This window comes from Carcharhinus amblyrhynchos, chromosome 16 (assembly GCF_965287045.1).
Source record: "Carcharhinus amblyrhynchos chromosome 16, sCarAmb.v2.hapA, whole genome shotgun sequence".
NCBI lineage: Eukaryota > Metazoa > Chordata > Chondrichthyes > Carcharhiniformes > Carcharhinidae > Carcharhinus > Carcharhinus amblyrhynchos.
In genome coordinates this window covers 4,974,116-5,046,204 of record NC_137339.1, presented here as the reverse complement: position 1 = coordinate 5,046,204, position 72,089 = coordinate 4,974,116, and the positions used below count along the sequence as shown (strand labels likewise).

Genomic DNA, 72,089 nt, shown 5'->3' with positions numbered 1-72,089 from the left:
CATTCGCAGGGTACATTCGGGTTGTACAAAAGAATTCAATCGGCCTGACAAACTGAAGGCTCACATCATTGCACACTCAGGTAGGTGAGAAAACACTCTTCATCTCTCCCAATTTTTAGTTTTAGTTTTGTGTTTGTAAACATGCCAGTGTCACATGTTGCTTTTTTAAGATCCCTGTCTCAATTCGAGAAGGGATTGAGTGATGTATCAACTAATGAATGTGGTCTTGATTCCTGAAACCTCGAGGCCCTGTTAATAACTCCTCAGGAATCTACAGGACACACAATTCTGATCTGAACAGGTCACCTTCCCCTCCCCCGTACATCCGGCAGTCCCTACGCCGCAGATCCTTGCTGTGGCACCAGGGATAAGGTCTCTTCACACAATACTCTCCCACCCTTCTTGTTGTGTACACAAAGGAAGCCATTCTGCCCGTTATATTTGTGATGTGGATGTGCCGGTGTTGGACTGCGGTAAACACAGTAAAAAGTCTGACAGCACCTGGTCACCTGACGAAGGGACTAACCCGAAAGCTTGTGCGTTTACTATCAAATAAATCGGTTGGACTAAAACCTGGTGTTGTCAGACTTTTTACTGCGTTATATTTGTGGCAGATCTTTGAAAGTGCTTTCCAATTATTCTCCACCCCCACCTGCCCAGAGCATTCCAGATCATCGTAACTTGTACTCCAGTGTTAAAGAGAAGAGTTTACCTCATCCTCTCTCCTCCAGGCTGTTTAGCCAATTACTGTGACATGTTTATTGGTTATTCAAAGAATTGAGAGCTCAGGCACAGGCCATTTGCCCCAGCTGGTCCGTGCTAGCATTTCTGGAAATTCAAGACAAACCAAGGAAAGTGGTTAGCTTGTAATGGCTGATGATAGGGTCCAAGATCAGAAACTCGGGGGTATAATGAGGTTAGACTATACCCCGACTATTTACTATTTTTGGCATTAGTGTGAGGATAAGGTGTTTCATTCCAGATGTGATTCTGTTGACACAGTAGAAAGGTTTTATCAAAACAAACTTTATTTAATAACACAGTTTTAACCATAACAAATGAATTAGCTTAATGTTTAATATTGCTTAAGCATGACAAGTTACAATTCTTGAATGTTAACCTATCCCTATGAGTTCCAATTCAAGCAATATTCCTCTTATAGACATAAACTCCTCATCAAAATCAGCCACATACAGGCTTACATGCTTCTAATTAGATGTTCCTAGCATTCGCAGAACACTTCTGGAGAGAGAGAGAAAGAGGGACACCTCTTGTTCCTTTCAGAACCAGACAGAAACTGACTGTTTTTAAAATAGAAAAGAACCTTTTGTTTTCCCTGCAAGCTTAGCTTCTCCCATCAAGCATCTGACTGTCTCTGTCAATGAACCCAATCAAATTCCTAGTCTGAAAACCCAGGGGAAAAACCAAATAAACAAAAATGCATTAATTCAGATTTAAAGCAAATACATCCCCAGCTAAAATCTATCATTAACCTGCATTCTCAGCAAGTGAGCTACCTGCTGCAGACAAATTGGCACCATGCAAAACAGAGCTGAATTTTAAACATACCCTTCAGAAGAAACATGATTATAAATACATTTCTTAAAGGCACAGTCTGATCACATTAAGATGAATATCAGATTAATTTAAGGGAAGCTAAATAAACCTGAGGGAGAGTTGAAGGGATAGGAAGAGGCACGTGAACAGCACAGGGACCGAATGGCCTTTTTCTGTGGATTTGATGTATAGGCACAGGAGGAGGTCACTCAGCCTGTCCCTCTGTTCAGTTAGATTGTGGCTAATCCACCTCTAGGTGCCAGTCACCTGCCTTGGCTCCAAATCCTTCCTTTCTTTAAACCATGTGAGGAAAAAACAAATTGATGGTTCTTAGAATTAAAGTTTTTAACTGAGCTTCCACTGAATTGTGTGGGAGTGAGTTACAGCAGATTTCTAACATTTTTATGTGAAGAAATGTTTCCTAACTTTTCTCCTGAATAGCCAGGCTCTGATTTCTATCCTTTTGTCTAAGACTCTCTCACCAACAAAGAAAGTTTCTCTCCATCAATTCCTTTCAAGGTGGATTGGCCGTGCTAAATTCTCCCTCAGTGTACCTGAACAGGTGCCAGAGTGTGGCCGCTAGGGAATTTTCACAGTAACTTCATTGCAGTGTTAATGTAAGCCTACTTGTGACATTAATTTAAAAAACTTAAATTTAATCATCTGTTGAAATCTTGGACTTTATGTCAACTTTATGTCAGACACAGGGTGGGACAGTGGTTCGCCCTGCTGTGCCCACAGCTCCAGGGATCCATATTCGAATCCCGAATTGGGTCACTGTCAGTGTGGAGTTTGCACGTTCTCCCCATGTCTGCATGGGTTTCCTCCGGGTGCTCCGGTTTCCTCCCACAGTCCGAAATGGTTAGGTGGATTGGCCGTGCTAAATTCTCCCTCAGTGTGACCCGAACAGGCGCTGGAGTGCGGCGACTGGGGGATTTACTGGAGTTCTATGAGGATGTGTCTAGGGCGGTGGATAGAGGAGAGCCGGTGGATGTGGTCTTTCTGGATTTTCAGAAGGCGTTTGATAAGGTACCTCACAAGAGGTTACTGCAGAAGGTCAGAGGACATGGAGTTGGGGGTAGGGTGTTAGCGTGGATAGAGGATTGGTTGTCAAATAGGAGGCAGAGAGTGGGGGTCAATGGGTGCTATTCGGATTGGCGGTTGGTGACTAGTGGGGTGCCCCAGGGGTCGGTGCTGGGGCCTCAGCTATTTACCATTTATATAGATGATCTGGAGGAGGGAACCGAGTGTAGGGTGTCGAAATTTGCTGATGACACCAAGATTGGGGGAAAGGCAAATTGTGCGGAGGGTGTGGAGAGTCTGCAGAAGGATCTAGATAGGCTGGGCGAATGGGCCAGGAAATGGCAAATGGAATTTAATGTTGGCAAGTGTGAGGTGGTCCACTTTGGTAGGAAGAATGGTAGGAAGGACTATTACTTACGGGGCGAAAAACTGCAGCAGGCGACGGTGCAGAGGGACCTCGGGGTCCTTGTGCATGAGTCGCAAAAACCCAGCCTGCAGGTGCAGCAGGTGGTCAGGAAGGCGAATGGGATGCTGGCCTTCATAGCGAGGGGGATTGAATATAAAAGTAGGGAGGTCTTGCTGCAGCTGTATAGGGCATTGGTGAGGCCGCAGCTGGAGTACTGTGTGCAGTTTTGGGCGCCGCACCTGCGCAAGGATATTTTGGCCTTGGAGGGAGTGCAGAGGAGGTTTACTAGGCTGATACCGGAGTTGAGGGGGTTGAGCTATGAGGAGAGGCTGAATAAACTAGGCTTGTACTCGTTAGAGTTTAGAAGAATGAGGGGAGATCTCATTGAGACGTATAAGATGATGAATGGGATGGATAGGATAGAGGTGGAAAGACTCTTCCCGCTCAAAAAAGACAGTAGGACTAGGGGGCACAGCCTCAAGATAAAGGGGGGGCGGTTCAGAACGGAGTTGAGGAGGAACTTCTTCACTCAAAGGGTGGTGAATCTCTGGAATTCTCTGCCCGTTGAAGTGGTGGAGGCTGCCTCGCTAAATATTTTTAAGAAGCGGGTTGATGGGTTTTTGATAAGAGAGGGGATTAAGGGTTATGGGGAGAGGGCGGGAAAGTGGAACTGAGCCACGACAGATCAGCCATGATCTTATTGAATGGCGGGGCAGGCTCGAAGGGCCAGATGGCCTACTCCTGCTCCTATTTCTTATGTTCTTATGTTCTTATTTTCACAGTAACTTCATTGTAGTGTTAATGTAAGCCTACTTGTGACAGGAATAAATAAATTTAAAACCCAAAGAAGACTCACTGTAATCGCCGTTTACCGACTGCAATCTGTGTTGTTTTTGGGGGTGTTTCTGGGCTGTGTTTCGAGATGGTTTGATTGTGTTGCTGGGTATTTTCTGACGGAGCCTTGTGTTTATTGGTCGTTTGCAGGAATTAAGCCGTACAAGTGCCAGTATTGCAGCAAGAGTTTTAGCCGGCGAGCGCACATGATGGAGCACCAACACTCGCACACGGACACCTACACCATCCGCTGTGGCCCCTGCGGCAAAGGCTTCACGCGGGAGAAATACCTCAAGCAGCATCGGTGCGGCCTGTTCGCCGGGCGAGGGGAGGAGCGGCAGGCCAGGAAACGGCGCTGCGGGGCCCGCAGGGGACTCTGCAAACCCAGGCGGGCCGCGGTCGGGGGCCGCCCGGCTGGAGGGACGCAGAGGCCGGAGGCCGAGGAGCAGCAGCCCAGGGCCGAGGAGGAACGTGTGATCGTCCTGTCCGAACCTGAGGATGCCAAGGCCGCCGGCAACACAAACCAGACCTGGCTGGCGGTCTCGGCACCCGGCAACGGCAGCCTGACTGAGCTGCCGAGCAACCAAGGTGTCACCATGGTGACCGTTCCAGTTTACATCCAGGCCTCACAGTGAAGAGACTCTGGACTTTACTATCGCAGCAAAGACTGTTGTTTTTTTTATATATTAAATATAAATATATATATAAATATCAGAGAGACTTTGACAGGCAGAAGCTGGCAAAAGGTATCTTGTTATCTTTTCACCCTGGCATCCTTCACATAGAGTTCCACAAACAGAGCTGGTTTTATTACCCCCGGACCTCACCGCCCAACTCCAGTCACAAATAAAAGACACTTTTCCAGAAAAAGCAAAAAAAAGGTTTTATCTCTCAAATCATTTACTTCCAGCTGGCAGCAGGAGGAGGTCACGAAGCGTGGCGGTGTGTGTGTGTGAGTGTTAAACACTTTAACACTTCAATGTGACACTGGGTGAAGCTCTGCATCCAGGAAATGAGGAGAGTCCTGCATTTCTATAGCACCTGTCACAACCTCGGGGTGTCCAAAGCACTCGGAAAGTACGTTCCCACGTGTAGTCACTTTTTAGGATCACAGCAATCGACGGTAACGACCGGTTTGTGAAGTTGAATTGAGGAATATTCTCCCAGACTCCAGGGAGAACTCCTTCCAGATGATGCTCTGGGGTCCTTTATACCCACCCAAAGGACTGCAGGGACTTTGCTTTAACTTTTTATTTATTCATTCGTAGGTCACGGGAGTCGCTGGCTGGTCAGTATTTGTTGCCCTTCCCTCTTTGCCCTGGGAGGGCAGTTGAACCACATCCCTGTGAGTCTGGAGTCACATGTAGGCCAGACTGGATAAAGACAGCAGATTTCCTTCCCTAAAGGACATTAATAAACCAGATGGCTTTTTCCAACAATCGACAATACTTTCATGGATTCTTAATTCCAGATTTTTATTGAATTCAAATTCCACTATTTGCTGTAGTGAGAAACCCAGGTCCCCAGGACATGAACTGATTTTCTGGATTAATATTCCAGTGACAATCACACCAGAGAACCCCGACGGTGAAACGCTCCCTCGGTAGTGTGAGCCGAACCCCGACGGTGAAACGCTCCCTCGGTAGTGTGACCCGAACCGCGACGGTGAAACGCTCCCTCGGTAGTGTGACCCGAACCCCGACAGTGAAACGCTCCCTCGGTAGTGTGACCCGAACCGCGACGGTGAAACGCTCCCTCGGTAGTGTGTCCCGAACCCCGACAGTGAAACGCTCCCTCGGTAGTGCGAGCCGAACCCCGACGGTGAAACGCTCCCTCGGTAGTGTGACCCGAACCCCGACGGTGAAACGCTCCCTCGGTAGTGCGAGCTGAACCCCGACGGTGAAACGCTCCCTCGGTAGTGCGAGCCGAACCCCGACGGTGAAACGCTCCCTCGGTAGTGCGACCCGAACCCCGACGGTGAAACGCTCCCTCGGTAGTGCGACCCGAACCCCGACAGTGAAACGCTCCCTCGGTAGTGCGACCCGAACCGCGACGGTGAAACGCTCCCTCGGTAGTGTGAGCCGAACCCCGACGGTGAAACGCTCCCTCGGTAGTGCGACCCGAACCGCGACGGTGAAACGCTCCCTCGGTAGTGTGACCCGAACCCCGACGGTGAAACGCTCCCTCGGTAGTGTGACCCGAACCCCGACAGTGAAACGCTCCCTCGGTAGTGTGACCCGAACCCCGACGGTGAAACGCTCCCTCGGTAGTGCAACCCGAACCCCGACGGTGAAACGCTCCCTCGGTAGTGCGACCCGAACCCCGACGGTGAAACGCTCCCTCGGTAGTGCGACCCGAACCCCGACAGTGAATCGCTCCCTCGGTAGTGTGACCCGAACCCCGACGGTGAAACGCTCCCTCGGTAGTGCGACCCGAACCCCGACGGTGAAACGCTCCCTCGGTAGTGTGACCCGAACCCCGACGGTGAAACGCTCCCTCGGTAGTGTGACCCGAACCCCGACGGTGAAACGCTCCCTCGGTAGTGTGACCCGGCTCAAGTCTTAGGAATGGGACTGAACCCAAACCTCCAAGTTCAGAGAGAAAGATGTGACCGACTGATGCATGGCTGATGAGGCCAAAGAGGGATTTGAACACACAGAAACCAGTGCAGTTCAGCAAAAGCTTGGTGCCAGTTAGTGGGCAGACATTGGCACAGAGTTTTGGATGAGTTCCAGTCTGCAGGAGCTGGAAGATGGAAAGTTGGTCGGGGGTGCATTAGAATCCGAGCGTCTGGAGATAGCAAAGACATGAGAGAGTTTCTTCAGCGCGCACACTGAGGGAGGGGTGGGTACAGGGGGCACGGAGTGGGAAATTGGTGGGAGGATATAGAATCAGAAACTCATCTCTGGGTCAAAAAGGACACGGAGGTTATGAAAAGTCAGGCCGGCGGAGAGAGATGGATTCAGAGTTGGCCAGATCCAATATTGGGAAGAAATCTTTGCTCATCTAATGACAGATTTAGTCTTTTGAAATGCTGGAACAAAAGGGGAAGAAGCCAGGCTTCCGTTTTACGGAACTCTAATTGGACCTTTATCTGGAGCACTGCATTCAGATTCAGACACGCCTGGGGGGATGTATTGGGTGGGATTTTACAGCCTCACTTGGGCAAGACTGGGAATTCTGTGGAGATATCCGCTGTCGGATCTTCGCTCGCACCGATTCTGGGGTGGGCGAGGTGATAGTGTTCCGGCCATTGAGCTTAGAGAGGGTCACAGTGCAGATTCACCAAGCGATAAGTTACGAGGACAGATTCCATGAACTTTGCTTGTATCCCTTGAGTTTAGAAAGTTAATCTTGCTGAAAAGAGAGACACGTTACTGAAGCTTTTCATCTGGAATTCACCCAGAGGATAGTCAGAGTGTGGAACTCACTGCCTGAAAATGCAGTAAAGACAGAAATCCTCTATTCATTTATTACAAGGAGTCTGGGTGTGTACCTGAAGAGGCCTCTTTCTGATCCATTCACATTCTACAAGGGGATACATTAAATATCCTCTAGTGAGGGAAATGCAGAATTAGACCTAGCCGTTCCAGATTGAAGTCCTTAACCACGCTCGAGGGGAATCAAACTTTCAATTGAACTGGGAGTGCAGTGACAGTCAGTGGCTGGCGGGTGTGGCATTCACTCTGCACGAATCTCACATCTTACTGAAAGGCTTCCTTAGGCCCTGATCTTTCGAGTTCAATTGAGTTGGTAGCCTCTTCCTCGCAGGTTACAGGATACATGGGCAACAACCCAACACCACTGCTTCAGGGCTGTAATCTGAGTGTGAAATCACCAGGACAGCTCTGAGGGCAATGCTGCACAGTCAGAGGTCTGACTGAGGTTCTTGCCTGTTACTTGGCTGGATGATGAAGTAGTCATGGGAAGAACATTAGGCCTTGGGTGACTGTGTGGAGCCTGCACGTTCTCCCTGTATCTGTACAGGTTTCCTCCGGGTGCTCCAGTGTCCTCCCGCAGTCCGAAAGATGTGCGGGTTAAGTGGATTGGCCGTGCTAAATCGCCCCTTAGTGTCAGGGGCATTAGTAAGGTAAATACAAGGGGATAGGGCCTGGGTGGGGTTGTTGTTGGTGCAGGCTTGATGGGCTGAATGGCCTCTCTGAAGCTTGGATGGGATCACAGCAACTGGAGGCAAACTTCAACCAGGCCTATTTTTGATGCCATGACCTGCAATAGTTGATAAACTTGACAAATTAGCTTCATTACTTTTTTTTAACCCAAAGTGCACTCTCGCGCTGACAAAGGGTCATCCAGACCCGCAACATTTGCTTCATTGTCTCTCCACAGACCAGCTGAGATTTTCCAGCATTTCTTGTTTTTATTTCAGATTCCAGCATCCGCAGTATTTTGGGATAAATAGGCAATGTCTATATTGGTAAGTTTGATAGGGAGAGTTATATCACTAAATTTAGAAACCTGGGATTTTACAGCATTTCCACTCTACATTTTTAAGATATTAAATAGGTTTGTGTAGGACTGGAGGAAATTTTTTTGAAATGAGATGTGGGTGTCACTGGCTCGGCCAACATTTATTGCCCATCCCTAATTGCCCTTGAGAAGGTGATAGTGAGTTGCCATCTTGAGCTGCTGCAGTCCCTGTGGCGTAGGCACACCCACTGTGCTGTTAGGTACAGATTTACAGGATTTTTGACCCAGTGAAAGTGACAGACCGGTGATACATGTTTACCGTAACCACGGTAGCACAGTGGTTAGCACTGCTACCTCACAGAGCCAGGATCCAGGTTCAATTCCCGGCTTGTGTCAGCGTGTGGAATCTCCCCGTGTCTGTGTGGGTTTCCTCCGGATGCTCCGGTTTTCTCCCACCGTCTGAAAGACGTGCTGGCTAGAACAAAGAACAAAGAACAACCCAGCAAGGGAAACAGGCCCTTTGGCCCAACGAGCCCGCGCCGCCACATCACCCTACACCTATTCTACCCTGCATGTCTACGAGTGGAACCCCTAACTTAGCCAGATTCCGGGGAGAATAGTGTCAATTTGGTAAAACCAATCAGCCTAAGAGCACATCTTTGGGGTGTGGGAGGAAACCGGAGTGCCCGGAGGAAACCCACGCAACCACAGGGAGAATGCGCAAACTCCCACAGACACAGGCCCAAATCCATGTATCTGCACAGCCAGCAGTGATAGTCACTGAGCTGTTGCGGCGCCCGTCTACCGGTCCAGGATCAAGCACACACACCGACACGAAGTACTAGGCCACTCCCAGAACTTCCAAGAGCAGCCCACGCACGACCCACCGTGTGCATACCCCTCGTTTGACACAAGGTGGACCTCCGCCTGCGGAATTAAAAGACAAAAACGTTAATCTTACAAGCTAGGTGCATTGGCCATGCTAAATTCTCCCTCAGTGTACCCAGACAGGTGCCAGAGTGTGGCGACAAGGGGATTTTCACAGTAGTTTCATTGCCGACTGTATACATATGACTGTGTGGTCAAATTCCCTTCCAACTTGATTTTCAAGTTTGCTGACGACACCACCATAGTGGGTCAGATCTCAAACAATGATGAGATGGAGAACAGGAATGAGCTAGAGAATCTGATGAACTGGTACAACGACAATAATCTCTCCCTCAACATCAACAAAATGAAGGAGATAGTAATCCGAATAGCACCCATGACTAGTGGAGTGCCCCAGGGGTCGGTGCTGGGGCCTCAGCTATTTACCATTTATATAGATGATCTGGAGGAGGGAACCGAGTGTAGGGTGTCGAAATTTGCTGATGACACCAAAATTGGTGGAACGGCAAATTGCGCGGAGGGTGTGGAGAGTCTACAGAAGGATCTAGATAGGCTGGGCGAATGGGCCAGGAAATGGCAAATGGAATTTAATGTTGGCAAGTGTGAGGTGGTCCACTTTGGTAGGAATAATGGTAGGAAGGATTATTACTTATGTGGCGAAAAACTGCAGCAGGCGACGGTGCAGAGGGACCTCGGGGTCCTTGTGCATGAGTCGCAAAAACCCAGCTTGCAGGTGCAGCAGGTGGTCAGGAAGGCAAATGGGATGCTGGCCTTCATAGCGAGGGGGATTGAATATAAAAGTAGGGAGGTCTTGCTGCGGCTGTACAGGGCATTAGTGAGGCCGCAGCTGGAGTAGTGTGTGCAGTTTTGGTCGCCGTACTTATGCAAGGATATTTTGGCCTTGGAGGGAGTGCAGAGGAGGTTTACTAGGCTGATACTGGAGTTGAGGGGGTTGAGCTATGAGGAGAGGCTGAATAAACTAGGCTTGTACTCGTTAGAGTTTAGAAGAATGAGGGGAGATCTCATTGAGACGTATAAGATGATGAATGGAATGGATAGGATAGAGGTGGAGAGACTCTTCCCGCGCAGAAAGGGCAGTAGAACTAAGGGGCACAGCCTCAAGATAAAGGGGGGGCGGTTTAGAACGGAGTTGAGGAGGAACTTCTTCACTCAAAGGGTGGTGAATCTCTGGAATTCTCTGCCCGTTGAGGTGGTGGAGGCTGCCTCGCTAAATATTTTTAAGACGCGGGTTGATAGGTTTTTGATAAGCGAGGGGATTAAGGGATATGGGGAGAGGGCGGGAAGGTGGAACTGAGCCACGACAGATCAGCCATGATCTTATTGAATGGCGGGGCAGGCTCGAAGGGCTAGATGGCCTACTCCTGTTCCTATTTCTTATAGTAATCGATTTTAGGAACATGCCCCTGTCTACATTAATGGGGACGAAGTGGAAATGGTTAAGAGCTTCATGTCTTTAGGTGTCCAGATCACCAATAACCTGTCCTGGTTCCCCACCACCCTTGCCCCAGTGCTGACACTATAGTTAAGAAAGCTCACCAAAGCTTCTACTCACTCAGAAGACGAAGGAAATTTGACATGTCCGTCATGACTGTCACCAACTTCTACAGATGCATCATAGAAAGCATCCTTTCTGGTTATATCACAGCTTGGTATGGCTCTGGCTTTATCCAAGGCTGCAAGAAACTCCAAAGGGTCATGAATGTAGCCCAATCCATCACGCAAACCAGCCTCCCATCCATTGACTCTCCTTACACTTCCCACTTCCTCAGCAAAGCAGCTAGCATAATTAAGGACCCCCACACACTCTCGGCATGCTTCCTTCCACCTTCTTCCATTGGGAAAAAGATACAAAAGTCTGAGATCATATACCAATCAACTCAAGAACAGCTTCTTCCCTGCTGCTGTCAGACTTTTGAATGGACCTGCCTTGCATTAAGCTGAGCTTTCTGTACACCCTAGCTATGACTGTAACACTATATTCTGCACTGTCTTCTTTCCTTCCTTATGTATGGTATGTTTTGTAAAGTATGCAAGAAACTATACTTTTCCCTGTATACTGATATCTGTGATAATAATAAATCAAACCAAATAATGTAAATCTACATGTGGCACTAATAAAAAAAATCCAAGTCAGGATCATGCGTGGATTGGCAGGGAGCTTGCAGGTGGTGGTCCCATGCATCCCCTGGCCTTGTCATAGAGTCATAGAACCTTACAGCACTAAAAGAGACCCTTCGATCCATCATGTCTGCGCCAGCTATCAAGTATCCATCTATTCATTTTCCAGCACTTTGTCTGTACCTGTATAAGCTGTAGCATTTCAAATCTTCATCTAAATCAAGGAAAGGTGCTATAGAAATGTACGTTCTTTCTTTCCCTTGTTTTGCCATCACAGCACTTACACCCCAACACCACCCTCCCTAGTCCCATCCTTTCACCATTTCCTCTGAGAGAATATTTTTTGGGCAGGAGTCCACCCCTTTAAGACACAGGGACAGCACTGTGGCAAAGACACACTACGGTGATGGGTTTGATGGGCTGAATGGCCTTGGGGCTGGAGTTTGAAGAATGATAGCTGCCTACAACATTGCTAGGAATATATTTATATCTTTCTCAGGGGGATTTTAGGGGGTATGGAGGGTTGAATAAAGTTCCAATTTCAGATGTCCTGCAGCGCTGGGGTGGGGACTCTGCCTGGGTTAAGGTGCTGGGTGCATTCACCTTTAAGAGAATATTTGTCGGCAGGCGGCCAGCAGCAAGGGGCCTTTAAGACGCGGGCGGCGCCGTGACGTCAGGGGCGCGCCGTGGGGACGGGCGCTGCGTGATCTGGGCCTAGTCACCGAGGCGGCGCAGCGGAGCCTGCGGGAAGAGTGAGTGAGTGAGTGAGGGGAGCGGCCCGCCCGCCCGTGCCGGACACCATGAGTGTCTTCGGCAAACTGTTCGGTACCTCGGCCAAGGCCGGGAAGGGGCCGACTCCGCAGGAGGCCATCCAGAAACTACGGGAGACCGAGGAGATGCTGACAAAGAAGCAGGAATTCCTGGAGAAGAAAATCGACCAGGAGCTGCTGACAGCCAAGAAGCACGGCACCAAAAACAAGCGAGGTACCGAGAGAGCCGGCCCGGGAACCGGCACTGACAGAGTTCCTCATCACCACCATCACCATCCCCTCAACATAAACAGAAACCCTCCATAATCCGGGATCTAACCCCCCCCCCGGTAATGAGGACTGCCTAGCCCCCCCCCACTCTGCAATCAGGAATATCTAACCCCCCCCCACCCCCTCTGCAATCAGGAATATCTAACCCCCCCCCCACTCTGCAATCAGGAATATCTAACCCCCCCCCCCCCCACTCTGCAATCAGGAATATCTAACCCCCCCCCCCACCACTCTGCAATCAGGAATATCTAACCCCCCCCCCCACCACTCTGCAATCAGGAATATCTAAACCCCCCCCCACCACTCTGCAATCAGGAATATCTAACCCCCCCCCCCACTCTGCAATCAGGAATATGTAACCCCCCCCCCACTCTGCAATCAGGAATATCTACCCCCCCCCCACTCTGCAATCAGGAATATCTAACCCCCCCCCCCCAACTCTGCAATCAGGAATATCTAACCCCCCCCCCCCCCCACTCTGCAATCAGGAATATCTAACCCCCCCCCCCCCCACTCTGCAATCAGGAATATCTAACCCCCCCCCCCCCCACCACTCTGCAATCAGGAATATCTACCCTCCCCCCGCTCTGCAATCAGGAATATCTACCCCCCCAACCTGACCCTGCTCTGCAATCAGGAATATCTACCCCCCCCCCCCCCCCCACTCTGCAATCAGGAATATCTAACCGCCCACCCCCCACTTGCAATCTGGAATATAATCCCTCCTCCCCTGCACACACAGTCTGGAATATAACACCACCCCCCAAACTCCTGGAAATCTGGAATATCCCCCCCCCCACCCGTAACATGGAATATAACACCCACCCCCCAAGCAATATGGAACATAACCTCCCCCACAATCCGGAATATAATCCCCCAACCCAGAATCCGGATCGCCCCGTCCCTAAAACTATGCCCCCTTGTGATTGACTCATCAACCAAGAGGAACAGCTGCTTCCTATTCACCCCGTCCATTCCTCTCATAATCTTATACACCTCAATCATGTCCCCCCACAGCCTTCCATGCTGTAAAGAAAACAATCCAAGCCTATCCAGTGTCTCAGTGCTCAAATGCTCCATCCCAGGTAACTCTGGGTAAACCTTTCTATCCCATCGAGTGCAATCTCACCCTTATAGTGAGGTGACCAGAGCTGCACACAGTATTCTAGCTGCGGCCTAACCAACGCTCTGTACAATTCCAACATAACCTCCTACTCTTGTACTCTGTTCCACGATTGATAAAAGCAAGTGCCCCGTATGCCTTCTTGACTACCCCACTCACCTGCAGGGATCCATAATTCAGTACCTCGAGGATTCATCTGAACTTTTTAATGTCCTGCCGTTCATTAAATACTCCCTTGTCTTTAACAGTGCAAGGGGAATCTCCCCAAACCCACCCCCCGCCCCATTCCCAAAACTGACCCACGTGCCCCCTCCCCTGGACCAAGCTGGATGTCACTGTCAGACTGAGTACAGTAATGCATAAATTGACTATAATCAACCATCTAAAACAATATAATTAACTAAAAGGAATGCCATCAGCATAAAGAGATAATGTAGAAAAAAGAAGAATATTGACTCTGGCAAATGTTAAATAAAACTCAAATAAAAAGATTCATTAAATTAATCAAAATGTAAGCTTTTTTAAAGAAATTTAAATCTGCTGAATTTTAATGAATTTGAAACTGTATGCAAAACAAAACTCATTGACATTAAACAATTTCCCTTTAAACTGAAGTTGAGATATTTATGTCTCATTTATCCAAAGATTCAACATATGGAGGGAGAGAAAAGGCCATTTGAACCAATACTTTCACAGTCCCTGTATCATCTATTGACCTGAATTTACCCAGGCAGAATTTGCCCCAAAACTATGGAAGATATTTGAAATTGGAACTTTATTTATCTCCTTGGCATCTTCTGAAAAAGTTAGAAATATATTCTTATAAATTACCCAGGAAAATATAATATACATCACACTCCAACCCCATGGCCATTCTGTTTGATCATGGCTGATCTGTACCTCAGCATCATTTACCCTCCAGATCCCCTAATATCCAACAAGATTTTATCAATCTAAGATCTTGCAAATTTCCGTGAATCCACAGATTTTGAGCTAATTCCTTGGTTCCAGGTGTGTTTTGTTTTCAACAGATGGCAGTTTTAATCTTACAAACAATGGTCTCCATGTATAATTTCAGCTCAGCTCAGCTCTTCATCCATTTGACACAGTAAATGGAAATAAGTTGCAGGAGCATTCTGGATGGGCTCAGTACATTGGCTGTTTTTGGACTGCATTAGTATAGTGCATGAGAACTTGATAAATTCCTGGGTGTCTGTGTAATACAACACATTGTGAGGGGACAAAAGTTTTGCCAAAAAAGTACATTTCACTTTTAGCACTGGATTCTTGTGGTCTTTAAATAGATACTTTTTAAGAGTCTCCCAGACAGCCAACTCCAAAAGTCAGATCGTCCAGACCACAAGTTGGACAGGTTTGAAGAAAGATGTTGTGGCATTGGAGACAGTTCAGAGGAGGTTCACTAGACTGATTCCAAAGATGAAGCGTTTCTCATATGACGAGAAATTTAATCTATACTCTGTGGAATTTAGAAGAATGAAGGGAGATCAAATTAAGGTGAATAAGGTGATAAAAGATATGGATAAAGTAGACGTGGAGCGGATGCTTCCTCCTGTGGGGCATTCTAGGATGAGAGGTCGTAAGATAAGGAGTGGCAAATTTAAAACAGTTGAGGAGAAACTACTTCTCCCAAAGGGTTGCAAACCTGTGGAATTCACTACCCCAAAGTGCAGTGGATGCTGGGATAGTGAATAAATTTGAGGAGTTAGACAGATATTTAATTGGTAATGGATTGAAGGGTTATGGGGAGAAGGCAGGAAAATGGGGATGTGGACCACATCAGCCATGATTGAATGGCAGAGCAGATGCGATGGGTTGAATGGCCCAATTCTGCTCCTATATCTTATGAACTTATACCAGTCTCTTTAGAAACAACTGCTTTTATTAAACTTCACTTGAAGCGATACAGGCAAGATACTGTAGATGCTGGAATCTGATACAAAAACAGAAAATGCTGAAAAATCTCAGCAGATCTGACAGCATCTGTGGAGAGAGAATAGAGCCAACTTTTCAAGTCTGGATGATCCTTCCTCAGTCATTCAGACTCGAAACATTGCCATACATCCTGCTGTTCCATATATCCTGTTTTTGTGTTGTTTCAAGTGATGTTTGCTCCTTTCTAGGAGGGGAAATACAACTGTCCTACCCTTTGAATCAAAGTAAACACAATCCTGCCAGATAAAGTGAGTTTGCGCACACTGCCACTCTGAATCTCCTCCCTCATGTTGGTAAGCTCTATGTTGGGGCTGTGTTCTAGGATGAATTAGTCTGTTTGCAGTGCGATGTGACTGTTTTCTTAGAAAAGGTACAGGCAGAGCAGACCAATTAAGACCCCAATGTGATGGCTTACAGGAATGGGCAATCATTTCCTTTCACTTGTATTTTTTTAAAAATGGGAAGTCTAGGGTGGATGTCTGCATCTTTTAATTGTGGAGATGTCTAACCAATATCGTGGAGATTTATTTTCTATTGGAGACGTAGAGACCTATCATTTTGTAATTTTCCTTCTCAATTATTTTAAAGTGGTCATAAAAGATCCTGCAGTGCTACTTGGAGAAGCAAAGTGAATATTGATCCTTCAACAACAGTTGTTTAAAAAAAAAATGATCTGGTTGTTTATCATATTGTTATATGGAGGGACCCTGTGTGAAATTAACTGTTACATTTTCCATATAACGGTGATTACTTTCTAATGAATGAGATCCTGTTTTATGTTAGAAAAGCAATTGGCTTATCATGTTAAAGCCATGTTCTTCTCTTTGGGAGAGAGAGAGTGGGAGGAGGCCATTCAGTCCCAAGCCTCTGTATCACCATTCAATAAGAGTATTGTTGCTGACATTAAGTCCACCTTCCTGCACTATCCCCATATCCTATGATTCCCTTACTATCTAAAAATATTTTGATCGCGGTGTTGCAATGTATTCAATGATTTAGCATCCACTTCAAAGATTCACAACCCTCTGGTTTTAAATTTAATTTTACAATCCTCATCCTTGTTTTCAAATCTCACTACGGCCTCGCCCCTCCCTCACTCTTTAGCCTCCAAAGGACTTCAAATTCTCTGAACTCTAATTGTCTCTTGAGTGGTTTGGTACAACTGACTGGCTTACTAGGCTATTTCAGAGTCAATCACGTTACTGTGGTTCTGGAATGGTGTGTCAGACTGAGTAAAGAGGGCGGATTTCCTTCCCTAAAGGAATGAACTAGATGGGTTTTTATCACAGTCCAGTAGTTTGCATGATCACCATTACTGAGACTAGTTTTTAATCCTAGAATTATTAATGAATCCAGTTTAAATTCCACCAGCTGCTGTGGTGGGAATTGAACCTGTATCTCCAGAGTATTTACCTGGGCCTCTGGATTACTAGTCCAGTAACATTACCACTACTCCACCATCCTCATTGTACCTGACTTTAATCCATTCACTGCTGGCGTCTGTACTGTCGATGCCCTTTCCTCGGATGGAGAATGCTAGCATGAGGGGGCATGGCTTTAAATTAAGGGGTGGTAGTTATAGGACGGATGTCAGGGGTAGGTTCTTTACCCAGAGGGTGGTGAGGGATTGGAATGCCCTGCCTGCTGCGGTTCTAAATGCGCCTAGTTTGGGGGTGTTTAAGAGATCTATGGATAGGTTTATGGACGAAAAGGGATTGGTTTAGATTTGTGGGTCAGTGTTTTTTTTAGAAAAACTGGTCGGCGCAACATCGTGGGCCGAAGGGCCTGTTCTGCGCTGTAATGTTCTATGTTTCAAAATTCCTTTACTAAGCCCCCTCCCTACTTCTCATCTGCTGCTTTTAAGCTTGCTTCACCTGTTACAATAGCTCCTCAAGTAGCTCAGTGTCAAATTTAGTTTGTTCCTGCAAAATGCCTTTTTTTCCTGCATTACAGCTAAAGGTGCTTTATAAATGCAAGTTGTGTTTGGAATGAGGAAGGAGCTAAGGAATGTTGTCTGCTGTCTGTAATACATGTGGCTGCTTTACAGCTTGGAATAATTCTGTGGGTTATTGGTGAATACTTTCCATATGTTCTGGAACCATATGAATCATCACCTTTATGCTACAAGTTACCCAATGAAGTAACATCAGATTTGACAAACCCATTGGATCCTTGTCCTGAAAAGACTTTCACTGTGAAATCTGCACCAATGTTTTCCCTCTGTATGGCCTGTTTTAATATAAATGACTGCCGCTCCCTCGATAATGGAAAGGAGATGGTTGCAATTGGAACAGCCCTTTCTGTAATCAGGCAGTCAGCCTTCTGAGCTGCTGGGGTTTGTACAGGTGCTATGTGGCTGAATTCCAGTGCTCTACTATCTGTGACTGGATCCCATTGTTCAAATGTAACTCACTTTCAGTTTTGGCAATCATATATTGGCACAGGCAGTTTGAACTCAGCTAGAATCATTTGCTTACACTGTGGGTACTTGCGTTTTTGGGAGGCTTCTCTTTAGAAAGTGGGAAAATGCACTATACAGGCTCTTGGCTAGTCAAGTCACAAAGGTGTACAGTTACATCGGTGATGATCTTATGCCTGTGTCACTTCCAGATTTGGCTATCTCAGTGCTCCACTAGGCATTACTCCAACCTCCACAACCTGCACCCTTTCCCACACAAGCCCCACTTGCCTGTTGCCTCGGTCTTCACAGAACTATTTTGGTTCTTGGTTCCACCTTAATCATGCCTCAGTCAAATACCTTGTCCCTTGTCCCTTCACCATAGCTCTTCATGCTCTCTCCCCTCTATCTCTTCACCTCAATCTTCTCCTTTGACAAGCTTCTTAAACCACATGTCTCTGATAGAACTTTAGATCAGTTGCTTTATTGACTTGGTATTTTTTTTTAATGTAAGATGTTTATACTGAGGCATTTCCCCATAAGGGGGATCCTTCAGGATATCCAATAATTAAAAAAACCTGGTTACTGATTTTGACCTGAAACATTGGACGTGTGTGTCATGTTGCAATGCAGTAACTCTGCAGTCTTGCGCATTACATACTTTTCCAATCTATCAACTCTGTTTAGAATCCGTCATTAAGGAGGAAATTGCGAGGCATCTTGAAGGGAATTGCTTGATAGGGCAGACGCAACACGGTTTCATTAAAGGGAAGTCGTGTCTGACAAATTTACTGGAGTTCTATGAGGATGTGTCTAGGGCGGTGGATAGAGGAGAGCCGGTGGATGTGGTCTTTCTGGATTTTCAGAAGGCGTTTGATAAGGTACCTCACAAGAGGTTACTGCAGAAGGTCAGAGGACATGGAGTTGGGGGTAGGGTGTTAGCGTGGATAGAGGATTGGTTGTCAAATAGGAGGCAGAGAGTGGGGGTCAATGGGTGCTATTCGGATTGGCGGTTGGTGACTAGTGGGGTGCCCCAGGGGTCGGTGCTGGGGCCTCAGCTATTTACCATTTATATAGATGACCTGGAGGAGGGAACCGAGTGTAGGGTGTCGAAATTTGCTGATGACACCAAGATTGGGGGAAAGGCAAATTGTGCGGAGGGTGTGGAGAGTCTGCAGAAGGATCTAGATAGGCTGGGCGAATGGGCCAGGAAATGGCAAATGGAATTTAATGTTGGCAAGTGTGAGGTGGTCCACTTTGGTAGGAAGAATGGTAGGAAGGACTATTACTTACGTGGAGAAAAACTGCAGCAGGCGACGGTGCAGAGGGACCTCGGGGTCCTTGTGCATGAGTCGCAAAAACCCAGCCTGCAGGTGCAGCAGGTGGTCAGGAAGGCGAATGGGATGCTGGCCTTCATAGCGAGGGGGATTGAATATAAAAGTAGGGAGGTCTTGCTGCAGCTGTATAGGGCATTGGTGAGGCCGCAGCTGGAGTACTGTGTGCAGTTTTGGGCGCCGCACCTGCGCAAGGATATTTTGGCCTTGGAGGGAGTGCAGAGGAGGTTTACTAGGCTGATACCGGAGTTGAGGGGGTTGAGCTATGAGGAGAGGCTGAATAAACTAGGCTTGTACTCGTTAGAGTTTAGAAGAATGAGGGGAGATCTCATTGAGACGTATAAGATGATGAATGGGATGGATAGGATAGAGGTGGAGAGACTCTTCCCGCTCAGAAAGGATAGTAGGACTAGGGGGCACAGCCTCAAGATAAAGGGGGGGCGGTTTAGAACGGAGTTGAGGAGGAACTTCTTCACTCAAAGGGTGGTGAATCTCTGGAATTCTCTGCCCGTTGAAGTGGTGGAGGCTGCCTCGCTAAATATTTTTAAGAAGCGGGTTGATGGGTTTTTGATAAGAGAGGGGATTAAGGGTTATGGGGAGAGGGCGGGAAAGTGGAACTGAGCCATGACAGATCAGCCATGATCTTATTGAATGGCGGGGCAGGCTCGAAGGGCCAGATGGCCTACTCCTGCTCCTATTTCTTATGTTCTTATGTTTTACTGAGTGTTTTTCAAGTATTGGTGAGGCATACTTGTGCTTTGGAAGAATCTTTAGGTTCTTGCGCCCGGATCTATATACCCTTGGGGAGGAGCAGGCGTTAGGACCTTAACAATTCATTATGTACGTAAAACCAAACAAGTGACCAATTTGAGGTGAATGCTAACATCATTATTTGGAGTAAAGGTTGAAACTGCTCCGAATTCTGGTGCCAGTTTGATTGGGCAGTGTTCTGCCCATAGCAAATAGTGTCTAACAAATAAATAATATATTCATCTTCAGATCAGTCTGTTCTGTATGTGTGTAAAACTGAACGTCCGCTTGTTTAAATGTTATTTTTCTCATTAGTGACTCTGCCTCCACACTACATCTGAACCAGTGCTCTGATAAATACTACAACAGTTTTTGAGGAGCATGTCCAAATGTGCTTGTTTGCCACTTGGGTGAACCTTCTCCTTTGACCCTAGCACCAGAAGAACAGGAACTAAATCCTTATTGGAGAAAGTGGTGACTTTAGCGCACTAGCACATACATCAAGACCACCTCGAGGTGTGTTGTACCTTGAATTCTATCCTTTGCCAGAATAATAAAACTTAAATTTCCGTTTAGGCAGAGTCGCCATATGACTAAGCAAAGCCAGCACAGCTTTATGGGGGGGCAGTTATTGTTGAGTATTTTCAAGGCTGTGACTAGTGAGAGAGGAGGAGGAACTTGTGAATTTGTTAGAACGTATTTTAATATATTTGGAATTTCAAAAGACAAGTGATAAGATGCCTCACTGTAAGATTAATTTTCATAAGGATATTGCAAGGATTAAAGATTGGTTAATGGACAGAAACCAGAATCCCCACATTGCAGAAGGAGGCCATTCAGCCCATTGAATCTGCACTGACAACAATCCCACTCAGGCCCTATTCTTGTAATCCCCTGACACCAAGCAGCAATCTCATCCAGACTTGCTCCCCATAACCCCAAATATTTACCCCGCTAATCTCTCTAACCTACATATCTTGGGACACTAAGGGGCAATTTAGCCTGGCCAATCCACCTAATCTGCACGTCTTTGGACTGTGGAAGGAAACCGGAGCACCTGAGGAAACCCATGCAGACATGGGGAGAATGTGCAGGCGCCACACACACAGTCGCCTGAGGCCGGAATTGAACCCGAGTCCCTGGCGCTGTGAGGCAGCAGTGCTAACCACTGTGCCAGCTGAACATGGGGATAAATGGTTATTTTCAGCATGGCCAGGTGCAGCTGGTGGAGTACTGCACCTCTATTTACAATCTGTATCAATGCCTTGGATGAGGGGACCATATATCCAAGTTATGATAAGTGCTAAGCTTATGTGGTAAACTATGCTGTGAAGAGATTACAGAGGATTAAAGTCTGGTTATGTGATTGAATTCCATCCGCACCTTTCTTGTCCAGTGTGGGGAATCATGAAATCTTGTGAAAAATGCCAACTTTTTAAAAAAAGTGCGAGACTAATTGGTGCTTGAAGAGATTTGGGTGTCCTTGTACACAAAGCTCACATGTAGATCCAGCAACAGATTTGGAAGGCAAATGTTCTGTTGCCTTTTATTGCAAGCAAGTTGAAATACAAAAACAAGGAAGTCGTGCTTTGCTGAGGCCACACCTAAAATATTGTGTATGGTTTTGCCTCCTGACCTAAGGAAGGCTATACTTGCCTTAGAACGGTGCATTGAGGGTTTACCAGGTTGATTCCTCAAATGAGTATTATGATGGGAGATTGAGGAGAATGGGTTTATAATCACTGATTAGAAGACTGATCAGTGATCCCATTGAAACATATATTTCTTATGTAGCTTGACTGGGTAGATGCTGACTGTCTAGGTGGAGAGTGGATATAGGATCATGGTTTCAGGATAAAGGGCTGGTCTCTTTGGGCTAAGCTGTGGAGAACTTTCTTCACTTAGAGGCTTGTGGATCTTTCAAATTCTCTTCACAGTGCTGTTGATGTGCGGTCATTGAGAATATTTAAAACTGGAACTAATAGACATTTTAGCACTAAGTAGATCAAGTGATGTGGGAAAGTAGAGTTGAGTGTTCTGTTAATGTATCGAATGTGGAGTTGGTTTGAGGGCCCATTCCTCATAGAGTTATAGATTTTTACAGAACGGAAAGGCAGTTCAAGTGCTCATCTAAATACTTATTAAAGCAGGTTTCTGCTTCTCCACCCTTTCAGGCAGAGTGTTCCAGATTGCCACCACTGTCTGGGTGAAAAAGCTTTTCCTCATCTCTCCTATAAACCTTTTGCCCCTTAACTTAACTTTATACCCCTGCTATTGACCTGTCTACTAAGGGGAAAAAATCCTTCCTATTCATTCTGTCTAAGCCCCTCATAATTTTATACCCCTCAATCAGGTCTGCCCTCAGCCTTCTCGCCTCAAAGGAATAAACCCCAGCCTATCCTTCTTGAAGCTTAGAATCATTGAATCCTAGAACCCTACAGTGCAGAAGGAGGCCCTTCAGCCCATCGAGTCCGCACCGAACACAATCCCACCCAGGCCCTACCCCCATAACCTTACATGTTTTACCCACTAATCCCTCTAACCTACGCATCTCGGGACACTAAGGGGCAATTTTTTAGCATGGCCAATCAACCTAATCTGCACATCTTGGGACTATGGGAGGAAATTGGAGTACCCAGAGGCAACTCACGCAGACACGAGGAGAATGTGCAAACTCCACACAGACATGATCCAAGCCGGGAATCGAACCCAGGTCCTTGGAGCTGTGAAGCAGCAGTGCTAACCACTGTGCTACCATGCCACCCCTTGATCCTATGTAGTTGGGGTTTGAGGCGACCTCTGAACATTAATTAGTAGCTGAATTTTAAGAAGTGCAGCCAGTGTGGTAACCAATAAGTTAAGTTCAGCTGAACAATGTTCTCATACCCACTTAGCATTAACTTGCCTCAGAAAGATCCTTGGAACTCTAAAATAAAAGCAAAACACTATAGAGATCTGAAATATAAAGTGCTGGAAAAACTCAGCAGGTCTGGCAGCATCTGTGGAGAGAGAACCAGAGTTAACATTTTCGAGTCTAAAATAACTTACAGTTGGACTCATATTGGACTCAAAAGGTTAACTCCTCTCCAGCATTTTCTGTTTTAAATTCCGTGTTGAATTGTCCCTTTTGTCCAATTTGAAGCAGAGAATTGTCGCTCTGAGGTGAGTGTATGTTGAAATTGAACGTCCTGCTAACACTCGCCTGTCTGGCCTTGAACATTGGGTGAGATGCTGCCAGATGACAAACCCAAACTGCTTAACAATATAACAAAAAAATCTAGCCATGAATGATTTATTCTTAGCCTTGTAGATTATAAGGAATAGAATGAAGTCATTCAGTGTTAGTGGGTGTGTTGAATTTGACAGCACTATGTTGAGTCACTGCTGTTATAGATTGTTAATTCTTTTGTTAATTCGTGAGTATCGTTTGTATTTTTTTTGTTGCATCTAATGTTAAAGAACAACCAGGAGTGACCCAAGTTATTTTGCCCTTGGAATCTTTACCCTGCTGTGGCCTGTGAGTGAAGTTAAAATTTTCAAAGGATTGAGCATATGTATTAACAAGCTGTCAAATCTCTCACTTTTCCATAGTATCCCTACAGTGCAGAAAGTGGCCATTCAGCCCATCAAGTCTGCACTGACTCTCTAAAAGAGCATCTTACCCCTGCTTATCCTATCCCTGTAATCCTACGCATTCACCATGGCTAACTCACCTAACCTATGCATCTTTGGATGCTGAGGCAATTTAGCATGGCCAATCCACCTAATCTGCACATTTTTTTGGAGTGTGTATCCCCCGATTCCCACACGATTTTCCTAAAGATGCTGACTTTTTAGAAATTGTGGTTGCACAAGTATCTTGAACTCTGATTCCTCTGAATGGTTATTCATCACGTGGGTTTAGACCAGTGTCATCATGCTATTTGGCTACAGCAGGCATCGCTAGGTCCTTTCATTTTTTTTGAAGTTCTTGGGAGCCATTGGGAATGATATGCAGCATGTTACTTTTCCAGTGTTTGTTTAGCTGTCATTACAACAGTGACCACACCTTAAAAGTATTTAATTGGTTCAAAAGGACTTTGAAGTGGCCTGAGGTTATGAAAGATGCTATATAAATGCAAATTTGCTTTTTTAATGCTGGGATAGAAGCAGATAATATTCCTCCTCTGAACCTTCATTCCCCAAACAATTATAGAAGGAATTTTCATAAAGCAGCTGCACAAATGGCCCTGGCAGCCAGTTTCCTCTCTCTAAACAAAGACCATGGCCTACATGTCGCAGTTCACCTTCATCCAAATGAAACCATTGTTTTGGGTTTGAGCACAGTGAAATTACCATTACAACCAATTTCACACAGTGGGATCACACTTAAAGCAATGAGGTAAATAGCAAGTTATTCTAGATTTCTAAAACGGGAAATGAGTATCATAGAAGGTTGGATGGTAGAACATGGAAACATGGAGTATCATAGAATCCCTACAGTGCAGAAGGAGGCCATTCGGCCCATTGTGTCTGCACCAACTACAATCCCACCCAGCTCTTACCCTGTAATCCCACGTATTTACCCTGTTAATCTCCCTGAAATGAAGGGGCAATTGATCATGGCCAATTAACCCGCGCACCTTTAGAGGAAATTGGAGCACCTGGAGCAAACCCACGCAGACACGGCGAGAACATGCGAACTCCAGACAGATAGTGATCTAAGGCTGGAATTGAACTTGGATCCCTGGCGCTGTGTGGCAGCAGTGCTAACCACTGTGCCACCATGCTGCCAACTAAATGTTGGTGAGAATATTAGAAAAATGCTGTTTTAAATAGCTCTGTGGGATCTTTTTATATCCTCCTTAAAGCAATTGACAGGGAAGATAACAAAATATTATATCTCTCTGCCTCTGCTAGAAAATATATCTCCTATACAATTCAAAAATTCACAATTGATATAAAATACAGAATGTACACAATTACTAATGTCACTAACCTTTCCCATCAGATTTCAGCAGTGAGAAGGCATCACAACCAGTCTCCCCTCTAATTTCTCTCCACTGTGCGCAGCCCATTTATTTCTTGCATGGTCACTTTAAGATGCACACATCTTAGAGGCATTTCTTGTGCGTGGCCTGTGTTTTCTCCTGCGTGGTCAGCTGTGTGATGCTGTGCATCCTTCCAACTTGGAGTGAATGTTGATCACATCTGTGCTCTTAATTGCTGAACTGAAGCACAGACATGCTGTGGGTCATCACCTTCCAGGCATCACAGAACCACCAGAATAAATTAACTCATCACTCACATCATTACTGTCTGTGGGACCTTGCCATGTGCAAATTAGCTACCGTTCCCCTCCAAAGCAATAGTAATAACACTTCAGAAGTGCTTTACTGCCTGCAAAGAGACTCGTGACATCAACTTGCGTTGATGTAAAAAAAACTGCAGACGCTGGAAATCTGAAATACAAATAGAAAATTCTAGGAAAAGAAATAGGTCTGGCAACATCTGTGGAAAGAGAAAGTTTTTTCACCAGAACCCTTGGAAAAGGTCATAGACCTGAACCTTAGCTCTGCGTCTCCACAGAGATTGCCAGACCTCTCAGTATTTGCTGCATTTATATAACGCTGTTCAATGGGAAATTTATTTATTAAATGTTGGAGCATTTTGGTGTTAATTTTTTAAAAATTGCTTTGTCAATAACTATTCCTAATGACAAGTTCTTCTCAGTCTGTGTAGTACCTGGATATACAAAAAAACCGATTGACTGAAAGAGATGAGAGTGGATTTGACTCTGATCTTCTGTTGTGATGTTGTCACCAAGCTAATTAAATGGCTTTTACCTTTAGTTGAGCAGAAACCAATAAAAAAACTAAATGGCTTTTTATGCAAGAGTTGGTTGTTTTGCTTAACTTATTCTTGAGGTGAGGTGGCTGTCGCTGGCTCAGTCGGCATTTATTACCCACCCCAGTTACCCTCTAAGATGGTGATGAGCTATCTTCTTAAATTCATGGAATCACAGAATCCTACAGTCGAGAAAACGCCCTTCTGCCCATTGAGTCTGCAGCGACACATGAAAGGTCCTGACCTGCCCACCTAATCCCATGTGCCAGCACTTGACCTATAGCCTTGAATGTTATGATGTGCCAGGTACTCACCCAGGTACTTTTTAAAAGATGTGAGGCATCCCACCTCCACCTTGCTCCCAGGCAGTGCATTCCGGACCATCATCACCCTCTGAGTAAAAGGTGTCTCCGCCCCCCCCTTCAACTAAGGGGAACAGCTGCTCCTTACCCACCCTGTCCATGTCCCTCATAATCTCGAACACCTCAATCAGATTGTCCTCAGTCTTCTCTGCTCCAGAGAAAACAACCCAAGCCTATCCAACCTTTATTTATAACTTAAATGTTCCATCCCAAGCAATATCATGGTGAATCTCCTCTGCACCCCCTACAGTGCATTCACGTCCTTCCAATAATGTGACCAGAACTGCTCACAGTAGTCCAGCTGTGGCCTCACCAAAGTTCCATACAATTCCATCATGACCCCTCTGCTTTTGTAATCAGTGCCCCAATTGATAAAGGTGTGTGTGCCATATGCCTTTCTCATCACTCTATTAACCTGCCTTTCTGCTGCAGATCCGTCTGGCATAGGTCTGCCCACAGTTAGGAAAGTGTTTCAGGATTTTGACTCAGCCAAAGTGAAGGAATGGTCATATCCGGATGGTGTGTGGCTTGGAGGGAAACCTGCAGGCGGTGATATTCTTGGGCATTGGCTGTCGTTATTCTTCTTGGGGTAGAGGTCGTGGGACGGAAGGTGATGTTAATGGAGCCATGGTGAGTTGCTGCAGTGCATCTTGTAAATGGAGCACACAGCTACCGTGGTTGATTGGTGGTGGTGGAAATGAATGTTGTGGCTTGAGTTGTTGGAGCTGCACTCATCCAGGCAAGGGAAGATTATTCCATCAGACTCCTGAGTGGTGCCTTGTAGATGGTAGACAGGCGTTGAAGAGTCAGGAGATCAGTTACTTGCTGCAGAATTCCCAGCCTCTGACCTGCTCTTGTAACCACAGTATTTATATGGCTTTCAGTTCATTTATATTTTGATGGGAGCTGTTATTATGAACTGAACCATGAAAGTGATAATGTGCAAGGACAAAGTGAGCATTATTGAATTTTTGTAGCTTGACAGACCAAATAAATTCACCTCTGATAAAGGAGGCTTGTGGGCTTCATTAAGTCAATGTCTGTTGCGAGGAGCTTGACAATAAGCCTCTGCTTTCAGACAGTGCTGTCATCCCCATCTGTGGAACAAGATGTTCCTCTGAGCAGTTTACTTGAAGCAGGAGGGGTGGTTCTCCTTCATTGGCTGCACACAATCTTGTAAAAGGTTTTGTGTTCAGGATCTGTGAGCCTCAACCATGAGGTCACATTTGTCTCAAGGAGCTGACCTGGTTTTTGTGCTTTTGCTATACAGTGGAATGCAATGTACCAACAGAGACTGAATGTAAAAGCACAAAGACTTCTCTCCCAAAAAAGAAAGGGAAGCGGTTGAATGTAAATGTATTTGTAAAGGGAATTGAAAAGCTTTTGCCTTTTAAAATGTTGAGATTATGCTTCTGAAGGTATGTTGTATTAATCTCCCAAAGTTGTGCCTCTCTGACAATATCAGAGATCTGAGTACCTGGTGCGGTCGACAGTTGTTTAATTCAAGTACTTGTGGTCCAGTTTGACCAGTTGTACAGGTTGGCTGGTGATTTCCCTACACACAGTACTTTTGGCCATTTTCCCATTCACAGACATGTTTGGGTTCGGTCTCAAGTTAACAAGTTCTCATTGAATCATAGAATTCCAACAGCGCAGAAGGAGGCCATTCAGCCCATGAGTCTGCACTGACCGCAATCCCACACAGGCCTTATCCCCATAACCCTGTGCTGATCCCCTGATACTAAGGGGCAATTTAGCATGGCCAAAGCACCTAACCTGCACATCTTTAGACTGTGGGAGGAAACTGGAGTACCCGGAGCAAATCCATGCAGACACGAGGAGAAAATGCAAACTCCACGTAGGCAGTGACCTAAGCCGGGAATTGAACCTGTGTCCCTGGCGCTGTGAGGCAGCAGTGCTAACCACTGTGCCACCGTGCTGTTCTGATGAAGAGCCAACGGGATTGGGGATGCCTGTTGGTGCAGGGAAGTAGAATTAGAGTTCAGACTGTATGGTCTGACACTGAGTATCACACAGATATTAGCTCAGGTATCCAAAAGACTGGTTAAGGAGGCAGGTTTTAAGGAGCAATTTAAAAGGAAAGTAGGGGTGGAATGATTTAAGGAGAGAATTCCAGAGCTTGGGGCCAAGGCACCTGAAGGTATGGCCACCAGCCGTGAAATGATGAAAATTGGAGATGTGACCAGCTTTCCGCTTTGATATATCTGGTAATTGTTACCTGCAAGTGAACTACTGACCAAGATTGTTCAGCTGCCTGAAGAGTTGTGAATGGGAGAGTTTTTAGCTGCTCTCTGTTTTGCTATTCAGTAAATTTATGCTAATGTGATATAACTTTGATCAATGGCTCTTTTCAAGCTATGGATTGGTAACGGTTACATTGCAGAATTGGGCAGCATTATTTATGCAGGAAGCATTTAGTTCCAAAAATGCAGCGTTGGAAACTATTGAGAGCTGTTATTGCAAATCTCCATAATTCCAAAACTGCCTTTGGTAGGCATGTACCTTAAAGATAACCGTGTTAAATGTTTAAAATTGGATCCAGCTTGACACTAACGGATGCTAAGTTAAGGCAGATTGTTATGCTCATTACAGTGGGCCAGCACTGTTTGCTGTAGGCTGTCTGCTTTTTAAATAGAGGGAAATCTGATTGTATATTCCTCTACGTGGGCTTTGCGCACCTTTTGTTCTCTTGGTCCCAATCCCCAGCGTTGCTTTCATGGTGGGCAATCTATCAACATATTTTATTATAGTGTGGTGGGAGCAGTTCAGTGCCATGGACTCCTTTGTTGGTGACAGCTTGATTTTGATCTTGGCATCATGGGCAGCTGCTAATAGAGGTCAGGTTATTCTGCAAATGAGCTAAGTGTGTGTGTGTGTGTGTGCAGCTGAGTGTTATGTTACAGGAAGTCTGTTTATAACGAAGCCCCTTCACCAGTTCAACAGACGCTTTGAAGCAAGATTTTAGAATTATAGAGTGAGAAATGGGAATTGTATGCACCCTGTTTTTCAGGTGCTATGAATTCCTTGGAACTCCAAAGTGGAGTCCACAACTTGCATATGCTTGTGTGGCAAATTGCACTGGATGCCATAATGGTACGGACGTTAGCACCCACACAGCAGATAGATGATGGCATCAGTCAGCATGCAACACTGATTTGACACCTGCCTTGTCATTTTGGAGCTCGCTGCAGCTGGCAATGTCTCCAGCGTCACTGCACACAGCTGCGATGGGCAAAACCAGCGGTGGGTTTTGCCAGATGGGGAAGATTCTTTTAGGGGGAGGTGTCGTTACTCCCTCAGCTGGATGAAGTTTCCAAAAAATGGGAATTAAAATTAAAAGAGCCAGAATGTCCATATAATCAGCCAACTTGTTGATGATGAGTGGTTTGAAAAGAGGAAGGTAATGGTAGCCACAGACCCAGAGGATACATGGCGATGGCAGCAGTAAAGTGGGTAAAGACTATGAAGATGAAAGCGGGTTCCTGCTGGCAGCGAGCCGGGCTGCAGTTCCCTGGTCGGTCACTTCCACCCGTACCTGAAGCTGAGGACCAGTGACCATGGTCAGTGGGGGCTGCGGCTGTTTACAGCATGGCTATTCTCGAGTACCTAACCACTGAGGTACTGGAGCTTGCAGGAAGAGCTTCCAAAAACTTAAGATGAAGTGCCTTACCCCTCGTCACTTGTAACTTGCCATTTGAGGAGATGACGGATTCCTTAATCAAAGGAATTGCTGGTGGTGATGTTGTCATTCCTCACGTTCCAAATCACTGGTTAAAAAGGGGTAACAGAAGATTGTTTGAGGATGGATACTCCCAACTTTTAGGTTTGTTATCCTAGGATAATTAACTGTAGAATGTTTGGAGGATGTGGCTGTAAAGACACTGGACTTCTGAAAATGTAATTACATCAGAAAGTATTTTTTATCTTGGGAAGTGGGGTCTTTTTAAAGTAAATTCAATAATCTCACTTCCATGTACACTGGTCTGGGAAAGCCAAATCTGCAACCATGCCTTTGTGATGGAACTGTATCTACTGACCTGGAGTCATTTCCTGGTCACTCTTTGAATAAAATCCTGTTGTAATGTTTTAAAGGATGAACTCATTGATTGCATAATTTGATTTTTGGAATGGATTTAAATCTTTTTCTGGCTGTCTGCTGTTGGATGCAGTTTTCAATAAAATGTGTATTAAGATTTTCTAAAAAGCCATGTTCACAATAATCATTCCGGAGGGAAATTTGGACAGGGGCCTAGGAGAGGTTAAGGAATGGAGAGAGGACCCCATGCGGGGGTATCAGAATAGAATATGGAGCCTAGAAGGAATGGAGAGAGGGGCTTAGAAGGAATGGAGAGAGGGGCTTAGAAGGAATGGAGAGAGGGGCTTAGAAGGAATGGAGAGAGGGGCTTAGAAGGAATGGAGAGAGGGGCTTAGAAGGAATGGAGAGAGGGGCTTAGAAGGAATGGAGAGAGGGGCTTAGAAGGAATGGAGAGAGGGGCTTAGAAGGAATGGAGAGAGGGGCTTAGAAGGAATGGAGAGAGGGGCTTAGAAGGAATGGAGAGAGGGGCTTAGAAGGAATGGAGAGAGGGGCTTAGAAGGGCAGGGAGAAAAACAAAGTAGTAGGAATCAAAGTGATGGGCTTGGTGGTAACCCAAATGCATTCATGACTGGGTATAGTGAAAATTCAAGTTACGTAGGTCTGGTTACTTAGCAGTTGCTATAATACCTATAATGCCTGCTGCAGTTGTAAATGCGTCTAGTTTGGGGGCGTTTAAGAGATCTCTGGATAGGTTTATGGACGAAAAGGGATTGGTATAGGCTAGTGGGTCATTGTTTTTGTAACTGGTCGGCGCAACATCGTGGGCCGAAGGGCCTGTTCTGCGCTGTAATGTTCTATGTTCTATGTGGAATATACCCACAGTTTACTGGATGGGGAGGGGAAGTCAGAGTGGAGCATCAACAAAATGTTGTCCAGCTTTGGAGACAGGTCAGGTGAGCCTGTCCTGAAGCAAACAGTAATGTACACTTTTAAGAAAACCCTTTTGTTTAAAGGCACTCCATTGGAATGTAATCAACCATTTTAATTGTGCAGGAATTGTGACCCCCCCCCCCCCCCCCCCCCGTCATTCCTCGCAGCCGTGAACCCATAGAGTAGAATCATAGAATTCCTACAGTATTGAAGGAGGCCATTCAAGTCCGCACCAACTGCAACCCACCCAGGCCCTATCCCCATAACCACATGCATTTATCCTAGCTCATCGCCCTGACATTAAGGGGCAATTTAGCGTGGCGAATCCATCTAACCTGCACATCTTTGGACTCAAAACTCTCATCATAACACTCAAAATGGTTGCTATTTTCTTAGTGTTTTGAAGGGTTTGGCTATAAAGTTTAAACAGTTTCCACTGGATAATGTGTAACTTGAGTTAATCTAAATTGTTTTTGTAGATTTGGAGAAAGTGGTCTATTCTATGGAGGGTAACTTTTCTTGTAGCTTGTTTCCCACAATCTATGTGAACCAGGCTTATAAAAACTGAAATGGCAGTGCAGGCTGTGACAGCTATTTCTATAATTTGTGTACTTGGCAATGTAAATGATCTACTGGACTGGATTTTCAGCTTTCAGAATGTGCACCTGGTTTCTGTGAGCCATACAAAAGGTGATATTCACTGACTTTTGGGAAGGACCAAAAAAAGGAACATTTTAAAGTGCTTTGTGTACAGTTATTTATTTGGATAACAAGCCACTGCACACATGGATCACCATGAAACCATTGTCAATTGTTGGAAAAACCCATCTGGTTCACTAATGTCCTTTAGGGGAGGAAATCTGCCGTCCTTACCTGGTCGGGTCTGTGTGTGACTCCAGATCCACAGCAATGTGGTTGTCTCTTAGCTGCTCTCTGAACAAGGGCAACTCGGGATGGGCAATAAATGCTGGCCAGCTAGTGATGATGTGGAGATGCTGGTGTTGGACTGGGGTAATCACAGTAAGAAGTCTCACAACACCAGGTTAAAGTCCAACGGGTTTATTTGGTAGCAAACGCCACTGGCTTTCGGGGCTTTGTATTTGACAGCAAACGCCAAATATGCCCTGTTTGTGATCAGAACTCCCTACTCACCTGACAAAGGTGCAAAGCCCCAAAAGCTAGTGGTGTTTGTTACCAAATAAACCTGTTGGATTTTAGCTTGGTGTTGTGAGACTTCTTGCAGCTAGTGATGTGCATGTCACATTAATAAATAAAAAATAAACTTAAAGATCCAATAAACTGCAGTCCCAGATAATGTGTTTCTGTTTAAGGGAAGGATATTGGTCAGGATAAAGGGAGACTATTTTGTATAGAGCTCTTTATATTGGTCAATAGACCTTCAGTTTCACATCTGTTTGCAGGCACAGCAACTGAGATTATACACCACTATACTGATGTAATAGCCATGATTGTTATGTTCTCATGCCCTGCAGTGGGGCTTGAACCCATTAAATTAATCCCATTAATTTAATCCCTTGAGTAGCACTTTGGAGCTGAACAGCTTTGGTCTGAAGTTGTTTTTAATAAACTAGAACCATTTGGTAGAAAAATTTTATCTCAGAATCTTTACAATGCAGAAGGAGGCCATTCAGTCCGTTGAGTCTGCACTGGCTTTCTGAAAAAACATTCTACCCAGTCCCACTTCCCTGCCTTAACCCCATAACTGTGCATATTCTTTATTTTCAGATAGCAATCCTATTCCCTTTCAAATATCTCAATCGAACCTGCCTTCACCACCCTCGCAGGAGGTTTGTTCCAAACGCTAACCACCTTCTGGCTGACAATTTTTCGCAATCATTTTTACTCCTTTTGCTAATTATTTTGAACCTATGCTGTCTACTTCTTGAGCTTCTCTCAAGTAGGGGCAGTTTCACACTATTTACCCAGTCCATACTCCTCAGGATTTTGAATGCTTCCATCAAGTTTGGCCGCCTTTTCTCCAAGGAAAACAGAGCCAACCTCTCCACTCTATCCTCACAGCTATGGTTCCTTATCTCTGGAATCATTCTTGTGAATTCCTTCTGCACTCTCTCCAATACCTTCACATCCTTCCTCAAGTATGGCACCCAGAACTGAATGCAGTCTCCAGATGAGACCTAACCTGTGTCTTATACAAGTTCAACATAACCTACTCATGTACTCAATGCCCATATTAATAATGCCTGAGATGTTTTGTTAACTGCTGTCTCATGTGCCCTGCCATATGTACCAGTGGTGTGTGTTAATCTAGATAAAATGTTACAGTAATGTGTGAGACCAGTTTGAGTAGGAAAAACAGCTGGCTGTGCTAACGTTGTGCCCTTTTTTCCTGATTAAACCAATTTCTTGAGGTAATGTCTTTATACTTTTTGCCATTTTCTATCCTGTGCTTTGAATATAACTAGTGTTCTATAACATGGACCCCTGAAATAATTAGTGTTAGGAAACCTAAGGTCATTTTAAAGAATTTATATATGTGTTGACAAACATTTTAAAACAAAAAGGCATAGTTTTAGGTGGGTTTAATAAAATCTTTCTGTGCCTGAAAGAGACTTATAGTTAGATTTCATGCTGGACAAAGATGTTTGCATGTATGGGGGTGAGTTTTAGTTCCAGCTGGGATTCTGTCGTACTTGGAGAAAGCTGCACTGTGAAAGGTAAAGTCAAAAGCTTTCTTTGTTCTTTAGTTTTAGCTGGGAGCTAGGCACAGCTGCAGACAAATCATAGAGCAGTGACCAGCTCTCTCCCAACTCTGTGAGGAGAAGTACAGAGAGAGGTGAGTTCTCTCAGCTTTGCTGAAAGAAAAGCTGTACAAGGGGGTAATGTGAAAGAAAGCGAGCTCCAGAAGAACTAAGGAACAGTTGGGTCTGGAGCAGAAAAAGAGCAGGATACTGTTCGTGAACAACAAAGCTAAGAAGGAATTGATTGGTGACAATGCTAGAGAAAAGTTTTCTGAAAGTAATCCTCAAATGGAAAAAAAAATTAGGCGAGGTTGCTATTTGATGGTCGACATAGATATGGTGGGCTGAAGGGCCTATTTCTATGCTTTGAACAAAGACATGAAAATGTGTAATGCAATGTCAGCTTCTCCACGAGGTTAAATACTAGTGTGGACCTTCTTTGACAGGTTGCAGAAAATGTTCTGTTCTGGAAATGTGAGGTTCTAGAGCACTCAGACCAGGGGTGAGTTTAAGTGTGTCCTTCTCCTCTTGCTCCTAGATCTTGGTCTGTAGCACGAGAGCCACTTCTACAGGGTTGAAGTGTAACGCAGGAAAATTGCAATACCTTTAGTCAGAATACTGTGCTTATATCAGGGCAATGACCTAGCCTAGCTGAACCTTGCATATCAACCCAAAACACACACGGTGGAATTCTTCATTGTACCAATGAGTGGGAAATTCTCCCATTGGGAGAAGTCACTGAAATGAGATGCTGGAGAGCGAGCACACGCATACACCTGTAACACACTCTGAGAAGTCCTGCCGCTGTGAAAGATGCTATGTAAGTCCATACCTCTTTAGAATAGCTGATTTTTAGTGATTTCCAATAGGTTGAGCTGCTGGACCCTAAACTCTGGAATTTCCTCCCTAAACCTCTCTCTAGCCCTCCTTCCTCCTTCACACTTACTGCTTTGACCAAGCCTTGGGTGCGTAAGGAGATATCAGGGCAGGTCACAAAAGTGTCACATTTTGTTTCATAATCCTCCTAGGAACACATTGGAATGTTTGATTATGTTAAAGATGTTAGATAAATAAGAGGTTTTTTTTGAACATGACTCTGCAAATGCTGAATTAATACTCATTAGGTTAATTACGCATTAGACAACCACTTATCCTAATAATAATTCCTAATATTCTCACTTGGCTCAGAATTAAGAACTGCACAGTATTTGTAATTGTTCTTTTCTGGTTCTGCAGGTTTGCCTGAGTTCCCAGCAGCTTGAGGGTGGTTGTAACAGACACTTCATCTTCTGCTGTGGGAAATATGTTGTGGGCAGCATAGCGGTTAGCACTGCTACCTCACAGTACTGAGGACCCAGCTTGGGTCACTGTGTGTGTGGAGTTTGCAAATTCTCCCTGTGTCTGTGTGGGTTTCCTCCAGGTGCTCTGGTTTCTTCCCACACCAGAGATGTGTGGGTTAGGTTGATTGGCTGTGCTAAATTGCCACTTAGTTCAGGGGGATTAGCAGGGTAAGTACTGGGTTATGGGGGTAGGGCCTGGGTGGGATTGTGGTCGGTGCCAAATGGCTTTCTTCACTGTAGGGATTCAATGAATGACAACTTTTGAAAAAAGAGGCTGAGGTAATTCTGACTTTGTGAAATTGGTCCAAGTGATTCAATCTCTCTCTACCTTTATTTCCATAGAAGTAAAATGTAAATAACAAAGATCAGGAGAGGAGGAAAAAGCTTGCTGATTTGCTTATACTGATTTACTGCATCAGATTCCACATTACCCCAGAGGGTTTAAAGTGCCTTCTGTGAGTGTGTGTTTACCTGTAGGCATATTCATAAATGTAGAAAAAAAATATTTATTGTAACTACGCAGCTTTAAAAACTGCAATCCCCACTGGAGCTTTTGATTACTATTTTTAAGCAAGTCGTGAAGTTAATATGCAAACATAGAACTCTGTTTTAAAGAATAAGCTGAATATTTGAGCTACAAAACTAAGCTTTCTCACATCACACAAAGCCTGATTTGCAGGTTTGCAGCAACTGGGAAACTGATATCATTGGCAAAGGGCAGGAGGGCTGGACGTTGTGGCAGGAGACTGCATTTAAAACAAAACAGCTGGCTTAAAGAGTTATAGAGTGATCGTTCTGTGAAAATGGATTTCATGTGGCTTTTATAGACCAGTAAAGCTTGGGCCCTATGGTTTTTGATTTACTATAAATCTTGATACAGCTTTGAATGTGTCTTTAGCTGTTTGGAAGGACAACCAGCTGGCTGAGGAATGTGCTACCGTTGATATAAGATATGAGGGACTGAACCAGAACTGGCAATAGTCCGTTGTTGGAAGAGAGAGGTTTGAAGTGATATGTGAGGCTGGGTGGAAGATAGCGGTAGAGTTCAGCAAGGAAGGGAAAGGCTTCGTGGAGGAACAAGATTTTAAAATTTGTGGTATGAAATGGGGATGAGTGCTGAACACTGGGGGTGGGGTTGGTGGGGTGTGAATCGGGTGAAAACAATAGAATTCTGGAGAAGTTGGAGCAGCACAGTGGTTAGCACTGCTGCCTCACAGTGCCAGGAACTCACGTTCAATTCGCTGTCTGTGTGGAGTTTGCACATTCCCTCTGGCTGTGTGGGTTTCCTCTGAATGTTCTGGTTTTCTGCCGCAATTTAAAGATGTGTGGGTTAGGTCGATTGGCTATGCTAAATTTACCCGGGTGTCAGGGGGATTAGCAAGGGTAAATACGAGGGGTTACGGGAATAGAGCCTGGGTGAGATTGTGGTCAGTTCAGACTCAATAGGCCAATTGGCCTCTTTTGCACTGTAGGGGTTGTATGAAGTTTTGTGTTAGGGTATGCTTGAGAGGTTAGTGTGGAGGATATTGAAAAAAGTTGCATTTGGAGATGACGTTGGAATGGATAAGGATTTTTGTAGCAGGGAGGATGAAGTAGATGCAAAGGACATGAAATTAGGAATTCTTGGTGCTGGGACTTGGTGGATGCTCAAGTTTGAGGGTTGAGCGGGCTCCCTTGAGCAGCTTGCAGCTGAATAATTGTTTCTGGGCAGGGTCTAACAAATGACTTTGATCTTAACTACTGGCATTGCAATGTTAGTGTGTGGCTGATTCATGATCTGATCCTTCAGAGAAGGTCAAGGGAACTGCAAAGAGTGCCTCCACTTTGCAAATATCTGCGAGACCTTCGCAACTCGTACCAGATGTGTGATGGTGAGGCCCAGGAGAGAACTCAAAGAAGCTGGTTTATGGTGGAGAGCAGTTCAGGACTTTTCCCGTAAGATAATTTAACTGCAGGTTGGAGAAATGCTCGTTTTTTTTTAGATTTGCCTTTGAAAACTTGAGTCCTGGTTCTGATTTGTGAATGTGAAGCTGGATGTTATATTAAAAAAGCAGCAGATTGGATTGGTTCTGGATCAGCTGTTAGTAAGCAGAGTCGTAAATATTACAACAGGTAAGGAGAGGGGGAATGGGGAAAAAGGTAGGATACTGGCCTGTCAACCAAAGACAGCGAGATCAGAAACAGTGTGAAACCAAAAGCTGATCATGGTGTGGGTGAAAGAATTGAGGGAAAGTCAAAAGTGAGGTATAGGAATGATCCAGGGAATTTGGGTGTTAGCTGAAATCAGCTTTGCTGCTCATCGCAAAGACTGAGCTAGGAAAATAGCAGTGGTTACAATGAGGAAATCACTTAGACTTGGAGTGTGATAAATAATGAAGATTTCAGTAGGGAGAAAGCAGAGCTAAAGAGTGAGGATCTCGATAGGGAGATGAGAGAGTGATGGAGTGATGATCTCGATCGGGAGAATTGAGAGTGGTAGAGTGTGAAAGTAGAGAGGAAGAGTTGGATAAAGTCAGCTTTGTGTTAAGACTGTTCTAATAGAAGTGGAATGTTTAAAAGACCGATGTTAAAAAAAGTTTAAAACCAACAAATGTAGTTAACACATTGCAAAATGTTTCTAACCACTTCCTTAAATTTAGAGTAGTTGGAAGCAACAAAACATTTTTTGAGGACAGGTTGTACAGAAATAGTTTTATCTGGTGGTACCTTTGCATGATTTATGTAGAAGTCAACATGATGTATTATATTTACCTTGTGTTTTCTGAATGTTAAGCTAAATGAATTGTACAAATAGACATGTATAACTGTGGTGGTGCGCTGACTCCATAAAATGGAAGTGCCAAGAAAATGGTTCTGAAAATTATTGGCCAAGAGCAGTTGAACTATTTTTAGACTAACAGAAATTACCTTCCTTAAATACATGGGCATTGTGGTTACGTTACTGAACCAATAATCCAGAGATCTGGAGACATGAGTTCAAATCCCACATGGTAACAGGAATTTAAATTTGATTAATGAAATAAATCTGGTATTTTAAAGAAGTCTGGCACCAGTAATGGTGACAGTGTAACTACTGAATTGTCATAAAATGCCACTTGGTTCACTAACTTCCTTACCCAGTCCGGCCTACATGTGACTCTTGAACCACAGCATCATGAGTAGCGATGAGTAATAAATGCTGGCCTTGCCTGTGCTGCCCACACCCAGTGAATAAATTACAAATACTAAACTCATTCAAAAAGCCTGCAAAGGTTTATGTAAAACAATGGAAAAGATTGGGGAGGAAAGTAAATGGCTGTTGGATCACAGCCCTGTTTTGGTGGGAGCTGAAATGTCAAACAGCGGAGAGGCGTTGTTGGGTGGAATTTTCTACCTTGGTGTTTGGATATGTATAAAATTTACTTTGAGCAATAAGTTTAAATTGCTTGTGGACCTGGCAGTTTATTGGTGTTTACATCAAAAGCTCCATTTAGCAGTCCATGACTTCAGTCACGGATAAAGCATCCCTGGGTGTGTTGCCATAGCAATTGTGGCTTTAGTATTCATGAACCATACTGTTTACTGCAGATCGCTTGTATTGTGGCAGTAGTTATTGGCTTCATCGCCACACTTCAGTGGATTCAGTTGCTTCCATGTTTATGTTGAGGCTCAACATTGAAATATTGCAGAAATATTTAGTCAATCAAACGTAGTGATGATTTTGACAATGGCCTTATTTATTTGTGCTCTCCATTACCTTCAGAAGGACACTTTGGGATGGATGAGAAATGTTGACCTATCCGGCGATGCCCACATCCCGCGAAAGAGAAAAAAATTATTTGGAAATGATGATTTCCAAGAGTATTCATTATTAAAATGAATAAGTAATCTTGGGACGTAGTCAATCTGAATTGTACAATAAACTCCTTTCAAATTTACATTGCTGAGTGTAAAATTCATCTTGTTAAAGCAATTTGCAGGAAATTTTATCAGGGCTGTTCAATGATAATGAACATTGAAGTGATTGGTGATGTCAAAAGTTTTAAAGTTCCTTCAGCAGACAGGTAATCCAACAGGTTCACCAACATGTCTGCTGACTGGCATTGTGAGGCAGCAGTGCGAACCACTATTGTCATCGTGCTACAAAAACTAAGAGTTCGTGCTGGGGGAGATAACATATTAACGTGGATAAAGGATTAGTTCAGCAGGTGGAGAGGTAAAGGGGTCATTTTTAGATTTGCAGGCTGTTGCTAGTGAACTGCCGCAGGGATTGATGTTGGGGCCTGAACTACTTACAATCTATATCGATGACTTGGAAGAGAGAACTGTGTGTATAGCAGCTAAATTTGTCCGTGACTCCAAGATAAGTGGGAAAGTGTGTTGTGAGGAACAGGTAAAGAATCTCCAAAGGAATATAGACAGGTTAAATGAGCGGGAAAATATTGGCAAATGGGGGATAATGTGGGAAGATGTGAACTCTTCCACTTTGGCAGGAAGAATAGAAACATAGTGTGAATGCGAGAGCGAGTGCCGAGATGTGTGTGTCCTGGCACATGGATTGCAATAAGTTAGTATGTGGGTAACCTCACGACCCAGCATATCCCTCACTCTGTCATTATCATCAACCCTGGTTCAATGAGGAGTGCAGGAGGGCATGCCAGAAGCAACATCAGGCATCCCTAAAAATGAGGTGTCAACCTGGTGAAGCTACAACACAGGACAACTTGTGTGCCAAACAGCATAAGCAGCAAGTGATAGACAGAGCCGAGAGTTCCCAAAACCAATGGATCAGACCTAAGCTTTGCAGTCAGTCCTGCCACAAGATCATGAATGGAGAGTGGTAAAAAGTGAGGATCGCGATAGGGAGGAACAACTTAATGGAAGCGGAGGCTTCATAAATAACCCACTCAAGCTAATGGAGGAGGCCAGCACATCAGTGCAAAAGACAATTGACGCATTTGCTAAAAACTTCAGCCAGAAGGGCCGAATAGATTATCCATCTCCGTCGCCTCCTGAGGTTCCCAGCATCACAGACGTTAGTCTTCAACCATGTGACCTCTTTTGTTATTTTCCACCTTTATTAGATTTGACATTTCATTGATCCATTTATTTCTCTTGGACTGGAACTATAAACACTGTCTCAGCCGCCTTAATAGCTTTTCTGCTTTTGTCCTGCTTTCCATTTGTTCAGGAGTTTGAGCCTAATTCTTTCACATTTGCAAAAATAATTAACCTTGTGAATAAATAATGAACACACTTTTCTTTATCTGTATAATACATTTAAGTTCCTCCACCGTTTTCACTGCAGTTTTTATTTCTTAAAATCTGGAATAAATGTTCAATATTACTGGGGAGCAATTGGAATTTTAATCACAATTTCTGCTATTTTGTTCTCCTGCCCCAATAGTTTGACAGTGACTCAATATTACTCAGTTGAATGTGGTGTTGGGAAGGCAGTGACACTATTCTAAGTCCAGGTTGCTCACTGTGTGTCTCCTCTATTATTTAGCTGCATTGCAAGCTTTAAAGCGCAAGAAGAGATATGAGAAGCAGCTGGCACAGATTGATGGCACATTGTCTACCATCGAATTCCAGAGAGAAGCATTGGAAAATGCAAACACCAACACGGAAGTTCTCAAAAACATGGGCTTTGCTGCCAAGGCCATGAAAGCTGCTCATGAGAACATGTAAGTGAATCAACATTTTTTTTGAAATTTGAACCTTTATAACCATGGCAATCTACACTAAAGTCAAATGTGTGAGACTCGCATCTGCTCCCAGCTCCCCACCCTCTACTGGGGAGAAATACAACTTCTGATTCATAAAAATGTAACTTTTCCCTCCAAAATGTTGGGTTCTGGTAATCCAGTGTGGGATCTCATGGCACAGAGGTTAGTGCCCCTGCTACTGAGACAGAAGCTCTGGGTTCAAGTCCCACCCCAAGATTTGATGGCTAGGGAAGGTGAGTTCATAATGCAGTCAAACAGGTTAAATATCAATCTGCAAATGTTTCCAACACAGGCCATCGGCAGATGGTAAGAATGGCTGAGATTCCCTGTCAGCCACGTGTTAGGAAGAAAATTGGAACCTCTGTCATTATGATCCATAGCTTCAGAGTACAATGCGCGTGTAAAAATTGCCACAGAATCCCGTGCTCCTTGGAAAGTCAGTCAGCTCAGTTGACTGGACGGCCATTATTGATCTTTTTGGTAGATACAGCATGGGAGTGCAGTTTTGGCTGGGGTGGATTCAGGACCTGCCACTTTATCCTAATCTCAGTGGAGGTCGTTACATTGCAGGTCAGACCTGCATTTGGGCAGAAAAATTCAAGAAGAACGCAGTCTGTCAGCTGAATTTCTTACTTCCCTTCATTAACGGTTAGAAGTCAGGACCTTTATTGTGGAGTAGGTTGGGCTTCACCAATTTGTTGCTTTTGGGTGTGATCTTTTGTCTCTCTCTGAAATGTTTCCTCTCTGCTGAGTCTAAAGTTTCTTTGGAAAATGAGTTTGGCCATCTCAACCGAATAGAGGATTGGCTGTCTAATAGGAAGCAGAGAGTTGGTATCAACGGGTGCTATTCTGATTGGCGGTTGGTGACTAGTGGAGTGCCCCAGGGATCGGTGCTGGGGCCTCAGCTATTTACCATTTATATAGATGATCTGGAGGAGGGGGCTGAGTGTAGGGTGACGAAATTTGCTGATGACGCAAAGATGAGTGGAAAAGCAAATTGTGCGGAGGGTGTGGAAAGTCTGCAGAGGGATCTGGATAGGCTGAGCGAGGACCTGGCAGATGGAGTACAATGTTAGCAAGTGTGAGGCTATCCACTTTGGCAGAAATAATAGTAGGATGGATTACTATTTAAAGGGTGAAAAGCTGCAGCATGCTACGGTGCAGAGGGACCTGGGGGTCCTTGTGCATGAGTCGCAAAAACCCAGTCTGCAGGTGCAGCAGGTGATCAAGAAGGCGAATGGGATGCTGGCGTTTATAGCGAGGGGGATAGAATATAAAAGCAGGGAGGTCTTGCTGCAACTGTACAGGGCACTGGTGAGGCCGCAGCTGGAGTACTGTGTGCCGTTTTGGTCGCCGCACTTGCGCAAGGATATTTTGGCCTTGGAGGGTGTGCAGAGGAGGTTCACTAGGCTGATACCGGAGATGAGGGGGTTGAACTATGAAGAGAGACTAAATAGACTGGGTCTGTACTCGTTGGAGTTCAGAAGGATGAGGGGGGATCTTATAGAGACGTATAAGATAATGAAGGGGATGGATAGAGTAGAAGTAAAGAGATTCTTCCCGCTCAGAAAGGACAACAGGACTAGAGGGCACAGCCTCAAGATAAGGGGGGCGCAGTTTAGATCAGAGTTGAGGAGGAACTTCTTCACTCAAAGGGTGGTGAATCTCTGGCATTCTCTGCCCATTGAAGTGGTGGAGGTTGCCTCACTAAATATATTTAAGACATGGATAGATAGGTTTTTGGTAGGCAAGGGAATTAAGGGTTATGGGGAGAAAGCGGGAAAGTGGAACTGATCCACTTCAGATCAGCCATGATCTTATTGAATGGTGGGGCAGGCTCGAAGGGCTAGATGGCCTACTCCTGCACCTACTTCTTATGTTCTTAACTCCAGTGGCTAACAGCTTTTCAGTAAGGTTGCTCCTAATTTTGGCTTCTCTCCCATTGGTCTCCTGCTCATCAAAATGGTTACTACGGGAACATGGGAATGAAGTGGAATCATTGGGAATAATCGATACAATATCTGATTCTTGGGCTGGCATGGACAAGATGGGCTGAATGGCCTCATTCAGTGCTGTAACTTTTCTATGATTCTGTGTCTACTCTATCAAGCTCTGTTGTAATCGTTTATAATCTTGGCTTTGTAACGTGGGGAATGTTATTCTGGTTGGGTGCCTTTTGTTTTGAATATTCTTCTCGTGCTCGATGTTTTTTTGCTCTTCCTATTTTGAGTAACTTGCAGCATTACATTAAACCAGAGTAGAATTATCTGAATTCTTCTCAGATCCGAGACTCTTTGCTGAGAGAGGCAGTAATGGAATCAACTCTCCCTCCCTATTGAGCTATTGATGGATCACATCCATGGATCATGTCAAACTGCTTCCTCGCGTCCTGTTGTTCTTATAAATATTTACTGTTTGGCTGGCCATCATCCATGGCTGCGGGTATTTTTCCTTCCATTTTATTCTCTGAAAGGGGCTGACTCATGCTGGGTGTCCCTGTCTGTACTTCAACTCACCATCCTCGGGGCATAGATCAGCTAGATAGTTAATATCTTTTCCCAAAGGTAGGAGAGTCTAAAACTAGAGGGCATAGGTTTAAGGTGAGAGGGGAGAGATACAAAAGTGTGCAGAGGGGCAATTTTTTCTCACAGAGGGTGATGAGTATCTGGAACAAGACGCCAAAGGTAGTAGTAGAAGCGGGTACAATTTTGTCTTTTAAAAAGCGTTTAGACAATTACATGGGTAAGATGGGTATAGAGGAATACAGGCCAAATGCGGGCAATTGGGACTATCTTAGTGGTTAAAAACAAAGGGTTGGCATGGACGAGTTGGGCCGAAGGACTGTTTCCACGTTGTAAACCTCTGAGATGCAGCCCTTGGATGGTGCGTGTCAGTGGGTAATTATACCATGTGCTGTACTGCAGCCACCCTGTTCCCTTCCTTGCTGGACAATATCTGGCTAAACAGTTTTGCAACAAGCTGATGGAATGAGCAGAGAGCCAATCAGTCTGTTTGAATACCTTTTGCTGAAACAGCAGAGTGACCCTGTGCCTTTCTAATCAGATTGTACAGCCCAGTATGATGCTGAAGCAGTTACATCACTGGACTGCAAAATAGAACAGCGGGCACAGGAGCAGCGATTGATTTTAATGCCTTGGTTGCTAGGCAAGGGAGTAAGTGATCCAGCCAGAATCACCAATTATTTCACACTCGGGTGAGCTCTGACTGACAGCAGGCAGATATGAGGGAGAAAGAAGGAGAAGGAATTGTAAAATGAGTTTGATCACCTCAGATTCTGTTGTTAATGGGTTTTGAATGAGGACCTGCTTTTTGAATTTTAAAGTGAAGTTGTTCCTGATTTAGTTTTCCTTCCTCGTGCTGTCCCTCTTGTCAAAATGGTTATGATCGGGGCCTGGGTGTTCAGCCTCTCAGTTGCGCCCAGTAATAAAAGATGATGCAATTCCAGCTTCTTCACAAACTTGCTTTATTCTCTTTTACAACTCCACACGCACATCCCACACCCAGTGTCACATGTAACCCTTTCTTTATCCTGGTGACTACTATTAAACAATTAACATACAAGTTCGGTCTAAAGTGGTTAACCCATTCCTGACAATGGGAAGGGAGCAGGGGCAAATGAGGAAGGGTGGGAGGAGGAGGCTGCTGTGGAGCATTAATCCCAGCATAGAGCAGCTGGCCGAGTGGCCTCTTCCAGTACTGGGAATTTGTGGTACTTTGTAATATGCCTTTGTACATTCAGCCACCAGACTTAGCAATCCTGTCACAGTCCATCATACAGTTTGTTTATTAGTGTCACAAGTGGGCTTACATTAACACTGCAATGAAGTTGCTGTGAAAATCCCCTAGTTGCCACACTCTGGCACCTGTTCGGGTACACTGAGGGAGAATTGAGCATGGCCAATGCACCTAACCAGCACGTCTTTCAGACTGTGGGAGAAACTGGAGTACCCAGAGGAAATGCACGCAGACACGGAGAACGTGTGAACTCCACACAGACAGTGACCCAAGTCCGGGAATCGAACCCCAGTCCCTGGCACTGTGAGGCAGCAGTGCTAACCACTGTGCCACCCTGCTACTTGGCATCATTGCTGAGAGGTAATTACAGCAGCCCTAAAACCATCAGCTGCTTGAGCACAAGCCAGGGGTAGAGGCAGGAATCTTCTGCTCCACGTTAATGCACCAAGTAGAAGGTCATCACCCAACCTTGACTTCCACAATTTGAAAACTTTGTTCTAAATAGCTCGTTTCTTCCTCCTATTGTCCCCTCTGCAACTTGAGGACCTCTTTAACTTGTTATAAGGTTTGTTGCTGTGATCATGCAGTTGGGCTTAGAACATTGAATTGGTGAAGCACGGCAGGTCAGTCAACCGGCCATACCCTTTCCAGCTCCCTGAAAGAACTCACAATTCATCGTGGTCACCATTGTTCTGCAAATATTTCCCCTTCAAATGTTTAACCAGTTCCGTTCTGAGAGTTATTATTTGAATCTGTGATTGTCAATCTGTCAGTCAGTGCATTCCAAACGGTGTAAAAATATGAACTGGCAAAACCCAGTTCTCAGTTTCCTGAGGGTCTGGAAAGAAAAGCAAGTGTGATCTTTAGTTTGTTGTGTATAAATTCAGGATGACACGGTAGGCTCATGTGTCTTTTTTTCTATTTAAGGGACATTGACAAAGTGGATGAGCTAATGCAGGACATCACAGAGCAACAGGAATTGGCACAAGAAATCTCTGACGCTATTTCTAAACCAGTCGGGTTTGGGGAAGATTTTGATGAGGTGAGTTCAAACACAGCAAATGGTGCATAACCTGAAGCAGTGTCATAGAATCCCCACAGTGCAACAGAAGGCCATTCAGCCCATCGCGTCTGCACAGACCACAATCCTACCCCCATGCATTTACCCTAGCTACTCCCTCTGACACTAAGGGACAACTTAGCATGGCCAGTCCACCTAGTCTACACATCTTTGGACTGTGGGAGGAAACCAGAGCACCCGGAGGAAACCCTTACAGGCACGGTGAGAACATGCAAACTCCACATGGACGGGCCAAGTCAAAATTCGAACCTGGGTCCCTGGTGCTGTGAGGCAACAGTGCTAATCACTGTGCCACCCAAAGGGTAGCCAAGTCCCAGGTATCCATTCAAACAAACGCGAGCAATCATTTAGACCCTGCTGAGTTGTACAGTTTTGTAATTACATTTAAACGATGCCATTGTGAAGGACCGGTGGTAATTTTTTTTGTGGGGAATAGTAAATTCTGATTGGATGCCATTGGACTGCTATTCCCTGGAATATGCTGAATAAATCAGACTTTGGCTCAGAGTCAGCTGGAGGAGGGAATCTTGTGATGTACCCCATTAATTTGACGTTTTCTTTTCAACTGAATATGTTTCTGTGCCGTAAATTATTCAGAATGTGAACTTGTAAAGTGTGCAGTGAGAGCAACGTGACACCTAGGGCCTCAGCGAATGATGGGACCAACAGTCTTATCTCCTTAACAGGAAAAGTTTAAGGAGTAAGAAAGAAAGATCGGAATGACAGAGAATGAGGATGTCACATTGGATGCAGAAAAGAAATGGAATTGCATTGAGAGAGGAGAAGGAAGAAAAAATGTAAAATTTGACGTCTCTTGGGAACAGTCTACAGGAGTGAGATTGAATAGTTGTTTAGTTTCTGGGTCAGAGAGGTTGGTCAGCATGGCATTAACAATGAGTACGTTACTTGTGTTCTTACACACCAGGCATAACCTTTTCAGTGATGAATTTAAAATGCAAATCCAGAGTTTTTTTTTAAAATAACAACATGAGATGCTGTTTGTGTGTCGGAAACTCAACAGTGGCACAAAACAAACATGAAGTTCTGAAAATTTGTAACTCGCCACGTCTCTCTCAATGGGGCAGTGTGGGAGGAAGGAGATTTCTTACTCTGCTGATGCCCAATCTGTAATTGCAATCTAGAAAATCAAACTACTGCTTAGCTTGGTGCAGTAGTCCTCCTTTAAATGTTTGAGTTTGGGTGAGTTCAGGAGGTGACAGTATTGATTGTCTCTCTCTCTCTCTCCAGGATGAGCTAATGGCGGAGTTAGAAGAGCTGGAACAAGAAGAACTCGACAAAAACCTGTTGGAAATTGGAGGAGCAGAGAATGTGCCACTTCCCAATGTTCCCTCCACCTCCCTCCCAGCCACGCCAGGTAAGAGGTGTCTCTGTACATCCCCACTTAGCCAAGAAGGAGAGCGAGATTAATCCTGATTTTTAAAAAATTCAAAGTTCAGTTTCCTCAAATGGACTCTTACAAGCTGAGAAACTGCGTTCCTTTGACCCATTGCAGCCAATTTCATCCTCATCAGAATGAACAAAGGCATTGGTGGGAAAAATCAGGGCCCTTCGATGGACAGAAGAGCGAGAGAATGGGCTGGTCCTATGGGTGACTTGAGTGCCACTGTGTTAGCCAGTGCATTGGGGGTGTGTGGGACCTAAGGCACCAGTTACATGGAACGGTAGAGCACATGAGGAGGACATTAGGCCATCGAGTCAGTGCTGACTGTTTCGAAGAGTCCGTATACTCAGCTATTTAAGAAGAATCTCTAGCAATTACAGCAAATATTATTTACAATTGAAACTACATCAGAGTTTCCCAATTAAGGCAGGATTGTTTCACCAACTAAATACAGTGAGTGGAGGGTAGTTGCATCATTTTGTTTGTGTGTGTGTGTGTGTGTGATATCAATTCCAAACACTTAAAGCTGTGTCATAGAATCTTGCACTGCAGAAGGCCATTCAGCCCATCAAGTCCGCATCTGATCTGAATGGGGGGCTTCCTCCATCATCTCCATTCATACCTGTACCTGTGGTGTCACCAACTGTAGCCTTTTATAAAAGTCCTGTTGGTAATGGGTTCACTCCTTTATTGTACAACATCTTATTCTTGCTAAAACCTTTCTGTGCTTTTGTACGACCTCGCTTTTTACTTTACAACCTCTGATCTTTGAGGGGCAGATGGTGAATTTGCTTGTATTGAAATCAGGGAAATTTCCTGCAATGAACCTCATTTCTGCTCATTGCAAAGCAAATCAGATAAGTCTTGTTTTTCACAAGTCAGCCGCATCACGGCAACTTAATAACTGGCCTGAGGGTATGTTCCTGTACATTGTAGTGAACATAAGAAATAGGAGCAGGAGTAGGCCATCTAGCCCTTCGAGCCTGCCCCGCCATTCAATAAGATCATGGCTGATCTGTCGCTGCTCAGTTCCACTTTCCCGCTTTCTCCCCATAACCCTTAATCCCCTCTCTTATCAAAAACCCATCAACCCGCGTCTTAAAAATATTTAGCGAGGCAGCCTCCACCACTTCAACGGGCAGAGAATTCCAGAGATTCACCACCCTTTGAGTGGAGAAGTTCCTCCTCAACTCCGTTCTAAACCGCCCCCCTTTTATCTTGAGGCTGTGCCCCCTAGTCCTACTGTCTTTTTTGAGCGGGAAGAGTCTCTCCACCTCTATCCTATCCATCCCATTCATCATCTTATACGTCTCAATGAGATCTCCCCACATTCTTCTAAACTCTAACGAGTACAGGCCCAGTTTATTCAGCCTCTCCTCATAGCTCAACCCCCTCAACTCCGGTATCAGCCTAGTAAACCTCCTCTGCACTCCCTCCAAGGCCAAAATATCTTTGCGCAGGTGCGGTGCCCAAAACTGCACACAGTACTCCAGCTGCAGCCTCACCAATGCCCTATACAGCTGCAGCAAGACCTCCCTACTTTTATATTCAATCCCCCTCGCTATGAAGGCCAGCATCCCATTCGCCTTCCTGACCACCTGCTGCACCTGCAAGCTGGGTTTTTGCGACTCATGCACAAGGACCCCGAGGTCCCTCTGCACCGTCGCCTGCTGCAGTTTTTCGCCCCGTAAGTAATAGTCCTTCCTACCAAAGTGGACCACCTCACACTTGCCAACATTAAATTCCACTTGCCATTTCCTGGCCCATTCGCCCAGCCTATCTAGATCCTTCTGCAGACTCTCCACACCCTCCGCACAATTTGCCATTCCCCCTATCTTGGTGTCATCAGCAAATTTCGACACCCTACACTCGGTTCCCTCCTCCAGATCATCTATATAAATGGTAAAAAGCTGAGGCCCCAGCACCGACCCCTGGGGCACTCCACTAGTCACCATCCGCCAATCCGAATAGCACCCGTTGACCCCCACTCTCTGCCTCCTATTTGACAACCAATCCTCTATCCACGCTAACACCCTACCCCCAACTCCATGTCCCTCGACCTTCTGCAATAACCTCTTGTGAGGTACTTTGTCAAACGCCTTCTGAAAATCTAGAAAGACCACATCCACCGGCTCTCCTCTATCCACCGCCCTAGACACATCCTCATAGAACTCCAGTAAATTTGTCAGACACGACTTCCCTTTAATGAAACCGTGCTGCGTCTGCTCTTTCAAGCAATTCCCTTCAAGATGCCTCGCAATTTCCTCCTTAATGACAGATTCTAACATTTTACCCACCACAGACGTTAAACTAACCAGCCTATAATTCCCCGCCTTTTGCCTGGCACCCTTCTTAAACAACGGCGTAACATTAGCCGTTTTCCAATCATCCGGCACTTCCCCGGAATCCAGCGACGTCTGGAAAATAACCACCAAGGCATCCACTATCACCTCCGCCATTTCTTTCAGAACCCTCGGATGCATTCCATCCGGTCCTGGGGACTTGTCCACAATCAGCCCCTCCAGTCTGTCGAGCACCGCCTCTCTAGTAACAGTAATGTCATTAAGACCCTCCAGTCCTACCACCTTTCCATCGCTAACACCCGGCAAATTATTCACGTCCTCCTCCGTGAAGACAGAAACAAAAAAGTTATTCAATACCTGAGCCATATCCCCATCCCCTACCACTAGGTCCCCTTTCTCATCCTCTAAAGGACCAACATTCACCCTAGCCAGCCTCTTCCTTTTTATATATTTATAAAAACTCTTGCTATCCTTTTTTATATTAAGCGCTAGCCCAGCTTCATAGTTTCTCCTACCCTCCTTTATCAACTTCTTTGTCAATCTTTGTTGACATTTAAACCTCTCCCAATCCTCATCTCGCCCACTACTCTTAGCTACTCTAAATTCCTCCGCTTTTAACACTTTCCTTCACCTCCTTCGTTATCCACGGCTTATTACCTCTCTTCCTACTATCCTTTTTGACCATCGGAATAAATTTCTGCTGAGCACCAAGAAAGATCTCCTTAAAGATTCTCCACTGCTCCTCAGCAGACCCTCCCTCCAACGTGCTCCCCAGTCCACATTCGCCAATTCTTCTCTCATCCTACCGTACTCCCCTCTATTCAAACAGAGGACGCGTGTCCGGGAACCCACTTTCTCCTCCTCCATCTGCACCAGAAACTCCACCATACAATGATCACTCTTCCCAAGAGGATCCTTCACCACAAGGTCCCTAATTCTACCCGCCTCATTACATAGCACCAGATCCAAGATAGCTCGCTCCCTCGTCGGCTCCAACACACACTGTTCGAGGAAACTATCCCGGCAGCATTCCAAGAACTCTTCCTCGAGCCCCCCGCGTCCAACATGGGTCGACCAATCAATATGCAGATTGAAATCTCCCATAACTACGGCCGTCCCATTCCTGCACGCTGCACTTATTTGCGCGTTAACAGCCCGCCCCACCTCCAGATCATTATTCGGGGGCCTATAGACGACATAATAGAATAGGTGTACAGCATTATCCAAACCTGATTTTTCATGAGTCTCAATGCTGTACAGAAGATTTAACCTTGTAGCACAGAGGAAGGCCATTGGGCCCATCATGCCTGAAACATAGAAAAACTACAGCACAAACAGGCTCTTGAGCCCACAAGTTGCGCCGAACATGTCCCTACCAATTAGGCATACCTATAACTCTCCAGCTTCCTAAGTTCCATGTACTTATCCAAAAGTCTCTTTAAAAGACCCTAACGAACCCACCTCCACCACCACCAACGGCAGCTGACTCCATGCACCCACCACCTCTGAGTGAAAAACTTACCTCTGACATCTCCTCTGTACCTACTCCCCAGCACCCTAAACCTGTGTCCTCTTGTGGCAACCATTTCAGCCCTGGGAAAAAGCCTCTGAGAATCCACTTGATCAATACCCCTCACCATCTTATACACCTCTATCAGGTCACCCCTCACCCTTTGTTGCTCCAAGGAGAAAAGACGGAGCTCCCTCAACCCATCCTCATAAGGCATGCCACCCAATCTCTCTGCCCGTTTCTACAGCTTCAGTGAACAGCACCTTTTTTAATTATACCTTGTTCAATTTCTAGTTCCTTTTTTTGTCCCTTGGACTTCAGTCTTCCTGGGACTTTGCTTTTCATTTTCTAGTTTCATAGAATCGCTACAGTGCTGAAGGAGGCCATTCAGCCCATTGAGTCTGCACCAACCACAATCCACCCAGGCCTTATCCCCTTAACCCTATGTATTCACCCTGCTAGTCCCCTGACACTAAGGGACAATTTTGCATGGCAAGTCAACCTAACCTGCTTTGGACTGCAGGAAGGGACTGGGGCACCCGGAGGAATCCCATGCAGATATGGGGAGAATGTGCAGACTCCGCACAGACACTGACCCCAGGCCAGAATTGAACCTGGGTCCCTGGCACTGAGGCAGCAGTGCTTGACACTGTCTCGCCCAAGTTTCCAGAACTATCTGTTCTTTAACTTCTGGGACTTACTTTCTTCCTTTACTCCATAGCCCTGCCTCTTCTGTGAGAGCAGCTTCTTCCCCAGCTGCCTGCTTGCAACTGCTACTAGGTCCAGTTTAAAACTAAATTCAAAAATTCTTCCTAATTTAAAATGGCAACTGGTTTCTAAGCAACAGTCCTGTCTTTCTTTAACACTTGTTTGCTTTTTGCCCTTAATCATCACGCAGGCACAATTTGAAATGAAACCAAGACCCACAGGCATGCAAGCCTCTTTGTTTAACATAAATATTTTAACCCTTTCTTACACCAAAACACCAAATTAAACTCACCTTATTCCTAGTATCCAAAGATACAAGTATAGATTACTTAAAAACTTCCTGTTTCCTGACGCTTTGCACATAGTTTATGCTGCGTTGGAGACGGATCTGAATTGGGATTGCGTGGGTGCTATGTATTCAACAAAATAAGTTTCCCTTTCATCCGATTTGTTCTTGTTTCCTTCAGCCAAGAAGAAGGAAGAGGAAGATGCTGACTTGCAGGAGCTGGAAGAGTGGGCGAATGCTGCTGCTATGTGAAAAGGAGGGGCATGGACTATGTTGTATGTCGCAGTTGTGGGTGTTTTGTTATGCAGTGGAGGTTGTGAGCAGAGGACATGAATGGGCGCCCGGAATGCATTTTGGGGAGGGGGACGAGGGAATGGGATATGCAACGTGACTTCAAGGCCTCCTGTACAGGAAGATGGGTGGGGGGGGTCAAAAACACCTTATGGTACTTCACTCCAAGCTTTCATTGGATTTTCATTTATGTCAATGATTACGAGCTTCAAGCCCACAAATCCTGGTGCAACCGTCTCTCCCCGTGGGCTCAGTGATCCCAGTGATCCCATCGCACTGCTCTTTGTTATACGAAGCCCTCTGTATATGTACGAAATAGAGATGCAATGCAGATTGATATTTGCAAGTGACTGAATTCCTGTAGCATGTCCATAACTGTTTGTATAATTGAGGTGAAGCAGTTGTTTGAATATTACACCTGTAGCTGATTCTATTTCCTCTTCCACTCTGATTCGTTCTTCAAAACAATTGATCGTAGACACACCTTGAAAAATAATCTGCAGGAGACTGCCAAAGCTTGTTAATCATTTTCTTCCCCCTCCCCTGAAAATTTAAGCTGTTTAAAAGTGTATTTTAATCAAGTATAGACCAGTCGTTTGCTGAGTCTGATTGCTCACCCAGTGCCTCTGCTGATTTTAAAAAGACTAGCATCTTTCATCCTTTTTTTCTTTTGCAGGAGATTGGTCCCTTTTAGTTTTTATTTAAGTCCTGGGTGTTGGTGAGGGGACAAAGTGAGGTTAATTTCAATTCTTCTCACTGGGTGCAATTTCAGGACACTTCCTTTTCAATGCCATGTGATTTACACAGAAGCCTATAAAAGTACTTCTAGATGCTTCTTTCGCTAAATGCTGCAATCCCCACACCCCGAACTCAGGCTGCACACAGCACAGCGCTGCCACTGCGGAACCCCTCAATCCTCTACAGAAATTACCTAACCCTATTTCAACTTGCTGTAAATATGTTAAGAAAAAAAATAAATAAAAGTTCCTTTTAATGTAACAATTTGTCTCTAACCAGGAGTTTGAAAACTGAGAGGTGCTTGAATCTGTGTAATTGAAGCTTGCAGATACAGTTAGAGCTAGCGGACTGCTGCTGCTGCTTCCTCTGTTCGCTGTGCTTTCGATACCGGCACTGGTTCACTGTGTTGCATTCTTGCCTCTGAATCAGGGGATGGTTGGTTCAAGTCTGACCCCAGACACAAGCGCAGAATCTGGACCGACCATCTCCAGTGCACAACTGTGAGGCAGTGCTGCACTCGAGCAAGATTTTCAGATTTACAACGAGTATCTGTCTGCCCTCCTGAGATGGATAAAAGATCTCGTCTTCCTTTGTGTCAGGGCATGGATCCAACCAGAGGAAACATTCCCCCTGATTCCCATTGATTCCAGTTTTGCTAGGGTTCCTTGATGCCACACTTGGTTAAATGCAGCCTGATGTTGAGGGCAGTCACTCTCGCCTTACCTCTGGAGTTCAGCCCTCTTGTAATGAGATCAGGAACTGAATGGCCCTGGCAAAACCCATACTGGGTGTCAGTGAGCAGATTATTGCTGAGTAGGTGCCGCCGACGTTTTTCTGATGATTGTGATTAGAGTGATGGGGCAGTGGTTGGCTGAATTATTTTGTTCTGCTTCTTGTGCACAGGGCATAGTCTGGACAATTTTCCACATTGCCTGGTAGATTTTAAATTTGATTAACAAAACCTGACAAAATAGGGTGCCGCAGGGGTCAGTCCTCGGATCTCAACTGTTTACATTCTACATAAATGATCTGTGAGCAGGGACAGAGTGTAACATAGCAAAATTTGCGGATGATAGTAAAATAGGTGGGAAAGAGGACATAAAGATTCTACAACCGGGTACAGATAGGCGAGGAGAATGGGCCAAAATTTGGCAGATGGAGTTTAATGTGGATAAGTATGAGGTTATCCATGTTGGCAGGGGAAAAAAAAGGCAAATTATTACCTAAATGGAAAGCAGATTCAAAATGTGTCCGTGCAGAGGGATCTGGGTGTCTTGTTCATGAATCGCAGAAAGGTGCAGCATGTAATGTAGGATGTTGACATTAAGGACGAGAGTATAAAAGTAGAGAAATGTTGCTGCAGTTGTATAGGGTATTGGTGAAATATATCTGGAGTATTGTGTCCTGTTTTGGTCTCCTTATTTGAGGAAGGATGTGGTGGCATTGGAGGCAGTTCAGAGGAGGTTCACCAGATTGATTCCAGGGATGAAAGGGTTGACATATGAGGAGAGATTAAACAGTTTGAGCTGATGTTCGTTGGAGTTTAAAAGAATGAGAGGGGATCTGATCAAGGGTTATAAAATTTTAAGAGTTTGATAAAGTAAATGTAGACCAAATGTTTGCTCTTGAGGGACAATCTCGAACAAGAGGTCATGGGTATCGGCTCAGAAGCAGTAGATTTAAAACTGAGATGAGGAGGGGTGGTGGATTTATGGAACTTGCTGCCCCATAGCACGGTGGAGTCCGAATTGTTAAAGAGGGAGATAGATACATCATAAAAAAGGAATAAGGGGATATGGGAACAGGTGGGGAGGTGGATTTGAGACCAGGGAGAGATCAGCCATGTTCTGATCGGAGCAGACTTGAAGGGCTGAATTTGCCGACTTTTCTCCTAATTCCCATGTTCCTAAAATCCCACTAGTTGCAAAATGATGACACCAAAATTGGTGGAAAGGCAAATTGTGCGGAGGGTGTGGAGAGTCTACAGAAGGATCTAGATAGGCTGGGCGAATGGGCCAGGAAATGGCAAATGGAATTTAATGTTGGCAAGTGCGAGGTGGTCCACTTTGGTAGGAATAATGGTAGGAAGGATTATTACTTACGTGGAGAAAAACTGCAGCAGGCGACGGTGCTTACACAAGGATATTTTAGCCTTGGAGGGAGTGCAGAGGAGGTTTACTAGGCTGATGCCGGAGTTGAGGGGGTTGAGCTATGAGGAGAGGCTGAATAGATTAGGCTTGTACTCGTTAGAGTTTAGAAGAATGAGGGGAGATCTCATTGAGACGTATAAGATGATGGATAGGATAGAGGTGGAGAGACTCTTTCCGCTCAAAGGATAGTAGGACTAGGGGGCATAGTTCAAGATAAAGGGGGGGGCGGTTTAGAACAGAGTTGAGGAGGAACTTCTTCACTCAGTGTGGTGAATCTCTGGAATTCTCTGCCCGTTGAAGTGGTGGAGGCTGCCTCGCTAAATATTTTTAAGACGCGGGTTGATGGGTTTTTGATGAGAGAGGGGATTAAGGGTTATGGGGAGAGGGTGGGAATGTGGAACTGAGCCACGACAGATCAGCCATGATCTTATTGAATGGTGGGGCAGGCTCGAAGGGCTAGTTGGCCTACTCCTGCTCCTATTTCTTATGTTCTTATACAAGTGTTTTCTATAAACACAGTAACTGTCCTGCCCTTGTGTCTTCAGGATCAGATCCTCAGCAGCAGCATAGTTATCTGTGATTGCCAATGTCTCACATGGAGTAAAGCACTTTTTCACACACCAAGGGGAGTGTGAGGGAGAAATCAAATTCAATAATGCAAAAGCAATTTCATTTTTATAGCACCTTCCGCAACCTTCGGATTTCTCAAAGGGAAGATAACAAAGTGCTTTTGAAATGTGGCCACTGGTGTGCTGTAATAAGGAAAGAAATAAGGCAACCAAAGCCAATCTTAACCAGCTAGGAGGACCAAATACAAAGCTAGAGTCTCTGTGGAGGTAAGTGCGTACAATCTGGGATATATATTAGAGAGGGTGCAGAGAAAAGGAATGGACCAGTTGGAAATGATTACAGATGTTCTGAATGTTGGGGGAGTTCAGAACCAGGGGTCACAGTCTTGAGGATTCAGAGTAGACCATTTAGGACGGAGGTGAGGAGACATTTCTTCACCTGGTGAGCCTGTGGAATTCATTCCCACGGGAACTAATTGATGTCAAAACATTGAATGTATTCAAGCCGCTGCTGGATTTTGCACTTGGGGCAAATGGGATCAAAGGTTATGGGGGGAAAAAGCAGGATTAGACTATTGATGGATGATGATCAGCCATGATCGTAATGAATGGCAGAGCAGGCTTGAAGAGCCAAATGGCCTCCTCCAGCTTCTATGTTTCGATGAAACTGCACCTCAGCAGTGGAGGGAAGAGATGGTTAAGCGCCGACTACATTGTGGAGAAGTAAGTGTAGATTGTATAGATCAACTATACAGAACCTTGGTGAGGCCACAACGAGAGTATTGTGTGCAGGTTTGGTCTCCTTTTCTGAGGAAGGATGTTCTTGAGGGAAGATTTACCAGGCGAGACCGATGTATGAGGAGAGATTGCCTAGATTAGGATTGGTTTCGCTGGAGTTCGGGTGAATGGGGGGGGGGGAGGTGTGGAGATGGGATCAAAGGGAGAAAGCAGGATTAGGCTATTGAGTTGGATGATCAGCCATAATTGTAATGAATGGCGGAGCAGGCTCGAAGGGCCAAATGGCCTCCTCCCGCTCCTATCTTTTATGTTTCAATGTAACCAACCACTGATGAGGGAAGAGTATTGTAGGTGTTCTCCCGCTGAAGTGTGCCTTCACCCTGCAGGAGAGAAGCTCAGTTACATTTGCCATTTTGGGAGTGACTCGAGGTGGTGGAAGTTGCTACGTTAATGTGGATAAAGTTGTTATTTCTCAAACACGGCGCTCTTGCTTTCAATCCCTGCTTTTGACCCACGTTACTGAATTTCAGTGAAGTTGGAGGAGTGAATGAGTGGCACTGGGATGGGGAAGGGGAATATTATCCCACCAGAGTAGATAAACTGAAATGAAACATACTGGAAATCATTTTCCACAGATGTTGGTGAGCCTCAGGCCTTGCTGTGCACCTTCTTTATTTCTACGTCTATATCTCCGTATGCCCCGCGTGTGATTTAAATTAGCAGCGTGTTAGAAGTGCTAATATCTTTTTCCTGTGGACTTGATGTCTATCAAAAGCACAGCAGCATCAGGCTGTTGGAACAAACTATTTATTCAAGGATGTGCCAGTGATTTCCTGTGCGGAGAAATCCCTTGTAGCGAGAGTTTAAACCAGAATCTGTTTCTGTCACTGGAACACTCTCTTGTTTCTTGTCGATAACTATGAGATGATGCATTCCGGGGAAGAAATTGCAGCAAAGTTAATGGGAAAGTTAAATAGTCTTGGTGATGTGGGTTGCAGAAACTAAAGTTAATGAAGTTAATGGGAAAGAAAGAGAGACTGACGTTATAACACGCCTTTCACCCAAGTCTGGACATTGCAATCCATGTTCCAGTCAGTGGAACACACTAGCTGTATGGGAAAACACACAGGGTGTGGCTGAGTACAATTCTCTGAAAATGCTGTGGGAAAGGAACAGTGTAATCGAGTGTATGATCCATATTTACGGCACGTTCATTATGTCACAGTTCACGTGCTGCGATTATTGTTTCCCATCTCGGACAGAAAGGGCATTAGTGTTCAGCAGGATGATGCCAGGATGGGGGGGATTTTGAGGTACAGGGTCTGTTTCCAGTGGAGCAGATGTCAGGAATGCAAAAAACCTCAGATTTAATAGAACATTTTAAAATCCCTGCAGAGTTCTGAAATAACTAACAGGAAAGTCCTATTTCCTGTGCTTGAGGGGTTAGTGATGAGAAGCCAGCAGTTTGGAACTGGTTTCATTGTTATAGATGTAACAGTCCGCCCGGGGATGGATGGTTCCTTGTGTTCCTGTTTAAGTAACTAGCCCTCTGGATCAGTACGATCGACTTCAGCTGCTGGCTGTTTGTCTGTATTAGTGAAGGGGAAACTCAGGCTCCCTGTCACTGATGGCTACCCATCAAAACCCTGTTGCGTGTGAGTTGTCAGGGTGGGGCTGTGCTGCGAGGCCCCTGTAGTTAAATAGTCTTGGTGAGGTGGGTTGCAGAAACTAAAACATGGAAACTGACTGCTTGCATTAGGAACTGGAAGGTAATTAGGAAAAGAAGAGATTAATTCTGAGGAGGGAGAGAAAGTAAGTTTCATTGAATCAGAGAATAGTTACAGCACAGGAGGACATTTAGCCCATTGTGTCTATGCTAGCTCTCAGAGCAACTCAGCTCATCTCCACTGCTCCTTATTGGGGGCGTTATATAAAACCTTTCACCTTTGGACATTATAATTCATCTTCCAGTCAATGTAACACACTAACTGTGAAGTGGATTGGTTATTGGGGCAGTTGTCAGTAAGGGGGAGGTGAGTGAAGGGGTGGAGAGGGGTCAGTTATGAGTGTTGCTCTGGGAATTCCCAATCTTATCTTGTCACCATTTTCAGACAAAGATTCATAAGAATCCCTACAGTGCAGAAAGAGACCATTTGGCCCATTGTGCCTGCACTGATTACACAATCTCACTCAGGCCCTATCCCCATAACCCCACATATTTACCCTGCTAATTCCCCTGACACTAAAGGTCAATTTAACATGGCCAATCCACCTAATCTGCACATCTTCGGATTGTGGGTGGAAACCCATGCAGACATGGGGAGAATGTGCAAACTCCACCCTGTCACCCATGATGGGCATTGAGCCTGGGTCCCTGGCACTGAGGTAATACTGTGTGCCACTGTGCTGCAGAGCTGCCCTGGACTGGGACATAGATCAGCTGAGGGGGATGTTGGGGGTGTTAAAGCTGAGAGCTGCCCTATGGGGAAGGATCCATTTCTGTTCAATCACCACCCCCTTTCCCAGGGTGGGAACCCCAGATGAAGGAATCAACACTTCTGTTTCTGTTCCCCCTTCCAAGCTGCTGTTTATTCAGTAAAGAGGCTCGGTGGAGTGGTTCTCCTAAATTCATGTCAGTCCCCCCTCCTGGAACGGCTGGGCACCTAGCTGACTGACCCAGTGCATTAATAAAGCACCTTCCACATACATAAGAACGTAAGAACATAAGAAATAGGAGCAGGAGTAGGCCATCTAGCCCTTCGAGCCTGCCCCGCCATTCAATAAGATCATGGCTGATCTGTCGCTGCTCAGTTCCACTTTCCTGCCCTCTCCCCATAACCCTTAATCCCCTCTCTTATCAAAAACCCATCAACCCGCGTCTTAAAAATATTTAGCGAGGCAGCCTCCACCACTTCAACGGGCAGAGAATTCCAGAGATTCACCACCCTTTGAGTGAAGATGCTGGCCTTCATAGTGAAGGGGATTGAATATAAAAGTAGGGAGGTCTTGCTGCAGCTGTATAGGGCATTGGTGAGGCCGCAACTGGAGTACTGTGTGCAGTTTTGGGTGCCGCACCTGCGCAAAGATATTTTGGCCTTGGAGGGAGTGCAGAGGAGGTTTACTAGGCTGATACCGGAGTTGAGGGGGTTGAGCTATGAGGAGAGGCTGAATAAACTGGGCTTGTACTCGTTAGAGTTTAGAAGAATGAGAGGAGATCTCATTGAGACGTATAAAATGATGAATGGGATGGATAGGATAGAGGTGGAAAGACTCTTCCCGCTCAAAAAAGACAATAGGACTAGGGGGCACAGCCTCAAGATAAAAGGGGGGCGGTTTAGAACGGAGTTGAGGAGGAACTTCTTCACTCAAAGGGTGGTGAATCTCTGGAATTCTCTGCCCGTTGAAGTGGTGGAGGCTGCCTCGCTAAATATTTTTAAGACGCGGGTTGATGGGTTTTTGATAGGAGAGGGTATTAAGGGTCATGGGGAGAGGGCGGGAAAGTGGAACTGAGCCACGACAGATCAGCCATGATCTTATTGAATGGCGGGGCAGGCTCGAAGGGCTGGATGGCCTGCTCCTGCTCCTATTTCTTATGTTCTTATGTTCTAAGAAGTTCCGCCTCAACTCCGTTCTAAACCGCCCCCCTTTTATCTTGAGGCTGTGCCCCCTAGTCCTACTGTCCCCAGGTATTTTGCAAACAATGAAGACCTTTCAGAAATACAGTCACGATTATAAAAACCTGCTACTGCCGATGTGTGCAGAGCAAGATCCCACAAAATTGTCTGAATAATTACTGTGTGGTGATGGGAAGAATTCTTTTGTGTTTCTTCAAAATAGCGCCATAGCGTCTTACACATCAGCCTGACTGGACAGATGGGACTGAACGCGTGGTACGGTAGCATAGTGGTTAGCACTGCTGCTTCACAACTCCGGGGACCCAGGTCGATTCCTGGCTCGGGTCACTGTCTGTGTGGAGATTGCACATTCTCCTCGTGTCTGTGTGGGTTTCCTCCGGGTGCTCCGGTTTCCTCCCACAGCCCAAAGATGTGTGGTTTAGGTGGATTGGCCATGTTAAAATTGTCCCTTAGTGTCCTGAGATGTGTAGGTTAGAGGGATTAGTGGGTAAAATACGTAGGGATATGGGGGTAGGGCCTGGGTGGGATTGTGGTCGGTGCAGACTTGATGGGCCAAATGGCCTCTTTCTGTACTGTAGGGTTTCTATGATTTCTATGATTTTAATGTCTAATTTTAAAAGACGGTATCTCTGACAATGCAGCACTCATTGGGTCTGTGCCAGAGGGTCAATTTAGATACAGGCGTCAAGAGATGAATAATACCAGTAATCGATCAGAGGTAGAGAAGGAGCAGATGTGAAATTGAAGCCATTCTTCATCACTTTTTGATGGAAGCAGCCACTAATAATCAGGCTAGTGTGAGGTGATGAGGTCCCATGCTGCACAATCTCCTTCCACCCACATACCATCCAGACTTGGAAATGTACTGGGGGCAGCAAAGTGGTTAGCACTGCACCCTCACAGTGCCAGGGATCCGGGTTCGATTCTTAGCTCGGGTCACTGTCTGTGTGGAGTTTGCACATTCTCCCTGTGTCTGCGTGGGTTGCCCCGGGTGCTCCAGTTTCCTCCCACCGTCCGAGAGACATGTTGGTTAGGGTGCACTGGCCATGGTAAATTCTCCCTTGGTGTAACCCGAACAGGTGCCGGAGTGTGGCAACTCAGGAGATTTTCACAGTAACTTCATTGCAGTGTTAACGTAAGCCTATTTGTGACACTAATAAATAAATCAATAAACATATATCGTCACTCCTTCATTGTCGCTGAGTCAAAATCCTTCAACTCTCGAACAGGTGTGTTAATGTACATACACTACATGGACAGGAAGGTGGTTCACTACCGCCTCCTCGAGGACAGTTAGGAATGGGCAATAAGTCCCTGCCTAGAGTGATACCCACTTTCTGGGACAGTGTTTTAAAAAGTGTGATACACTGTGCGGCCAGCAGATGGAGGTGGTGTACCATTATTACAGTGAGTACTTGCTGAAAATTGGTTTGATTTGATATGAGCTGCTGGAATACTCACTGCGTGAAACCTCGCACAATATTGCTTCCTGTTAATTATTTAATCATGTGGATGGCTCACTGGGCCTCTTTTTAATTCATTTGTGGGTTGTGAGTATCGATGGGAAGGTCAGTGTTGCTGCGTGGGGGAAGGTGTGGGTGTGAGACTGGAGTTGGGCACGGACTGGGCGAGGGCAGCGAGCGTTTCTCTCTCCTGAGAGATGTGGGTGAACCGGCTGGGTTTTCAAGCAGCAATTCGACAGCGTACTTCTGCTGTTGCATCTGCAGAGGCCAGGAGCACGAATCCAGATCGATTTTAACCCACTTGCCTGATGAAGGGGCAGATCTTCAAAAGCTCGTGCTACCAAATAAACCTGTTGGGCTTCTTACTGTGCCCACCCCAGTCCAACACCGGCAACTCCACATCATGATTTTAACCCTGCCACTGCCCCACTAGCTCAAACACCACAACTCCCTGAGTAAAGCTCGGCCAAGTAGCGGGTAGTCAGGATTGTGGTAACACTGCACTCTAACGGGAAATCCCTACACACTCTAGTGAGGCGGTAATGTCTGTAATGGGATCACAACCTCTTGTGGAGAGATAGCCTGAATATCCAAGCAGCAGCGCTGGTTGGAATCTCACCCAGGATTAATTATTAATCTGATTAGTTACTGCCACACTTTCGTTTGGAAAAAAAACTCTCGAGATTACGGAATCGGAAAAATAACCTTGACTGTCTCAGTAACTGAGCTGGTGAGTGAATCACTGATGTACCAAGCTGAGGAAATGAGATCAAAGTCATCCTTCTGGTTGACCCTTTGAAGGTTTTGCAGATCTCTTCATTACTTTAAGAAATATAAAATTAGTGCTTGTACGGAGCACCGTTCTGATTGAGACATATTTTTCTATCTCTGGAAAGCACCTGGAGCTCAGAATATAAGAAGATAAGGAATTGGGAACAGGAATAATATCAAAGCTTTTCAGTGTGATTATGGCTCACAGAGTCCCTACGGCGCAGAGAGGCCATTCAGCCCATCGAGTGTGCACCTACTCTCCGAAAGAGCATCTTATCCAGACCCACGCGAAAAGGTACAAATCAACAAAGAAAATCTCGCAGTTATCTGCAGAGTGAAGAAGTTTCACCAATGCATCAACTGACAGCACTTCAGCATGGTGTCAGACTGTGAGGCATTGATGGGGCTTTTCCAGGAGGGTAGCTCAGTGCTGCCTTGACAAGGGTGCAGAGATAAGCTCTGCAACTAGCAGTGTATAGTTCACGGTACCTTCCAGCATTGGCCAGGAACACGGGGCATTGGACACCTCCCACTACCATAGCCCACACTCTCACCACCTGTTCCGCACGAGATGGCACTGGCTCTGCATTCCTTGGACACCCTGCATGGCCAACGTACCTAACCTTTGGACTACAGGAGGAAACCGGAGCACCTGGAGGAAACCCATGCAGACACGGGGAGAACATGCAGACTCCTCACAAACAGCGACCCAAGGCCACGCGTCCCTGGCGCGGCGAGGCAGCAGTGCTAACCATTGTGCCACCCTCATGAGGTCTTCCACAGCCACATCCACTGTTGATAAACCTGTGGTGGATCTTTGTAATCTGTGGCCTCTCCAGAGTGTTGGTATCGGAAATGGAACAGAATCACGACTGCCGAGTTTCAGACTTTGGTCGGGTCTAGTGGCTTTCGTCACTTCAGGTCAGCCCCTGACCATCCTGCCTCCAGTGGGCTGGCGGAGCAAGCCATGCAGATGGTCAAGGCCTCCCTGGAAAAACAGGCTGACAGGCCACTGCCATTCCGATTGGCAAGTTAGTTACTGTCCTAACCCACTGCTGGGGCCACACTCGCAGCAATGCTAATGTGTCAGGACCTACATACCTGCCGGACTCAATGTTCCCAAATCTGTTGGGGAGCGTGGAGGGCTCAGCAAGCCCCTCAGACAGAGGGGCTCTCAAAGGGACAGTTTGATGTTGGTGACCTTGTTTTGACAGGGAATATTGGGGTGGAGCTTCCTGCCTGCCGGGGGGGTGGTGGTGGAGAAATCGGGGCGAGCCCGACGTGTGGTGGAGACACAGGGCCCTCGAGTAAAGAAACATGTCCACTGTTACACAGGAGAGTAGAGTCAGGTCTAGGAAACAAGCAAGTGGCTGCTGCATCCAGTCCGTACGTACCAGCCTCTGAACCAGAGAGTTCAATGCCTGTGAGGGGGCCAAGACCGCCTCTGGCCTCGGTGGCTGAGGCAGAGGAAGGGCCAACAAGGGCCTAGCTCCAGAGATGGTTAACAAGCCCCAATCTATCAGTGGATCTGTGTCCCTGGCTGCTGCAGGAACTCTGGCAGAGTTGCCAGTGCCCCTGTTATTTCCTCCATTACCTCCCAGAACAGCCTAGCAGAGATTTCATCTGGCCCTGGAGATTTATCTACTTCTAAACCTAAAGGCCACTCAGAACGTCTTATTTAATTGTATCACGGTCCTTCTCCCTGATTTATATACACACATCGTCTCTCTCACTGGTGAACACCTATGCAAAGTATTCATTTAGAACCCTACCTACATCCTCTGGCTGCTCTGTGATCCTAACGGACACGACTCTCTCCTTTTACCCTGAATGTAAAACAACTTAGAATTTTCTTCTATTCTCTGTGTGTGTGTGAGTTTGTATGTATGTATCTGTTACTGTGGCTGAGAGTTTTGTGTGTTAGTGTGTATGTTTATGTGTAAGTGTGTTAGTTTGTCAGTGTGAGTGAGAATGTGTCAGTATGTCTTGAAAAAATCCTAACCCTACAACCTGAGCACAACTCACATTGAAGGAAAGACTTGGGCCGGGATTCTCCGCCTTCACCCCCCGGGATTCTCCGCCTTCACCCCCCCCGGGGCCGGGACTCTCCGCCCTCACCCCCCCGGGGCCGGGATTCTCCGCCTTCACCCCCCCCGGGGCCGGGACTCTCCGCCCTCACCCCCCCGGGGCCGGGATTCTCCGCCTTCACCCCCCCCGGGGCCGGGACTCTCCACCCTCACCCCCCGGGACTCTCCGCCCTCACCCCCCCGGGACTCTCCACCCTCACCCCCCCGGGACTCTCCGCCCTCACCCCCCCGGGGCCGGGACTCTCCGCCCTCACCCCCCGGGGCCGGGACTCTCCGCCCTCACCCCCCGGGGCCGGGACTCTCCGCCCTCACCCCCCGGGGCCGGGACTCTCCGCCCTCACCCCCCCGGGGCCGGGACTCTCCGCCCTCACCCCCCGGGGCCGGGACTCTCCACCCTCACCCCCCGGGGCCGGGACTCTCCGCCCTCACCCCCCGGGACTCTCCGCCCTCACCCCCCCGGGGCCGGGACTCTCCGCCCTCACCCCCCGGGGCCGGGACTCTCCGCCCTCACCCCCCCGGGGCCGGGACTCTCCGCCCTCACCCCCCCGGGGCCGGGACTCTCCGCCCTCACCCCCCGGGGCCGGGACTCTCCGCCCTCACCCCCCCGGGGCTGGGACTCTCCGCCCTCACCCCCCCGGGGCCGGGACTCTCCACCCTCACCCCCCCGGGGCCGGGACTCTCCGCCCTCACCCCCCGGGGCCGGGACTCTCCGCCCTCACCCCCCGGGGCCGGGACTCTCCGCCCTCACCCCCCCGGGACTCTCCGCCCTCACCCCCCGGGGCCGGGACTCTCCGCCCTCACCCCCCGGGGCCGGGACTCTCCGCCCTCACCCCCGGGGCCGGGACTCTCCGCCCTCACCCCCCGGGACTCTCCGCCCTCACCCCCCCAGGGCCGGGACTCTCCGCCCTCACCCCCCGGGACTCTCCGCCCTCGCCCCCCAGGGCCGGGACTCTCCGCCCTCACCCCCCGGGACTCTCCGCCCTCACCCCCCCGGGGCCGGGATTCTCCGCCCTCACCCCCCCAGGGCCGGGACTCTCCGCCCTCGCCCCCCCAGGGCCGGGACTCTCCGCCCTCGCCCCCCAGGGCCGGGACTCTCCGCCCTCACCCCCCGGGACTCTCCGCCCTCACCCCCCCGGGGCCGGGATTCTCCGCCCTCACCCCCCCAGGGCCGGGACTCTCCGCCCTCGCCCCCCCAGGGCCGGGACTCTCCGCCCTCGCCCCCCCGGGGCCGGGATTCTCCGCCCTCACCCCCCCAGGGCCGGGACTCTCCGCCCTCGCCCCCCCAGGGCCGGGACTCTCCGCCCTCACCCCCCGGGACTCTCCGCCCTCACCCCCCAGGGCCGGGACTCTCCGCCCTCACCCCCCAGGGCTGGGACTCTCCGCCCTCACCCCCCCAGGGCCGGGACTCTCCGCCTCCGCCCTCGCCCTCGCTGCAGTGAGCGGGGTTTTGGCTGAGTGCCAAACTCTGTGTTCTCGCTAGGAGCGGTGGTGATGGGATGAGTGAGATCGGAGAATCTTGGCCTTGATCTGTGTCAAAGAATAAAGATAGACTGCTGCAGAACACAGTGTGAAAGAGAGAGTGTAATCTCTCGGAAGGAGCAAAGAATATAACCGTCCTGCCGACAATATCTTACAGAAATCAGTCAACAGCATGAGACATGATTTGTGTGAAAGGCAAGAACTGTCGACAGTTGAAAGACTCCACTGCCTGCTCAGCAGTGCTGCGATCTCCAGCTTTTAACAGCTTCACCTTTTGAATTTACTGAATCAGTGGTTTTCTGTTTGACTCTCTGGGTTCTCGAGTGCCGTCAGTGTGGAGTGTTTGTCAAAGACAGAATGTCTAAGAAGCAAATTCACTTCATCCTTTTGTTTAGTAAAAATCACAAGATGTTGCCTGCTCCAACCCTGTCGCAGTGAGAAGTCTCACAACGCCAGGTAAAAACCCAACAGGTTTATTTGGTAGCAAAAGCCGCCAGCTTTCGGAGTGTTGTCTTCATATGCCCTGTTTGTGAATGGAGATCCCACTTACCTGATGAAGGAGCAACGCTCCAAAAGCTAGTGGCATTTGTTACCAAATAAACCTGTTGGATTGAACCTGGTGTTGTGAGACTTCTTACTGTGTTTACCCCAGTCCAACGCCGGCATCTCCACATCACGCCAACCCTGTCACTCAGAGACCTGACAGAAATCATTCTACTGAAGGGGCCAGAGGTTGGACCAGCTCTGCGATTGGGTGACTGTGATGGAATCAATGGTTTTCCATCGCTCTCTGCTCACCAGCGTGAACCTCGGCTCTTACTGATTGGAAACTTCCTGCTTTTCGATTTCCTTTCATAATCAGCTGCAGAATGAGGCCATTTGGCCCATTGTGAGTGTATGTGTGTAAGTGTGAGCATGTGTCAGCTCTTTAACAAACTGTCCAAGTAGCCCCATTCCTCTAATCTTTCCCAGTGACCCTGCGATTTTCCTCCTGTGATCATTTATCCAATTCTGTCTTGGAGGTTACGATTGAAATCTGTTTCTGATCTTGCAGACAATACAATCCAACTCACTGTGTGAGAAGACATGTCCTCGCTGGTTCTGTGATCAACCACATTGAGTCTTCTCCTCTCTCCCATCCTCCTTCTTCCCCAGCAGCTCCCACCCCCACCCACACCCCTACCCACACCCACACCCCCATGCACACCCACACCCCCACCCCCACCCCCACCCCCACGCACACCCACACCCCCACCCCCACCCCCACCCACACCCACACCCCCACGCACACCCACACCCCCACCCACACCCACACCCCCACCCCCACGCACACCCACACCCCCACCCACACCCCCACCCCCACGCACACCCACACCCACACCCCCACCCCCACCCCCACCCACACCCCCACCCACACCCACACCCCCACGCACACCCACACCCCCACCCCCACCCACACCCCCACCCCCACGCACACCCCCACCCCCACCCACACCCCCACCCCCACGCACACCCACACCCCCACCCACACCCACACCCCCACCCACACCCCCACCCCCACGCACACCCACACCCCCACCCACACCCACCCCCACCCACACCCCCACCCCCACCCACACCCACACCCACCCCCACCCATACCCCCACCCCCACGCACACCCACACCCCCACCCACACCCACCCCCACGCACACCCCCACACCCACCCCCACCCACACCCAATGCTTGATTCTCATTGTTCTGCGATGATTTTTAAAAGTCTAAAGTTTTATTTATTACTCACAAATAAGACTTACATTAACACTGCAATGAAGTTACTGTGAAACTCCCCCCGTTGCTACACTCCGGTGCCTGTTCAGGTCAATGCACCCTAACCAGCACGTCTTTCAGACAGTGGGAGGAAACCGGAGCACCCGGAGGAAACCCATGCAGACACGGGGAGAATGTGCAAACTCCATACAGACAGTGATCCGAGGCGAGAATCGAACCCAAGTCTCCAGCGCTGTGAGGCAGCAGTTCTAACCACTGTGCCACCGCACTATCCCATGATGATGTTGATGGGATTGGACTCGAGGAGAAGGAGGGGGCGTTCACTGAACACAGGAGATGTCTGCTGCACCTTGCACTGAGAACATCCATCGCTCATAGATTGGGGACAGATGCAGGTAACAGGGAAGTTTGTGATCTCGGAATTGTGCCAGTGACTCTCAGTTATCCCCATTTATGGGAAACGCAACAGCCTGCTGTATATCCTGCTCCGAGGAAGCTGCATTATTTAACACTGGCATTGTTAAAATCTCCCCCGGTAGGCTCGTGATGGCTAATCCATCATTGGATCCTGAAGCAAAGAACAGAGAGATCCATCAGCACCGACCTTGCAAAAACAAGTTAACTTTTCCTGGTTTAAGTTGTGAGCTAACGTACTCAGTTACAAAGCTACAGTTTCTGATGTGTGAAATTAAATATCGCTGCACCCACACTCCCCTCAGCTGATCACACAAAGTTTTTAAAAGATTCAGGGTATATTCACTCTGTGTGACGTTCTGTAATTATTGCTGCATAACAAACTATCTGACAGCAGATTCCTTTAATTGAGTTTTCCCTCGAGCTCTGTCTATCAGTCGGGGCTGGGACACCCGGCTTCCACATCTTACATCTTCAAAATCGACTGAAAACAGCTAAACCGGGGCTGTATCTGAAAGATTCTACCTTCACTAATATCCTGGGAGGTGAACGCTGTCCCCTGCAACAAGCAGTCACATTCACCAACCATCTGAAAGCTCAACAGGTATTCATTATTAACAAATACTGCCGAAGTTTTATCTTCTGATTCAATTCGATTTATTGTCACGTGTATTAACATGCAGTGAAATGTATTGTTTCTTGCTCACTGTGCAGACAAAACATACCGCTCATAGAGAAGAAAAGGAGAGAGTGCAGAATGTAGTGTTACAGTCATAGCTAGGGTGTAGAGAAAGATCAGCTTAATGCGAGGTAGGTCCATTCAAAAGTCTGACAGCAGCAGGGAAGAAGCTGTTCTTGAGGAGCTTGGTACGGGACCTCAGACTTTTGTATCTTTTTCCTGATTGAAGAAGGTGGAAGAGAGAATGCCCGAGGAACATGGGGTCCTTAATTATACTGGAGATCAGTGTGGAAGGTTGAATGGATTGTTCTGAGAAGGTTTCAAATAGTGAAGTGACCATTGTCCCAGATGGCCATTGAGCTGGTGATTTAACCTGAGGATCACCACACCTCGGGTATGGGACAACGATGAGAAGGTGGGGCCTTCATGTATAACCTCAGCTGGTGCGGGATTTGAACCCACGCTGTTGGCATCGCTCTGCATCACGACCCAGCTGTCCAGTTAATGGAGCCAACGTCTTGAAGATCCCAGTCTGGAGTTCAGGATCACTCTGCCCCCCAGCCTGAGGTGTGACTCTGTGGACTCTTCTTCTGGGACAGAAGAAACAGAAGTAGGCCATTTGGCCCCTCCAGACTGTTCCACCATTCAACACAATCGTGGCTGATCTCCTGCCTTAGTTATGCTTTCTCGCCCACTCCCCATATCCCGATTCCCAGATAGATCAATCATCTATCTCAGTCTTGAATCTATTCAACACCACAGCGTCTACAACTTTCTCGGGTAGAAAGTTCCAAAGATTCCTCAAAGTGAAGACATTTTTTCTCATCTCAGTCTCAGATTCCTTCCTCTGAGACTGTCCCCAGTTCTGACGCAGGGTTAAGAATTCTTCTTTACCAAATACTCACTCCTTCAACTAAGGTGCAAATCCTCTCTTCACAGAGTGACTGAATTTGATTGAATTCTGTCTATGTAAGAACTGCAGACATTGTATTTTGTGTTGACATTTCATCAATCAATGACTGACATTTTTCTGTTAATTACCAAAAGACATAAAATCAGCAACTTGAAGTTAGAGACAATAAGGGATAGTCCGAAAGTGCAAACTATTATTTAGTCTGAATACTCCAGATGAGAAGAATCAGTTAGTGTGAGCCGAACATCAGCTCAACTCAATCACTTTCTCTCTTTCAAATCTCTCTCAGCAATTAGTGGACAGTGAAGAGGAACGGAACCTCTGGCTGGTTTTCTTTTTATTTTCTGTAACCTGGAGGCATGGTGGCAGAGTGGTTAGCACTGCTGCCTGAACCTGGGTTCGATTCCCAGCTTGGGTCACTGTCTGTGTGGAATCTGCACATTCTCCCTGTGTCTGCGTGGGTTTCCTCCCCCTGGTCGGAAAGACGCGCTGGTTAGTTGCACACAAAATCCTGCAGATGCTGGAATCCGAAACAAAAACGCTGTAAAATCTCAGCAGGTCTGACAGCACCTGTGGAGAGAGAATAGAGCCAATGTTTCGAATCTAGATGACCCTTTGTCTTAGGCTGGTTAGGTGCATTGGCCTTGCTAAATTCTTCCTCAGTGTACTGGAGTGTAGCAATGAGGGGGATTTCCACAATAACTTCATTGCAGTGTTAATGTAAGCCTACTTGTGACATTGATAAATAAACTGAGAAAGCTAAGATGCATCAACAATGTTATCAACATTTAGATGAGGCTTATAGCTGCAATCATCCTGTGCCTATGCAATGAATCTCTCTCACAGCCCGTACAGTGAACATGATTTACCCACTACAGTGTACCAGCTCCCCTTACCAACATTGCAAACTTCTGACAAATAAATGAGACAAGTCTGCAGGCAATACAGTTTATCTTTATTTCAGCAGCAATCAGTGCTTAGTACAAACTGTACATCGTTTAGTGGGGATTAGCAGGGTTTAAGTATGCAAAGGGTTTTAGGCAGGATTTCATAGGAAGTACAGCACAGAAACATCCCATTTGACCCAACTAGTCCACGTTGGTGTTTATACTCCACGTAAACCTCCTCCTATCTAAATTTCCATTTTTTTCATTACCTGGGGAGGCAACGGCCTAATGGTATTGTCGCTAGACTATTAATCCAGAAACTCAGCTAATGTTCCTGGGGACCTGGGTTCGAATCCCACCACGGCAGATGGTGGAATTTGAATTCAATAAAAAAAATCTGGAATTCAGAATTTATTGATGACCATGGTCGAAAAAAAAATACCTGATTCACTAATGTCCTTTAGGGAAGGAAATCTGCCATCCTTACCCGGTCTGGCCTACATGTGATTCCAGGGCCACAGCAATGTGGTTGACTCTCAACTGCCCTCGTGCAAATGGGCACTAAATGCGAGCAGTCAGCGATGCCCATGTCCCATGAATGAATAAAAAAAAATCCCTTCTTGCTCAGATGCTTATCTGGTGTCCCTTTAAACCTGGCTACACATCAGCCGCTCTCTGTGGCAGTGAGTTCCACACTCTGGGTAAAGAAGTATCCTCTGAATTCCTGATTGGATTTCTCGGGGACTGTCTTATATTGATGCCTCCAGTTACATTCTTCCCCACAAGAGGGAACTTTCTCTCTCTATCCACTCTGTCAAAACACTTCAGAATTTTAAACACCCCTATTAGATCACCCTTCAGCCTTCTTTTCTGTTTAGCCTGTCGATCCTTTCTTGATATGTTCACCCATGCACTTATCCCTTGTAAATCCTGTCTGTACCCAGCTCAGTGCCTCTGTATCCTTTTAATAATATGGGAACCAGAACTTCACACAATACTCTAAATGCGATTCAACCAAAATTCAATGCAGGTTTAGTATTAACTTCCCTGCTTTTCAATTCTGCCCCCCTAGAATGAAAAGCTAATATTTGGATGGTTAGATCACAATGTTTGGTGATTGATAGGGTATCTGTATTCCGAGACCCCTTTGCTCCTCTATCTCACTTAGACTTGCACATTACAGGTAATAAGTCCCCTTCTTATTCTTCCTGTCGACTTATACAACTTGACGTATGTCTGTGTTAAAACCAACTGAGTATTAATGAGATTGCTTAGATTTTACAGAGATTTTACTGTGTACATCATCATTCCGCTTGGAAGTCTTTTCCCCAGTTTTGATTTAAGAAGTGTCTCTGGAGGATTTATATGTAATCACTAGACTACACGAGTCTTTGTGCCTGGTGTAACAGGAGGCACAGTGGCACAGTGGTTAGCACTGCTGCCTCACGTCACTAGGGACCCAGGTTCAATTTGCCTTGGGTGACTGTGTGGAGTCTGCACATTATGCCGGTTAGGTGGATTAGCCGTGGGAAATGTGTGGGGTTTAAGAGGACGGATGCGCTTTCGGAGAATTGATGCAGACTTGATGGGCCTCTTCTGCACTGCAGGGATTTTATTCTATTTACTTTATGTGGAACCTACAGC

The 72,089-nt window shown here is 46.3% G+C and overlaps 2 protein-coding genes across 2 annotated transcripts in view; both read left to right on the top strand.

The window, feature by feature from the left end:
• LOC145354078 (zinc finger protein 341-like) overlaps positions 1-4,651 on the top strand; it is a 37,894-nt gene extending 33,243 nt beyond the window's left edge. The window contains 2 exon segments of the mRNA XM_080205211.1: positions 10-80; positions 3,971-4,651. Of these exon segments, the coding sequence (XP_080061337.1) occupies positions 10-80; positions 3,971-4,455 (556 nt within the window). The 3' untranslated portion in view covers positions 4,456-4,651.
• Positions 4,652-11,997: 7,346 nt separating this feature from the next.
• On the top strand, positions 11,998-54,091 carry chmp4ba (charged multivesicular body protein 4Ba). Its single transcript, XM_080204607.1, has 5 exons — positions 11,998-12,259; positions 40,597-40,774; positions 45,500-45,614; positions 46,902-47,028; positions 52,044-54,091. The coding sequence occupies exons 1-5, from the start codon at positions 12,076-12,078 to the stop codon at positions 52,112-52,114; spliced, it is 675 nt and encodes a 224-aa protein (XP_080060733.1). The 5' UTR covers positions 11,998-12,075; the 3' UTR covers positions 52,115-54,091.
• Positions 54,092-72,089: the final 17,998 nt, after the last annotated feature.

Bases quoted from the DNA above. Each gene is read 5' to 3' on its own strand.
- chmp4ba (XM_080204607.1), top strand. From the start codon at position 12,076: ATGAGTGTCTTCGGCAAACTGTTCGGTACCTCGGCCAAGGCCGGGAAG. The intron at 45,615-46,901 runs GTGAGTTCAAAC...CTCTCTCTCCAG, and splicing joins TTGGGGAAGATTTTGATGAG to GATGAGCTAATGGCGGAGTT. The intron at 47,029-52,043 runs GTAAGAGGTGTC...TGTTTCCTTCAG, and splicing joins CTCCCTCCCAGCCACGCCAG to CCAAGAAGAAGGAAGAGGAA.